The sequence below is a fragment of the Rhinopithecus roxellana genome, chromosome 3 (assembly GCF_007565055.1).
Source record: "Rhinopithecus roxellana isolate Shanxi Qingling chromosome 3, ASM756505v1, whole genome shotgun sequence".
NCBI lineage: Eukaryota > Metazoa > Chordata > Mammalia > Primates > Cercopithecidae > Rhinopithecus > Rhinopithecus roxellana.
In genome coordinates this window covers 16,646,434-16,707,381 of record NC_044551.1, presented here as the reverse complement: position 1 = coordinate 16,707,381, position 60,948 = coordinate 16,646,434, and the positions used below count along the sequence as shown (strand labels likewise).

Below are 60,948 nucleotides of genomic sequence, written 5' to 3'. Positions count from 1 at the left end.
TTCAGGGTCTCTTGTAAGGCAGGCCTGGTGGTGACAAAATCTCTAAGCATTTGCTTATCTGTAAAGGATTTTATTTCTCCTTCACTTATGAAACTTAGTTTGGCTGGATATGAAATTCTGGGTTTAAAATTCTTTTCTTTAAGAATGTTGAATATTGGCCCCCACTCTCTTCTGGCTTGTAGAGTTTCTGCTGAGAGATCTGCTATTAGTCTGATGGGCTTCCCTTTGTGGGTAACCTGACCTTTCTCTCTGGCTGCCCTTACGATTTTTTCCTTCATTTCAACTTTGGTGAATCTGGCAATTATGTGTCTTGGAGTTGCTCTTCTCGAGGAGTATCTTTGTGGCGTTCTCTGTATTTCCTGAATTTGAATGTTGGCCTGCCCTACTAGGTTGGGGAAGTTCTCCTGGATAATATCCTGAAGAGTGTTTTCCAACTTGGTTCCATTTTCCCCCTCACTTTCAGGCACCCCAATCAGACGTAGATTTGGTCTTTTTACATAATCCCATACTTCTTGCAGGCTTTGTTCATTTCTTTTTCTTCTTTTTTCTTTTGGTTTCTCTTCTCACTTCATTTCATTCATTTGATCCTCAGTCGCTGATACTCTTTCTTCCACTTGATCGAGTCAGTTACTGAAGCTTGTGCATTTGTCACGTATTTCTCGTGTCATGGTTTTCATCTCTGTCATTTCGTTTATGACCTTCTCTGCATTAATTAGTCTAGCTGTCAATTCTTCCACTCTTTTTTCAAGATTTTTAGTTTCTTTGCACTGGGTACGTAATTCCTCCTTTAGCTCTGAGAAGTTTGATGGACTGAAGCCTTCTTCTCTCATCTCGTCAAAGTCATTCTCTGACCAGCTTCGATCCGTTGCTGGTGATGGGCTGCGTTCCTTTGCAGGGGGAGATGTGCTCTTATTTTTTGAATTTCCAGCTTTTCTGCCCTACTTTTTACCCATCTTTGTGGTTTTATCTGTCTCTGGTCTTTGATGATGGTGGCGTACTGATGGGGTTTTGGTATAGGTGTCCTTCCTGTTTGATAGTTTTCCTTCTGACAGTCCGGACCCTCAGCTATAGGTCTGTTGGAGATTGCTTGAGGTCCACTCCAGACCCTGTTTGCCTGGGTATCAGCAGCAGAGGTTGCAGAAGATAGAATATTGCTGAACAGTGAGTGTACCTGTCTGATTCTTACTTTGGAAGCTTCCTCTCAGGGGTGTACTCCACCCTGTGAGGTGTGGGGTGTCAGACTGCCCCTAGTGGGGGATGTCTCCCAGTGAGGCTACTCAGGGGTCAGTGACCCACTTGAGCAGGCAGTCTGTCCGTTCTCAGATCTCAACCTCCGTGTTGGGAGATCCACTGCTCTCTTCAAAGCTGTCAGACAGAGTCGTTCGCATCTGCTCAGGCCTCTGCTGCTTCCCCTGTTGTTTTTTTAGCTGAGCCCTGCCCCCAGAGTTGGAGTCTATAGAGACAGGCAGGTTTCCTTGAGCTGCTGTGAGCTCCACCCAGTTCGAGCTTCCCAGCGGCTTTGTTTACCTACTTAAGCCTCAGCAATGGTGGGCGCCCCTCCCCCAGCCTCGCTGCTGCCTCGCGGTTAGATCGCCGCAGACTGCTGTGTTAACAATGAGGGAGGCTCCGTGGGCGTGGGACCCTCCCGGCCAGGTAAGGGATATATTCTTCTGGTGTGCCCGTTTGCTTAGAGCGCGGTATTGGGGTGGGAGTTACCTGATTTTCCAGGTGTTGTGTGTCTCAGTTCCCCTGGCTAGGAAAAGGGATACCCTTCCCCCTTGCGCTTCCCAGGTGAGGCGATGCCTTGCCCTGCTTCAGCTCTCGCTGGTCAGGCTGCAGCAACTGACCAGCAGCGATTGTCCGGCACTCCCTAGTGAGATGACCCCAGTACCTCAGTTGAAGATGCAGAAATCACCGGTCTTCTGTGTCGCTCGCGCTGGGAGTTGGAGACTGGAGCTGTTCCTATTCGGCCATCTTGCTTCGTGAAGCTTTGTTACTAAGATAAACACGTGTCATGAGGGTTTGTTGTACATATTATTACATCATCCAGGAATTAATCTTAGTATCTTTTATAGTTATCTTTTCTGCTCTTCTCCCCCCTGCCACCCTCCCCACTCAAGTAGACCCCGTTGTCTGCTGTTTCCTTCACTGTGTTCATAAGTTATTATTATTTAGCTCCCATTTTTAAGTGAGAACATATAAATGTTCTGTGAGAACATTCTGTTCCTGTGTTAGTTTGCTAAGGATGATAGCCTCCATCTCCATCCGTGTTCCCATGAAAGACATGATCTCATTCTCTTTCATGGATGCATAATATCTCATGCTGTATATGTACCACATTTTCTTTAGCCAGTCTGTCATTGATATGCATTTAGGTTGATTCCAAGTCTTTGTGAACAGTGTTGCAATGAACATTTGCATGCATGTGTCTTTATAGTAGAATGCTTTATGTTCCTCTTGGTAAAGGGACCCAGTAAAGGGATTGCTGGATTGGATGGTAGTTCTGCTTTTAGTTCTTTGAGGAATCACCATACTGCTTTCCACAATGGTTGAACTAATTTACACTCCCACCAACAGTGTATAGGGTTCCCCTTTCTACACACCTCACCAGCTAGCGTCTGTTATTTTTTGACTTTCTTATAATAACCATTCTGACTAGTGTCAGATGGTGTCTCATGGTTTTGATTTGCATTTCTCTAATGATCAGTGATACTGAGCTTTTTTTCATGTGCTTTTTGGTTGCATGTATGTCTTCATTTGAAAAGTACCTGTTCATGTCCTTTGCCCATGTTTAATGGGGTTGTTTTTCTCTTGTAAATTTGTTTGAGTTCCTTATAGATGCTGGATATTAGGCCTTCCTCAGATGCATAGTTTGCAAATAGTTTCTCCCATTCTGTAGGTTGTCTAGCATGAGATGTTTTTCTATTTGTTTATGTCTTCTCTGATTTCTTTGAGCAGTGTTTTGTAATTCTCATTGTAGAGACCATTCACATCCCTGGTTAGCTGTATTCTTAGGTATTTTATTTTATTTTTTCAGCAGTTGTGAATGGGATTGCCTTTCTGATTTGGCTCTCAGTTTGGTTGTTGTTGGTGTATAGGAATACTAATGATTTTTGTATAATGATTTTGTATCCTGCAACTTTGCTGAAGTTGTTTATCAGTTGAAGGAGCTTTTGGTCTGAGACAATGGGGTTTTCTAGATATAGAATCATGTCATCTGCAAATAGATAGTTTGATTTCCTCTCTTTCTATTTGGATTCCCTTTATTTCTTTCTATTGCCTGATTGCTCTGGCCTGGACTTCCAATACTATGTTGAATAAAAGTGGGCAACATATTTTGCTCTCAAAAGTGAGAGAGGGCATCCTTGTCTTGTGCCAGTTTTCTAGGGGAATGCTTCCAGCTTTTGCCCATTCAGTATAATGTTGTCTGTGGGTTTATCATAGATGGCTCTTACTATTTTGAGCTTTGTTCCTTCAATACCTAGTTTATTTAGAGTTTTTAGCATGAAGGGATGTTGACTTTTATCAAAAGCCTTTCTACATTTATTGAGATAATCATGTGGTTTTTGTCTTTAGTTCTGTTTATGTGATGAATCACATTTATTGATTTTGATATGTTGAACCAACCTTGCATCCTGAGGATGAAGCCTACTTGATCATAGTGGATTAGCTTTTTGATGTGCTGCTGGATTTGGTTTACAAGTATTTTGTTGAGAATATTTGCATTGATGTTCATCAAGGATATTCATTGGCCTGAAGTTTTCTTTTTTTTTGTTGTGTCTCTGCCAGGTTTTGGTATTAAGCTGATGATGGCCTCATAGAATGAGTTGGGGAGAAGTCTTTCTTCCTAAATTTTTAAGAATTTTTTCTGTAGGGATAGTACCAGCTCTTCTTTGTACATCTGGTAGAATTCAGCTGTGACTCCATCAGGTCCTGGGCTTTTTTTGATAGGCAGGCTATTTATTACTGATTCAATTTCAGAGCTTGTTATTGGTCTGTTCAAGGAATTGATTTCTTCTTGGCTCAGTCTTGGGAAGGTGTATGTGTCCAGGAATTTATCCATCTCTTCCAGATTTTCTAGTTTGTGTGCATAGTGGTGTTCATAGTAGTTTCTGGTGGTTGTTTTTATTTCTGTCAGGTCAGTAGTAGCATTCCCTTCATCATTTCTAATTGTGTTTATTTGGATCTTCTCTCTTAATTAGTGTAGATTGTGGCCTGTTTTATTAATTTTTTCCAAAAATCCAACCCCTGGATTCTTTGATCTTTTGAATGTTTTAGAATTCTTGATTTTCAGCTCTGATTTTTGTTATTTCTTATCTTCTGCTAGCTTTGCGGTTGATTTGTTCTTGCTTCTCTATTTATTTTAGTTGTGAAGTTAGGTTGTTAATTTGAGATCTTTGTAACTTTTTGAGTCGGACATTTAGTGCTATGAATTTCCCTTAACACTGCCTTAGCTGTGTTCCAGAGATTCTAGTATGTTGTATCTTTGTTCTCATTATTTTCAAAGAGCTTCTTGCTTTCTGCCTTAATTTTATTATTTACTCAAAAGTCATTCAGGACCATGTTGTTTAATTTCCATGTAATTTTATGGTTTTGAGCGATTTTCATAGTGTTAACTTCTATTTTTATTGCACTGCAGTCCAAGACTGTGTTTGGTATGACTTTGGTTCTTTTACATTTGTTGAGGATCGTTTTTATGTCCAGTTATGTGGTTGATGTTAGAATATGTGCCATGTGGCAATGAGAAGAATGTATATTCTGTTGTTTTTGGGTAGACACTTCTGTAAAAGTCTATCAGATCCATTTGGTCCAGTGCTGAATTTAGGTCTGGAATATCTTTGTTAATTTTCTACCTTGATGATCTGCCTAATGCTGTCAGTGGAGTGTTGAGGTCTCTCACTATTATTCTTTGGAAATCTATGTCTCTTTGTAGGTCTCTAAGAACTTGCTTTATGAATCTGGGTGCTCCTGTGTTGGGTGCATATATATTTAGGATAGTTAGATCTTCCTGTTGAATTGAACCCTTTACCATTAAGGTAATGCTCTTCCTTGTCTTTTTTGGTTTGAAATCTGTTTTGTCTGAAATTAGTATTGCAACCCTTCCTTTTTTCTGTTTTCCATTTCCTTGGTAGATTTTTCTCTGTCCCTTATTTTGAGCCTGTGAGTGTCATTATGTGTGAGATGGGTCTCTTGAAGACAGCATGCCATTGGGTCTTGCTTTTTTATCCAGCTTGCCACTGTGCCTTTTTAGTTGGACATTTGGCCTGTTTACATTCAAGGTTAGTATTGATATGTGTGGATTTGATCCTGTTATTGTGCTGTTAGCTGGTTATTATATTGGCTTGTTTGTGTGGTTGCTTTATAGTGACAGTGGTCTCTGTGTTTATGTTTTTGTACCAGCTGCTAGCGGTCTTTCCTTTCTATATTTAGTGTTCCTTTTCAAAATCTCTTGTAGGCAGATCTGGTTGAAATGAAGTCCCTCAAAATTTGCTTATCTGAAAAGGATCTTATTTCTCCTTCACTTAGGAAGCTTGATTTGGCTGAATATGAAATTCTTGGCCAAATATTTTTTTCTTTAAGATGTTGAACATAGGCCCCCAATCTCTTCTGGCTTATAGGCTTTCAGTTGAGAGGTCTGCTGTTAGCCTGATGGGGATCCATTTGTAGGTGACTTGCACTGTCTCTCTGTCTGCCTTTAACATTCTTTCTTTCATTTCAACCTTGGAAAATCTGAGGATTATGTGTCTTGGGTATGATCTTCTTGTGCAGAATCTTACAGAGTTCTCTGTATTTCCTGAATTTGACTGTTGGCCCCCCTACAAAATTGAGAAAATTGATAGATGATATCCTGAAATATATTTTCTAATTTGTTTGCTTTCTCCCCTCTCCCTGTTAGGAATGCCAGTGATTCGTAGATTTGGCCCCTTTACATAATCCCATACTTCTCAGAGGTTTTGTTCATTCCTTTGTATTCTTTTTTCTTTATTTTTGTTTGATTGTCTTATTTCAGAGAACCAGTCTTCAAGTTCTGAGATTCTTTCCTCAGTTTGGTTTATTCTGCTGTTAATACTTGTGATTGTATTGTGAAATTCTTGTATTGTGTTATTCAGCTGTCAGACCTGTTAGGTCCTTTTTGATACCAGCTTCTTTGTCCTTCAGCTCCTGTATCACTTGATTGTGATTCTTATTTTCCTTGGATTTGGTTTTTCCATCCTTTTGAATCTTGATGTTCTTTGTTCCTATCCATATTCTGAATTCTATTTCTATCATTTCAGCCAGTTCAACCTGGTTAAGAACTCTTGTTGGAGAACTGGTGGAGTCGTTTGGAGGACACCCTGGCCATTGGAGTTACTGGAGTTCTTGCATTGGTTCTTTCTCATCTCTGCATGTGGATGTTTCTTTAACTGCAGTGTAGATTGAGTATAGTCAATAGGTTTCTTTTCTGGATGTTTTCACTGGGCTGAGGCTTTATGTAGGGTCTTTATTTGAAATTGACTTCTTTTCTCTGGTTTCAGAGTCAGGGTATGTTAGTGAGGTATTTTTGGTGTTGAAGTTTTGGGGTGTGATCCAGCAGGTGAGACTTAGGCTTGTTGGTCAGTTTGTAAATTCTTGCTTAGTTGTATGGCTCCCCTATGGTTCCTCACAGTTGCAGTCATGTTCCCTTTCAGTGCTCTGAAAGTGTGGGTTCCTCTACCCCTTGAGAGCTGGTTGTAGTTCACAACTTGGCACTCATGGGCTGCCTACTGCAGCTCTGGGGCAATCTCAGTGTTTATGTTCCTTCCCCATCATAGAGGCATCAGAGGAAGATATCTTATTAGGGGTTGTGGCCAAGGGTCATTTGCTTGACTCCTGAGGGCTCCACTCCAGAGAAATGCAGGTCAGGAACCACTGAGTGCAGTCAGTCCAAGCCAGGGGTTCCCTGTCTGGTGACGAGCCATGGGGGGTGTGTGCAACCCATGGGAGATGGACTGGCCTCCTCTCCTTGGGTCGACTGCACCTTGTTGGAGGTATGGATAAGGAACTTAGGGTCTTTGCTCCTTCATTAGTCCAAGGGTGGCAAGGGCAGTTTCACTGCAGAGGCAGTGGCAGAGAGGCTTTCAGCTGCCCCTGGAGGCTCTGTTCAGGGAGTTGCCGAGTTAGTACTGGCTTGATAGCTCTGGGCAGGGGGTGGCTGGAGGCCCGCGCCTGGTGGACCTGCTTTTTAGTTTTCAATGACTCAGCCTTACCCATGTTTTAAGTTTATCCCTAAATGTTTCACATTTTTCATGCAATTATAAGGAGTCTTTTTAAATTTTCATCTTCCAATTTTGATAACTATTACATAGAAATACAGTTGATTTGTGTGTATTGACCTTGTAACCTATAGCCTTGATGAATTCATTTATTAGTTACATTAGCTCTTTTATAGATTCCTTGGGATGTTCTTCATACATAACATATCTTTATGAATAAAGACAGTTTTCCTTCTTCCTTTCCAAACTGTATGTCTTTTATATCTTTCTCTTGCCTTATTGCACTTGCTAGAACTTTCAGTACACACAAACTGTGAGAATAAACTTTTACAACTTTTTAGTATTTCACCATGAAGTGTGAAGATTGATGTAGATTTTTATACTTTTTCTTTTATTAAATTGAGAAAATTCCCTTACTAGTCTGTGAACACTTGTTTATTATGAATGGGTGTTGAATTTTGTTAATTGTAGTTCCTGCATCTATGAGATAATATTTCTCTTTTATTCTCTTTGTATGGTAAGTTACATTTATTTTTCAGATGTTAAATCAACTGTATTTCTGGGATTAAACCCTACTTACTCATGATGATTATCCGTTTTAGATATTGCTTGATTCCATTTGTTAACATTTTATGAAGGATTTTTGTGTCTGTGTTCATGAGGGATATTGGCCCATAGTTTCCTTTTCTTGTAATATCTTTGTCTGGATTTCAAGTCATGATATGTTGACCTCACAAAAAATGTTGAGAAGTATTTTCACTTACTCTTTTCAATATAGTTTCTGTAGATTTGGTGTCATGTCTTTCTGTAATGTTTAAAAGAACTCACAAATAGAATCACTTAGGCTTACGGTTTTTTTTGGGTGGTAAAGTTTTTAATTACAAATTCAGTTTTAAAAATAGCTATTGTGTAAATATTATGAATTATATCACATTTGATAGTGTAGTTTGATTAAATCAGGATCCAAAAAAGTCCATTCATTGCATCTATTGCTATGTCTTTTCATCCTTTATAATCTATGACTTCCCCTTCCCCCCGCTTTTTTTTCCAGCTCATCTTTAAAGGAACTGGCTCATTTGTCCTTTAGAATTTTCCACATTTTCCATTTTGCCTATGGCATGGTACCTGATGTCATTACTGTTTTTTCTGTTCCTATATTTCCTCTTCATTGGACTTAGATCTAGAAGTTTGATCAGATTCATTCAGTTTTTTGGCAAGAATACATCGTGGGTGGCTGTGGGTACATCACGAGAAGTTAAATATTTCTTGCCATCTGTTTCTCTTTGTAATATCAGCAGCCATTGACTATGATTGTCTAGATCCATTATTTCATTAGTGGCTACAAACTGGTGATAATTCTGTTACTTTTTGGTACTAGAAAACTTTAAAGAAAAACTTTCCCTCATCGACTATTTTCTTAGGCTGGAAAAACCGCAGAGTAAAGGCTGTTTATATAATAAAGGCTTTGTTCTTTGTCTTCTTACGAGTTTTCAAAATAATTAGTTGGCTCCCTAGAATCCTCCAAAAGTGACCAATGAGGTGTTTTGTTTTGTTGTATCATTATAAAGTAATACATTGAGACATAATTGATATGTTTCAATCTCTGCAGTTACTGTTTTCATTGATGGCATATATATCCTGAACTTTAGCAGATAATGCTAAGTTCATTTTTCAAAGTGGTTGTATCAATTTTATACTCCCAAGAACAGTATATTTTTTGAAGCATACTTGGTATTTTCATACTTTACTTATTTTGCAAATATGATTGGAGTATAAGGGTGTATTATTGTGGTTTCACTGCTATTTCTTCATTTTAAAACATTTAGGACATGAAGTACTGATATTGTACTATAGATGAGTATAACTTAGCTGTCTTGTATTTTCCCAAGATATTTACTACTTCTTTCTTAATTCTCAGTATAATTATAATTTAGGTTTCAATCTACATCTATGATGATGATGATGATGATGATGATGATGATTACATTTTAGAGACAGAGTCTTGGTCTGTTGCCAAGGCTGGAGTCCAGTGGTACCATCTTAGCTCACTGTAACCTCAAATTCATGGCTCAATAGATCTGCCTGCCTCAGTCTCCTGAGTAGCTAGGACTACAACAAGCACGTGCCACCATGCTTGGATAATTTTTCATGTTTTTTTTTTTTTTTTTTTTTTTTGTACACAGGGTCTCTCACTGTGTTGCCCAGACTGGTCTTGAACTCCGCAAGTGAGACCATGTGGTATTTGGTTTTATGTTTCTGAGTTAGTTCACTTAGGACAATGGTCTCTAGTTCCATTTGTGCTACTGCAGAGGACATGATTTCATTCTTTTTTATGGCTGTCCAAAAAGAGTTTGTGCAAGCAATCCTGTCTCAGCCTCCCAAAGCTTTAGGATTACAGATGTGAGCCGCTGTACCTGAGTGTATATTCATTATTTGATATGAGTACAATCATTACACATAATTTAGTTCACCTTGTATGTTTATTTTACCTTTCTTCTACCTCTTTTTGTTTTTCATGGAGTCAATAATTGCCTTTTTTAATTCATTAGTTTCCTATGTATATATATTACTAATTTTTCTAATAGAACTATAATACTATCCTCAATTTTGCCAAACATCAAATAATCTATTAATTTTCCTTCTTTTTTCTTTTTTGTTTGTTTGTTTTGTTTTGTTTTGAGACAGAATTTCACTCTTTGCCCAGGCTAGAGTGCAATGGTGCGATCTCAGCTCACCCTGCAACCTCTGCCTCCGGGGTTCAAGCAATTCTCCTGCCTCAGCCTCCCAGGTAGCTGAGATTACAGGCATGCGCCACCACGTTTGGCTAATTTTGTATTTTTAGTAGAGACAGGGTTTCTCCATGTTAGTCAGGCTGGTCTTGAACTCCCGACCTCAGGTGATCCGCCCGCCTCGGCCTCCCAAAGTGCTGGGGTTACAGGCGTGAGCCACTGTGCCTGGCCTTCCTTTCTTTCTTTCCTTCCTTTCCTTTCTTTTCTTTCTTTCCTTTCTTTCCACCCTGGGGACATCGGAGAGCCTTCCCTCCTGCCTCAGTCTGGTTTCACTGTGCTCTTGACTTATTGCAGAGCTGTTGCGTTGGGTTCTCATTCATTGTTCTTGGAATTCTTTTTGCTCTTCCTTTGTATTAAATCCTGTTTCACCCTTCTCAAGAAAGAGAAATACTTACCTAATTATTCAGATTTTAGTGTGTAGAGTTGCTGTGGTTAAAAGTTCTTAGGAAAAAGTTATGACTGGTGTTCTCTTCTGTCCTTCTCTTCCATGGTGGGAAATGGGGTGGATGGCCTGGCAAGGTAAAGGGAATGGATAAATGATTGAATGGTAGAGATGTTGATAGAAGGACCAAAGGCCCAGCTATCTTTCTCTCTTCCTTTCTGCCAAGGTACTTCGAGTTTGGGGTTAAAGCACCAGCTGTAGCCCAGAGGAACCCCACAATAAGCAATGGGACCAAATGCTCTCTCTTGTTGTAAGTGTCTTTTTTTTTTCTGGTTCCATTTTTCATGTGTCTGGATGACAATCTTGAGATCATAATTGCAGCATCTTAGATTCAGTCTTGGATGTAATGGGGGAAGGGCATGAGGTGGGCCAGTATTGGAAGAAAGCAAACATGGTTTGTTCTGAGACTAGTACAAGTAGTTTAGGAAAAATGAATATTTGTGTAATGGAAATTTTTCTGCATTAACATTTGAGGCCATGTGGATAGCTAACAGTAAATATTACTGTGCCTTGATTTTTCCATGTCCCTTTTGTATTTATTGCCCCTAAGAGAAAACTTGTGGAGAGGACTAGCTATGATTTGGGAAAGAACTCTTGAATTCTGTGGTCCCTTGGTCAAAGTACCATTTTATTTTTTATTTTATCATTTTATTTTAGATTCGGGGGGTATGTGTGTTTGTTTGTTAAATGGGTATATTGCATACTGGTGGGATTGGGCTTCTAGTGTACCCAATACCCAAATAGTGAACATAATACCCAGTAGGTTATTCTTCAACCCTTGCTCTCCCCCACCTTCCCACTTTTGGAGTCCCCAGCATCTATTAGTTCCATCTTTATGACCATGTGTACCCATTGTATGGCTCTCATTTATAAGTGAGAGCATGCAGTATTTGCTTTTCTGTTTCTGAGTTAGTTCACTTAGGACGATGGTCTTCACCTTCATTCGTGTTGGTTCAAAGGACACGGACATGATTTCTTTCATTTTTATGACTGCACAAAGTACCATTTTTTCTTTTTTTCAGACGGAGTCTCATTCCTTCACCCAGGCTGGAGTGCAGAGGCCGATACTGGCTCAAGTGATTCTAGGTTCAAGTGATTCTCCTGCCTCAGCCTCCTGAGTAGTTGGGTGCATGCCAACATGCCTGGTTAATTTTTGTATTTTTTTTTTTTTTTTTGAGACAGAGTCTCACTGTATTGCCCAGGATAGAGTGTGGTTGTGCAATCTTGGCTCACTGCAACCCCCGCCTCCAGGGTTTAAACGATTCTCTTGCCTCAGCCTCCCAGGTTGCTGGACTACAGGTGCCCACCATCATGCCTGGCTAATTTTTATATTTTTAGTGGAGATGGGGGTTTCATTATGTTGGCCAGGCTGGTCTTGAACTCCTGACCTCGTGATCTGCCTGCCTCAGCCTCCCAAAGTGCTGGGATTACAGGCGTGAGCCACCACACTCAGACGATTTTTGTATTTTTAATAGAGACAGAGTTTCACCATGTTGGCCATCCTGGTCTTGAACTCTTGACCTCAAGTGATCCACTTGCCTTGGCCTCCCAAAGTGTTGGGATTACAGGTGTGAGCCCCTGCACCTGGCCTAAAGTACCATTTTAATAGTCCTGCAAATCTATCTTTTCTAACACACTTGATTTAATCGGTTAGATTGTCTCAAAGATTACAATATGGTGTTAAAATTGCCTTCTTGTCTGTTATATCCTTTTGAGATGTTAGGACTTAATAGTAGCCAATTAAACAATCAGAACTTTCCTGTGTAGAAAATTTGAAGTTCTCTAAATGGTCTAGAACAAGTGTCCCATAGCAAGAAACAAAAAATAATCTTTGCATTGCATAGCTGTTAAATTTTATAAATAAATATGGAATAGATGACGGAGCAGTGCCGAAATTCATTTTTCTTGGTTGCTAGTTTAAGAATAAATCAGGCTCAACAATGAAAAAGACACTTGCCCCCCAAAATCATTTGTTGAAGCCCTAACCCCCATTGTGACTGTATTTGGAGAGAGGGCCTTTAAGGGACGAATTAAGGTTAAATGAGGTCATAAGGGTGGGGCCCTAATCCAGTATGACTGGTGTCCTTATAAGGAGAGAGGCATCAGGGATGTGCTCACCTGGAGAAAAGGCTATCTGAGGACACAGGAAAAAGGGAGCCATCTGCAAGCCAAGGAGAGGGGGCTCAAGAGAAACCAACTCTGCTGACACCTTGTTCTTGGACTTCCACCCTCCACAACTGTGAGAAAATAAGTTTCTGTTGTGTAAGCCACCCATCTATAGTATTTTATGGCAGCCTTAGCTGACTAATGCAGATACATAACTCACTCAAAAAAATGAACAAAATTTGCATTTAAAAACGTAAAAATGTCCGGACATGGTAGCTCATGCTTGCAATCCTAGCATTTTGGGAGGCTGAGGCGGGCAGGCTGCTGGAAGCCAGGAGTTTGAGACCAACCATGGCCAACATGGCATGACATGTCTTTCCTAAAAATACAAAATTTAGCTGGGCATGGTGGTGCACGCCTGTAATCCCAGCTAGTCAAGAGGCTGAGGCATGAGAATTGCTTGAACCCGGAAGGTGGAGGTTGCAGTGAGCTGAGATTGTGCCAATGCACTCCAGTCTGGGTGACAGAGCAAGACTCTGTCTCAAAAATAAATAAATAAATAAATACATACATAAATAAATAATGAAAATGGCAGTTAAAAAAGTTGCAAAATGTAAAATATGCTAATTTTAGTAATAATTATTTGAGTCCTTTATATGTCGCAAGCTAGGCATAAATACTGTCTCAATCCATCACCCATACAAACTGGAGGCTTTGAATAAAGTGTCATTCTCTACTAAGTGTATCCAAGGCTTTGTACTTTTCTTGCAACATTTCTTTAAAATTATTTCCCAATAAATTTAAAAAAATATATAAAAGGATATAGATGATGACCTGAAACAATAAACCCCCACCCCACAAGTTTTCCCAAACTGAGGATATGCAACTCAGATTGAATGTGTATATTTATTATAATCTCCAAAATAATTTCACCTGGTACAACTGCTTCTTAAAATCATATCAATATCAGGCTCAGAATTTAATTACAACCAAGCAATTCACAAAAACACTTTGAGCAACAAAACATGCTTAATATTTCTTTGAGAAAGATCCTTCAAATATGTGTACAGCATCACTGGGAGTTACACAAAACTGTTACAAGGTGACCATTAAGTGCCCCAAATCTGCACTTCTGATATATATGAATGGCTAATGTAACCACATTTGGGAATCTTTACATCTCAAAATAAAGCTCTTTCTGATGCAACTTGCCATCCTTTAAAATTTTAAAGGATATTCTTGGTAATTCCTTAGGAAAGTAAAACTACACACACTTTCAGAGAAACAATAAGCTGCTTAGATTTTTAAATTTTTTTATATTATACACTTTAATTATGGGTTATTTATTAAAGACTTTAAAAAATTTGTTATGTTTTAAAAAGTACCAATTAGTGAGGGAAAAAGTTGAAAACATTTACCAGCATGTTAGGTTCTCCTGAAATCACAGTTTTCTGGATAAATACATGTAATATCACTAAACAATTTTCACTATGTATTTTATACATAGCCTGGAAAGAATAACATTTTGGACTATAATTTTCACATCTTAAATAGTATTTTTTTCTTTATCCCTTTGACAATACTAAACTCTTTCTCCTAAAAATTTATATCTATTTTATAGATATCAATCTTACCATGAATTTTCAACTTTGACTAGAACTTGTTTATGAAAAATATCTAACATCTGCAACTTCAGCTGGTTATACTGGAAGGAGAGGGCTTGCGATAATTTTATTATACCTTGTATTAACAATAAACCTTCTCACAGAGAAGAAAATACTTTAAATACCTTAAATCATATGTACAACAATAAAAATTCACATTTCATGCTTTAGTGAGACACTTGAATCATCCATAAGGCAGTCCTCATAGTTTACTGGAATAGAGCCTTTCTAATATCTGGGCCTCTGCTGTGTGCCAAACACCACGAAGCTCTGGATGTTAGGAAAGCAGCCAAACTTCTGCCATCCTCCTATCCAGTAGAAAAACTGAGGGTAGATCTTCCCAGCCATCAAGTTGTGACCACAATCCTCTGTCATAGTAGGGTATTAACTGACGTGCTGCAGGCCTCAGGACCCATGTGAGTCAACTCGATTGTTTGCAAAGTGCTCAAAAGCCAGGATGTTCTCTAATGTGAGTTGTAGGATGATGATAGCCCTTCTGAGCACAGCTAAATGTGACATGTATGTGTCTATTGCACAGGATTTTATAAGGGTCCAGAAACAGTACTGTATTTCTTTCCTTACCTATTATATACATTTTTCTGATAAGTTCAGTGTTTCACTGGGAAATGTGACTTGCAGGGAGCTCCCCTTAGGGGCAGGCCCAGCCCTGCCGCTCTCACCAACCTCATCCACCAGTAAGACACTCTCTGAGTCCTGACCCTGTGAAGAGTCTGAGGTCTCTGATATTCGCAAAGTCCTCAGCGAGGTGGTGTCTTTCTGGGTCAGGCCCATGCCAGGAACACCTGGAAGCAAATTCCTGCCTCCAAGGCCATTTTCACTGAGGTCTGGCAGTGAGAGGTCTGGCAGGAGGGTCTGAGATGTACTGCTGATCTCCTTCAGCTCCCGGGAGAGGAAGGAGCGAGAGTGGCCTGACATGGCAGAAGATGTCCTGCGACTGTCTGAGCAGTGCTGTCCGGAGCGCTCTCTGCGGGATCCGCCAATGCGACAGAAGAGGCATTTGATCTTCTCTATTGCTTTACTGAGCACTGTCTTTCTCAGGAGGATATATATCCAGGGGTCTAGGATCGGGTTCACAGAAGCAATTCGGATGGCCTGCAAATCTGGATTTTTACTGACTTCTCGCTCCAAACTTGGCTGATATAACTGGTTGACGAATACTCGCACCTGCATAAGTGAGATCCGCACCATTTAGATTTCATCATTCATCAGTTGGGAAAACATATAAATGCTATGTCTACCTTAGCAATATTAAGAACCTGCCTTCATTTCTCAAGTTCCAGGAAAAGAGGAAGCTACATAACAAGCCTCAGAAAAACCAGTCATGGCTGGGTATGGTGGCTCACGCCTGTAATCCCAGCACTTTGGGAGGCCGAGGCGGGTGAATCACTTGAGGTCAGCAGTTCCAGACCAACTTTTACAACATGGCGAAACCCCATCTCTACTAAAAATACAAACATTAGGCTGGGTGTGGTGGCTTACGCCTGTAATTCCAGCATTTTGGTAGGCTGAGGTGGGCGGATCACAAGGTCAAGAGATTGAGAACATCCTGGCCAACATGGTGAAACTCCATCTCTACTAAAACCACAAAATTTAGCTGGACATGGTGGCATGTGCCTGTAGTCCCAGCTACTCGGGAGGCTGAGGCAGGAGAATCGTTTGAACCCGGGAGGTGGAGGTTGTAGTGAGCTGAGATCACGCCACTGCACTCCAGCCTGGCGACAGAGCGAGACTCCATCTTAAAACAACAAAAACAAAACAAAAATTAGCCAGGTGTGGTGGCACATGCCTATAATCCCAGCTACTCAGGAGGCTGAGGCAGGAGAATTGCTTGAACCCGGGGGGGCAGTGGTTGCAGTGAGCTGAGATCGTGCCACTGCACTCCAGCCAAGGCCACAGATCTAGAATCTGTTTCACAAAAAAAAAAAAAAAAAAAAAAGAAAAGAAAAAGAAAAAGAAAAAGAAAAAGAAAAACCAGTCACTGCAAAAATGCAATTACACGTTCTGAGTTAGTATGGCTTTAACATTTTTGTAACTATCTTATGATTATCTTCCCTAGAGCAAAGACAGTATACAAAAATGCAATGTGAGTACAGGTCACATATGTATAAAGTGTTCTTGAGAAACATTTTATTAACTTCATTTCTGCGAGTGCTTTTAAGTTTTTGTAACTCTAATGAAGTAACTTTTTTCTCCCCAAAGCTACTGATTTCTCTTATTCCATCTGTCATTTTACATAATTTAAAGGGAACTCATTTTATAAGTCAGTTAACCATCTAATCATCAGAATAAGGCCAGATTCTTTTATTTTAGTCTAGAAAGAATATGCTGAACAGTTTTACACCAACAGCAGGATCTCCTGTCACCCAGAATGACCACAGAATAGTTTTTATTTTCTCTATGACTCTGTTCCCCAGTTATAGTAAACACGATGGATGAGTAGGAATTTGCTAAATTTAGAAGGAAGGACATCACATTTCAAATAGAGGTAGCTCCATGTGCAAAGTCATGGAAGAATGAAATGATATGTCAACATATGGGAAGTTCAAATGATTCAGCGAATGGAGCATGAGTTTGTGTAAACTTACATGATGATTTTATTCCTTAGAGGAAAATGCATTTGTTAAATGTACATGTATATATTTTTTTGAGACCAGGTCTCACTTTGTCGCCCAGGCTGGAGTGCAGTGGTGTAATCATTGCTCACTGCAGCCTTGAGCTCCTAGGCTCCAGCAATCCTCCTGCCGTAGCCTCCTGCGTAGCCAGGACTACAGGTGTGTGCCACCGTGCCTGGCTAACTTATTATTTTTGTAGAGATGAGGTCTTTCTATGTTGCCCAGGCTAGTCTCGAACTCTTGAGCTCAAGTGATCTGCCTGCCACAGTCTCCCAAAGTGCTAAGATTACAGGAGTGAGCCACCATGCTCAGCCTCAAATTCACTCTTAAAGTATTATTATTTTTTGCCTAGATATTACTTCTAATTCCACTGTGATCATTTATATAAAAATCTCATCTGCAATTCATATAGAAATAGTAGGAGTAATTCACATAGAAATAGTAGTATAGAAATAAAAATAATTGCCATCTATCTTTAGTAATTATTTACTAATTATTTCTTGCCTTTAGTAATTATTTTAGGTTAGGGAGAAGAGGTTGAATCTCACAGTCAAGGAAGATACACAAAAACCATAAAAAGGAGCAAGAAGAACTCACAAAAGCATAGCTGGAGCCATTTAACTAGGGGCAAATATCTCTAACAAGACTTGAGGACATTGCTGCCTTACTATATACAGCATAACAATGAATGACTCATGGTGTATGAATCACCTGGAACAGGGATAGTTTAGTTGAGGCTGGTGTCAGTTCACAATGGAAAAGGCGATTCATTGACCATTTGCATGCGTTCTTTTGGCACTTACTAGATGTAACAATATTTGGGTCGGGATATTTCAGAAAGATTTTCAACAATTTGGATAAAAGAAGGAAGTTTAAAATATTTGAAGAAATACATTTCATGAACCTGCAAAATTAAACTTATATTACATTTATTCCAGAACGATACTGGATCAGTAAGGTAGAACTGCATTTCTATTTCTTCCTTAACGGGAATTTAGATCTTAATTAGCTATAGGTCTCTGATACGCTATCAAAAGATTTTTGTTCATTTCATTTGTTGTTGTTTTGTTTTGAGAACTTACACTCATTGCAAAATCTGACCTAAACTTATTTTGGCAGCAAAAACTGAACTGAACAGACTGTGAAGCCATTTAGTTCAATTTATTCCACTTAGAGTGAATATTCTATGTTCTGGTCCAGGAGTACTGTTCCAATTCTGATGAGGATATTACATATTTTGCAATATATTATTGATTACTTCTCTAAAAGCCAAGAAATTCTAAATTCTGAAACTCATCTGCCCCTAAATATTTTGGATATGGGATTATGGGCCTGTAAATCTCAGAGAATAAAACAGTCAAAGCCTCTAACCAAGATGAAATTAATATCTTGATATTTGGAAGACAGCTAAATCAAGAATGAACTGGAATGAACATCAGTATGTAATATAGCCTCTTAAAATACTTTTAGAAACTATGCTGGGATAAATGATAGTTACAAGGCAAAGCATACTTGATTAAAAAAAATCTTTACTAATAGTAAAATAAAAATAATAAAATAAAAAAAATAAATATTTTACTAGTTAAATAAAGCATCTTGGTTTCTTCCTTCCATAAGCTTTGTGGTCTTCAGCTATGTCTGGAAACTCAGCAGTTCCCTCAACTGTACAGGTCTTTTCTCAGATGAGGTATTTGTTACTGAGACCCAGAGCTTTTGAGGAACTTAGGATGTCCCCTGCCCTGTTGGTGGCAATCTGGTCTGGACCTCCATGTTGCCTTTTCTGTTCTACCAGTCTGGCTTTCTGTTTAATCATTATTTCCTGACAATGGAGTTATTGGTAAAAAGCATGAGGTCTACATTTTATTCCCATCACGTACTATGTTCCTAAGGGTAGAAGAAATGATGGATTTAAATCTGTTGGTATCAAGTCCTGTGTGTGGTCTCTGGAAAAGACCTACGGCCGGGTTTATGTGAACTTGAGCCTTCAAGCCTCCAGGTGGCAGTGTTGCTCCACTCGAGAGTTTCTGACCCTCCCTCCCTAATAAGCACTGTGTAAAGCCATCTCCGAGACTCGCAGAACAGAATTTTGGTTAAGTCTGAACCTGACGTTTCTGAGATTTTTGACACTGAAAATGTTTCATTGCTGGTTGCTTCTCCTGCGACAACCTCAAAGGAAACATAGCTACTACTGAAAGGAAGAAAATTTTTGAACACTTAAAATGGAATTTGTAGCCAAAGAAGTACATTAGGAGTTAGCATTTTAAAATTTCTGTGGCCTTTTAGAAAGGTCGGAATGTTGTAAAACAATAATAGGTTGTCATAATCAAAGGTGATGAGAAACAAGGAAAGAATCATTTCTGTGCCTCATCTCATCCACAGCAGCAATGGATTTTGACTAGTATAGGAGGGAATGAAAGGAGGCTATATTAAAAGTATATTAAAATTATAGAAATGGGGGAGGAAAAGTTTACAATTAGTCCAGGCCACTGAACCTGGTCATTCATGTCTTTTCAATAAAGGGGAATTCACAGGGTAGCAAAAGTATGAGTTTAAAGAGCAAAAGTTCAAATTCGGGTAAAAACATCCTCAAAAGTTGGTCAAATTGAAAAGAATCAATATGAGTTTTACTTTGCAACATATCTCAATTGAGACTTACTTCAAGTAGGGAAAGAAAAAAGACAAAACAAACAAAAACTCCACGCATCTTGCAATGTTTGAAAACATATAGCAACCTCTGCTTCACTTTAAATGGGCTACTTGACTTGCTGTTTCCAAGAGGGCAGGGACAACCACAGTTGAGATGGGAACATCTGGAGTAGTGCTTCAATATCTTGTGAGCAGGTGAAAGCACTTTTCGGAATTCTTGTCTAACAGGCCCTATATGTTACACGACTAAACAAGTTCAGGCAGTTTTCAGTGTTGGAAGAGTGTGTTGCTGATAAAACTGAACCTCTGAGTCAGGAGGGAAAAAATCATTTAAAAAACTCACTGAATACAGCTGGGCGCGATGGCTCAAACCTGTAATCCCAGCACTTTGGGAGGCCGAGGCAGGTGGATCACCTGACATCGGGAGTTTGAGACCAGCCTGACCAACATGGAGAAACCCCGTCTCTACTAAAAATACAAAATTAGCTGAGCGTGGTGGTGCATGCCTATAATCCCAGCTACTTGGAAGGCTGAGGCAGGAGAATCGCTTGAACCCGGGAGGCGGAGGTTGTGGTGAGCTGAGATTGTGCCATTGCATGCCAGCCTGGGCAACAAGAGGGAAACTCCATCTCAAAACAAAAACAAAAACAAAAAAAACTCACTGAATACTAATGACATATCTCCTTCCTTGCAATTTTAAGTCTTTTTCTTAGTAGCTGCTGCTGTGTACATGTGGTTTGTTGTTAATATTGGCATATTACAATATTCTAAATTATTTTATTTTAGAAAGAGTCTCACTCTGTCACCCAGGCTGGAGTGCTGTGATACAAACATGGTCATTGCAGCCTCAACCTCCTGGACTCAAGCAATCCTCTAGCCTCAACCTTCCAAGTAGCTGGGAAAGCAGGCACATGCCAACACACCAAGCTACATTTTAAAAATTATGTTATTCACACCTTTTTAGGATGATTAGAGATTAGGGTTCAGGAGCAGTGGAACATAACTTGGAGAAAATGCAATCAGTTCAGAAGAAGATGTGGTGACAAGAAAGCTGTAAGGAGGCTATATGCTATAGAGATAGATGCCCTAGGTTTGGAAGCAAACAAGCCTCTGTTCAAATCCTGGCTCCACTCCTTATAACATATGTACAAATGATCAAAGTGCTTAGCACAGCGCCTATCGTAGAACAGATATGTTGGCTCTCATTACGTTTTTTGAACCCATATGTGGAAGCTTGCCCAGTGTGGAATATATCAATAATTTGAAAACTGTAGCTTAGAGGTAGCTTTGGGATATAGTTAATAATATGGTATCAAAAACATGTACTTCCTACTTAATAATCTGTTTGCAGGGAATGTTGAAGAAAGAATGTTGAACTCTTGATTAGACAGATTTAGTAATCGACTGTCAAAACAGTAGTAATGCTTTCCAATAAGTGACAAGATCTGTAGCTGGATTTGAATGTGTGTGCTACTTGTTCTGTTCCAAGCACATAAAAGGAATTATCTGTATGTGCTCAGTTATCCCACTGCCTTGTGAAGAGTCCAAGATTGACACAGCTGTTACTAGAAGTTCTTATCACTTTCTTTTTTTCAAGTAAAGAATAGTGGAAAGAATTCTTGACTGGGTGGTGTGTAGGAGAGCTTGGTTCTTGTTCCTTCTAGGCCACTAACTGGCCATTTGTAGAAGGCAAGTTAAATCTCTACAGGCTTTATAGGTCAACATCTACACTGAATGTTTCTTTTTTATTTTATTTTGTTTTGTTTTTTAAAGCTCTCACATTGAATATTCTAATAGGAGACTACAAGAATCACTTCAGCGCTGAGGAAAAAAAAACTTGTTAGGAGATATTCAATACAAACAAATTGACAGGTCAGCAAAGCATGGTGAAATGAGCATTAGATGAGGACTCACCTATAGCTACCCTGTAAGTTGCAGAATGATATAAATTCTTCATTTGCAGCTGGGAAAACTGAGGTGTAGAGAGAGTGAAAATACTGGTCAGCCCTACTTTCTCCTTAGAGCTTTTCAAGATTCAAATGAAATGCCACATGTGGAAATAACTTACTTTTATGTAACTCAATAATCTTCAAGTTACTACTACTGGGTCTACAATTTCATGTTATGACTTAAAACTTGCTTCTGGGCATCACAATTTTTTAAACTTAGCCAAATTTATTTGAACAAATCTAGTCTTTTAGATTCTGTTGTAGTCATACCCAAATTTATGGCATTTCTCTTGTATGTATAGATGTGCTTCACACTCATCTGACATCCCATCAGTTGTTTTATGACTCCACTTCCAGTTTGCCTACAGTAAACAAAAGTATATCTATTTACAAAGTTTTCATCTGTCCTTATAAACTTTTGCTGATCAAATGCTGGTGAAAGCTTTATAGAGACGACTAGTTTACAGTAAGGAACCAAATAAACACTCACAGGAAATATTTTCCTAAGGATCTAAGTTTTACTTCACCAAGGCAGAAGATTAATCAAATTAGCCATTCTGCCCCTGGCTGAGATAAATATTTGTTACTTCAGAGTTAAAAAACAGAAGAAACAAGTAAGCAATAAATACAGTTTTGGGTTGCTTGTGTATGGGGGAAAATGCCCTTCCAAACCCTATAGTAACTGTTTAGCCCTGAGGCAAAATGTTTGATTATAATAATCATCTTAATATTCATTAGTTACTGAAAAATTAGGCACTAGAAATTCATCTAGCTACAGCATTTAGCACCAGGACCTTAAGGGGCTGTCTTGCTTGCATATTTCTAAAGAATGCAATCCTTTTTCTTTATCTGAAATGTAGACACTCACTTCTTGTTCTCACAAAATTTTGGAAGTTCTCACTTCCAAAATACTCCTATATTTAAAAAACCCCTGAGACTGGTTATAAATAGAAGAAAGGACAAAATGACAAGAACCACCTACCCATTACATCTTATCATGTGATGTTCCTTGTAGATCATACCGACACCTTCTCTGATCATTAATTATGACCCAGTTCAAAGAATTCTGAAGTTTCAGCACAGTTCCTTATATCCACAACTAATTTCCCAATCTTTCTCAAATTTCCACCCAATCTTAGCTGTATTTATGAAACATGTATATTTTGGATAGCAAATTAAATTTTATTTTTTATACTAAACTCAATAGCAACCCCCCTCTAAGAGCTGTAGTTCTTTCTTCCCTGGTGTCCAAGAGGCAAAACCTTGGCTGCTTTTCAGTGGCTGCTTGTTTTCCTTATGTATTATATCAAGCTTTCTGAAATTCCAAGTAAGCTATATTTGCTTTGTTAGCCTTTCCAAAGCATTTAAAATGATTCCAATGCTTTGATTTTCCTTAAATGGGATTAGCAACCACTTGATTCGATAAAATTAGATGCTTCATTAGTTTCTTTGGAACTGAAGATAGGCTCATCTGCTTTCAATATCAGAGAGTTCTGACCTTTAATCTTAATTTACAATATGAATATGAAAACATGAAAAAAGAAAGTTGTAAAAGGAAGCCAAGGAAAACTGTATTTGCAGAAGGGTTTTTGATTATTTCAGTAATTCCTGAATTGCTGGGGGGTAGTATAATGAACCCATCATTTATCACTGATTTATAAACTGATTCTGAAATTAGATTTTATACCCAAAACTAAGGGCGACAAACTGATGCCACTGCTATTTGTAGGATTCCTTATTTCTCACAAAGCTACATAAATACTTGACTAATGGGATTACTTCTTAATTGAGCTAGTTTCAATTTTCAGGTTAAGATTACTTAAAATTTACAGCATGTTACTAACATTATACAGGTGGACAGTATTTCTTGTTAGTTAAAATGTGGTTAATCTGCAAACCACAAATACAGCTCCTATAATTTCTTGCCTCTAGGTCCTCAAATAATTTCAAGGCTTTGTGTAAGGGCCCTGAATCTTAGGTCCAGGTCTACCACTTCAGTTCACGAGGTGAATTAAGCCTTTGTATGTCTCTCTAGATGTTAGAAGAAAATAATTCATCCGTGGCTGTGCAGAAATCCATGGCTTTACAGGCTTACTTCCAACCAAAACACATATAAAGTATGTGCATGTTGCTAACCTTCTAGCTCTAATTCCTCTGTCCCTTTAAGTGGATGTTCTGAAAATAACAACCATTGACTTTGTCATTTACTGTTCTGTACAACACAAGGCAGAGGCCCAGGAACAGGGGCCCCATCAGGAGCAGAGTTGTTTTTGTCCAAAATCTCACTTTATTCTAGGTTGCCATTACAGACAGTAAAATGTATTTATGTGGCTCAAGTGTGACTTAACTCTGTAAATTATATTGGGTCCTGGAATGGCTTAAAGGCTCTTATGGCCAATTATATTTATTACTGTTTATACAAATTGGTAAGAAGCTACTGTATTCTGGCTCTCAGCCCCCTCTAAGTTCCTTCCATTTACAGTCACTTTTATCAGAGATATAATATTTCTACACCAAAGATCCCTGGACAGTATTAATAAGGAAAAGGAAAGAATAATAGCCCATTACATTTTATTTTCTCTTGTTCCCAATAAGCATAAGAAAAAGCAGTTATCTCTTTTTGAGTTGGTAGTTTAGAATTTCCAGGAATGCGGGGTTTTGGAAGATGGAAGAACTCATAACTAGTTGCTTTCAAGAGAAACTCTAGATAAAGTATTGCATTCTTCTGCCCGTCTGCTTCTGGTGCATTCCATTTTAGTCAGAGGCAAAGTAGAGAACTAGGTAGGGTTTGAACCTTTCTGTTTATCATATTTTAAAAGTTAATCCAAAGGCAATTCTTAAAAGATGAACTAAAAATGAACTGTACCAAAACTCCAACCCACGCTTTACAAAGGCCAAAATGAGAAATGTTCTAGGAGGGAGAGGTGATGTAGTAACACATGAGCTGGGTCTGGCCTCAGACAGCCTAAGGTCCATTACAAGGTGTAGAGCTTTGGCTTGAAGAAATGAAGACAGCCATCTCTAAACCTCGGTTTCTCTAAAATGGTACTGTTTCTTGCACAGTTGTAGAGAATTCAAATCCCATATCCCATGTATACCAGCTTTTCCATAATTAGTCACCCTGAGAAACTTTGCTTTCCTGGCCTACACAGAATGAAAGAAACTGAGTCTGGACCCTGCCCTGTGTATGAATTAGAATTTGTGTGCTTTAAGCTGCCCTCCCAGGGCACACCATGGTAGAGCAGGGAGCCTAGCTTGACTGTGTAGATTTGGCTGGATTATTTTAAGCATATCATTCACTCCCTCAGTGAAGTGAGGGAGTTAGACTAAAACACCTCTTGATATCTCTTCTAGCTTTAAAATTCTACGCAATCCACGGGGGAAAAAAGTAAAAAAAAAAAAAAAAACACTTGCATAAATCAAAACACCAAAAACCCCACTTTCCTTAGAAATGGTTTACAACGAACAGATCACCATCCCTGACGTTTCAGGTTCTGCAGTTCACAGTTCACAGTTCACAGTACGGAGGAGTGGGCTAAGTTACACTACAGCAGGTTCCCCTCCACATCTAACAGAGGAAGTAGGGGGTTTTCTTGGAAGACTCGGCCAATGTCAGGCAGCAAGGGGTAAGGGCTGTCCCGGTAGAGGAAAAAACCCAGGCTTTCGGGAACATAAACTGGGGGATGTAGGGGCAAAGCACCTGCTAAATCTCATTAGGACTGGGACTTCAAAGACGGTTGGGTCCGCTCTGAGAAACAGTGTGGGAATCCCAGCCCCGATCTAAAGGAGACACGTTCACTGCCGAAGACTGAGAGGGAAAGCTGGGAGCGGGGAACGGAGGAGGGAGGTGGATGCGAGAAAAGGGCCGGGTGGGGCCCCAGCCCTGGTCACTCACCACGAGCGGGATGGAGCAGATGAGCACCACCAGGGAGGTGGCAATGAGTAAGATGACCATCTGGATCTCGGCGCCCGCGATGCGGCGGAAACTCCGGCGGCGGCGAAAGTCGCTGAGGCGCGGCAAGCCTGGGGAGGCGGCGGGGTGGCCCCGGGAGGCAACCGGGGTCACAGCGGTCGCGGCCGCATGGTGCTGCTCGGTGCCCAGCGAGGTGCGGCGCATGAACTGGCGGTGCATGCGGAGCAGCGCGCCGCACACAAGCACGTTGCAGAGGACGGTGGCGAGAATGAGGAAGGAGCTGAAGCCCGCGTACATGTAGGAGTAGGCAGCGTGCGCCGTCACGTTGGTGGTCCAGTCGATGAAGCACCAGGTGTCTGGGTACTGCAGCCGCGAGCTACCGAGGCCCATGTTGGGCAGCGCGCAGAAGAGCACGTTGGAAGCATAGACTGCAAAGAGTGTGAGGCCCGCCAACCGCTTGTCCACGTAGTGGCTGTAGAAATAGGCGTGGTTGATGGCCAGGTAGCGCTCTACACTCATGGCGCAGATGATGCTGAGGCCGGACAGGCTGAAGAAGAGCAGAATGAAGGTGCTGTACTCGCACAGCGGCTGGCCCCCGGGCCACTGGCCCTTCATATACGTGGCGATGGTTACCGGGCTCACCAGCAAAGTGCCCAACAGGTCGGTGACAGCCAGCCCACATACCAGCGTGTAGAAGGTCGTCTCCTTTTGCTCCTTGCGCGACTTGCACAGCACCACGATGGCCACCAGGTTGCCCACCACCCCGAAGATGAACATCACCGCCGGGATGGTCACCGGGCTGTTCAGCCGGTCGGGGCTCAAGGAGGTGGACGCATTGACCCCGGGAGTGGACATGATAGTGGCTGCGGTGCGCAGCCTTGGAGTGCAAGGCTGGGTCTGGGGATGGCAGAAGAGAGACAAAGCTGCCGTGAGCGGAAATTACCACTTGTAAGGTGTTAGACCCGCGCCCAAGAAACGAGCCAAGGGGAGCAACTCGATCCTACTTTCTGGATTGTAGCCACTTACCAACTGCGGCCACCAAAATCTCTAGGCTCCTGATACGTCCTGCCAGCAGCACACTCTTCCTGACATTAATATTTATAAACTGATTCTCCCATTCCTCTTCTTCCCCCCAACCCAACTCACTCCATTGCCAAGATGAATAAGAGCCATCTCAAGGGAAAAGTAGCTCCCTAGTGCTATTCCCGATAGATGCTGAGTCAATGAAATGCTCACTGAAAACAAGTTACAAAAGCAATTTGGAGAGCGCGCTCTTCCCTTCTTGGCTCTCTTCGGCGAGCGCCGCATCTCCGCGTTCGCTACCCGTTGACCCCAACGCCAACCCAACGCCATCTCACCTGTAGCGGCAGCAGCGGCGGCAGCCTCGCGAGCTCCCAGGGTCAGCTCTCAGATGTCCTGGCCCGCCTCCAACCTGCTTTCACCTTGTCCCGCTCAGTCTGGAAATTGCCAAACCTTCGGCTTCTCAGAGCCGATCTCAGTGGCTGCCGATTTTTGGACACTGAGGTCAGAATTGCCAGCTTTCAAAAACGGGAAACAAGAGGGGCAGCTGGATGGGTCAGGGAAAAATGGTGCTGGATTTCTTGTTCGCTATTTGTTTTTTCCTTCAAAGACGAGTCCCAGCTTTGCAGTGCCCGCCGGTCTTGTCCGCTGGAGGACAGCGTTCAGGTGTGAGGCCACGCGCGCAGGTGGCGCGGAGCCTCGGTCCCCAGTTCTGGCCGCCCTCTGCCCCAGCCACCGGCAGCACGGGCGGCTACCGGAGTTTGCGGCTGCCGCTGAGGCCGCTCCTGGCTACCTGGGGGCGGCTCGGGGTCCACTCTGCCCGAGGCTCTGGCCTGGGGCTGTTCATCTTCCTCTCGGGCTGCCGGGCGTGGAGCTCCGCTCTCGCCTTTCCACCCTCTGTACAAACTTTTCTCCTCCTCCAAGTTTCCCTGGCGGAGGCGGAGGCAAACCGTGCGCTACCCGGACGCCCATTGGCCGGATTGGAAGGGGGCGGAGCGCGTCCTCCCTGGGCGCCGCTGGGGAGCCCGGCGGGGGGCGGTGTCCGGGCTGGGGAGGGGCGGGGCTGGGCTGCGTGGGGCGGGGTGGCTCCCGTGGTTTTCCCGCCCTCTGAGCTGCGGAGTGGGAGCCGGGAGGAGACCCTGGGAAGCCCCGGTGCTTTCCCCGGCTACCGCTTAGCGGCTTCTGAACTTGGCTTCCAGAGGGGCCGCCACTGAAACCAGCGACCCTTTCCGCCTTGCTGCCTGCCACTTGGAGTGGACTATTTCTTGAACCTCCTGCCCGCGGGCCGCAACATCTAGGTCGTGGAAGAGAGGGCAGTTACTTTAGCATTCTACCTAGGGTTGGCCGAGAAAGGAGGAGAAATAGGGTGTCTGTGTGCGCTAGCGCGTGCGCCCCGGAGTTAGACTTGGGTGCGCCCAGCGGACGTGGTAGGTGGGTGGGTGGGTACCAGGTTGGGCGGGGAAATAACGAAGAATCCATCCTCTCACCATAAAAGGAGTTGGAGTCATTTGGCAGTGACCGGGCTGCGGGCTGCGCTTGGTAGGGCACCCCAGGCGAAAAAGAAAAAAAAAAAAAGAAAGAGGAGGAGACAGTGACTGCAGCCTCTCCCGGCGCAGGTGGCAGAACCTTGCCGCTTTCGAGAGGTGGAGCCTTGGTGGGGTTGGGAGGACTGCCTAACTGCGGTCTTTTTCTCCATTCTCTTTCCGGGGAACTTCTCCGCCCTGAAAGGATAGAGTGAGCTTCCTGCCTTCGGCCTTGTTAAACTTGTTAGACCCCATTCACCATAAATCGTTTGAAAGACTAGTGGAGGGTGAGAAGGGGGTTTGAAAGTCACCGGAGTAAAGGAATTCTCCAAGCACCACCTCATGATTAATTCTTGGAAAAGCCTGTTTGCGCGGCCCTTACAATTAGTTTGACTTGTCTAATGAAGTTTTTCTCTGTACTCCTTCTACTCTGTTTTCTAAAACTAGAACTAAAAACTTAAAAAATTGTAAAATTTCATGGTGTAATTAAAACCCCTTTACCATTTTTTTTTTAAAGTAAAATTGTGTGGCCCTATTTCACAATTTAAATTCCTGGAAAAACCTCTTCCCATCTGCAGTGTACAAGCATTTTAACATATGTCTCCTCACAGGGTAAGTACATAACTGGATTCTTTTATATGATAAGCAGGTACCCATTTCTTAAATGTTATTTCTTGAACAAACCTCCTAACTGGTTCTTCAGTTGGTCTCAGTAACACATGGGTAATAGGAGAAACTAAGAGGGCTTTCCGATTTCAAGTAATTACAGGTCATAAAATATCCAGAATCATATTTACTTGCATAAGGCACTATATGGATATATTAAAATAGAATTGTTCTGTTTATACTATTAATATCAGAAGGAAAAATACATATTTGTTAGCCAGTATTAAAAAGATTGATGGTGATTGGTCATTTTCTTAGAACCTTCTTTTAATCAGCACTCTAACTACTTCTGTTGTCGATGCTTCCTTTGAACAGTAACCTCTAGGACTGTGTCAGCACAGAAAACAAATCAACATTAGAAAAAAGGAAACTGCACACTGCGCCATTCCTCACTAACCACATTGCTTTGCTATCACTCATGTCAGTTGCTTGTCAGTAAATATGTGGAGGGGAGGTTGGGAAGTTCCTTATACTCACTGCTAATACAAATATATATATTTTTTCAATTTTCTTTCCATATGAAGCTTATAAAAGAGAAAACAATTGGTTGCTATTTATTAAGTATGATGAAGAGTATATTACATATAAAAACAGACGCTGCTGAGATAATTAATAACTGTTACAGGTATTAGCATGTCATTGACAAACCAGACTTGTTATCGATTGAGCTGTTCTTCTTACTAGTCCTTTGAATTTTCTTTCTACAGTAGCTTTAGGAAGAAGAAAAGTAAATAACCTAATGCTCAATACTAACAAATTGTAATGAGGTTTATCTGTAGTCTCTTTTGTTATGTGATTCTTAAAACTTAAATGTAGCTTTCAAAAGTAGAAGTTGAAAGTTTCGGTAACAAATTATTTTATTTTCTTAGTTTGAAAAACTGGGACAGTAGAGTTCAGTTTCTCTCACACTCTGCCAGGAATTTGCATTGCAAAAGGAAAGGAAGAATTGCCATAATTATGTGGGCAATTCTTGTCATTGTTTTTCAATGAAAAGATTTTTATTCTAAGCACTTTTAAAATTCTCCCTCGCAGTTTCTGCCACAATCCCTGCTTCTCTACGCTGGAAGACCCCAGTTCAGTTCTTAAAAACTGTCATTAAATAGCTCTGAAGGTTTGCCTACTCCAGGAACTGTCTGATCAGTTTGATTGCTCTGTTCTAGCTAATTATTTGACTACTTTTTGAGTAAACATATTCAGGTGGGAACCCATTTGTAAACAAAGGCTGCTTGGGAGCTAGTAATCACTTTTAGTTTTCCTTGGATCAAAGGAAATATGGGACAGACAGGACCTGGGCTCAGCCAGCAGGAGTGGGGTGAGAAGGGGGATCATTTCCAGGAGGAAGAAGCAGGATGAGTCAGATCTGGCCTGGACCCCTTCCTGAGCCACAGCTGGCAGGATCTTAGAGCATTCCTGAAGCACTAATATTCATGTAGCAAAGCCTGTGCAAATTGTGTTTGCTTTTGTCTTTCATGACAGGCCATGCAGAGACTCAAAACAGAGTGTGAAAGGCGCCTATCAGGTACAAATAACAAAGTACCCTTGGACACATTTGCCCTCCACAGGCTCATCCAGTTGGTTCAGTGGATTACAAATATGGCATTCACCTAACCCTAAAATGACTGCCCTCCCTTTTTAGTGGTACATTTCAAATGTCTGGCCTCTTAATTATTTTCATTTTCTAAGCATTTTCTAAGCATGATTTTCATTTTATGCTGAGTCCAATGCCTGGAGCTGACACCTATCAGTGCTGTGATTAACTCCCCAGCATCTTCATGTGGCGATAAACTATTGCTGTGGAGGCTGGCCACTACCTACTGATTGCTTCAGGCTGCCCTGACAGCCTGCTCTGACAATTACACTCCTCAAAGTAATAGCTTTCTGTTCTTTTATTCTGCTGTCTCCCCTTTTTTCCCTCCAGTTTCACCACACCCCCATGTGGATTGGACCAATGGGCAAAGAAAGGAGATTATTTACCTGCAGTGGCCCTCCCCCCCTTTTTTTTTGAGATGGAGTCTCGCTCTGTCACCCAGGCTGGAGTGCAGTGGTGCGACTTGGCTCACTGCAACCTCTGCCTCCTGGATTCAAGCAGTTCTCCTGCCTCAGCCTCCTAAGTAGCTGAGATTACAGGCATGCACCACCAGGCCTGGCTAATTTTGTAATTTTAGTGGAGATAGAGTTTCACCATATTGGCCAAGCTTGTCTCGAACTCCTGACTTCGCGATCCACCCCCGCTTCGGCTTCCCAAAGTGCTGGGATTACAGGCATGAGCCACCATGCCCGGAGTGGCCTACTTTTGAAGATACAAGTGGAGAAATAAAGTCTTACTAGTTCAGAAGTCTCCCTACAGGAGGAAGGACCTTCTGATTATATTTCAGTTTCTTCTCATACCCAAATTGCTGTATGTTTTAGCAATGTGGAGGATGCACAGAAACTTCCTGGCTTAATCAACAACAGCAGCATCACCTGTAGCTCATGTTAGTTTATCACTTTCCATAGCACTTTGACACTTGTGTTCTCATGCGCTTTTATTAGCAACCCCCTGAGGAGGTTAGGTAGGTGTGACAGAGACTGCTGTTTCACCAAATCTTGTTTCCATTTCCTCTGGAACACATAGCTGGGTATTATTTCCCAAACTGACTTCCTGTGGTGAGGTGCAGCTCATGTGACTGAATTCTCACCAGGGGAATAGAGGTAGAATTGATGTATACCACTTCCAGGCTTGGTCCCTAAAAGACCCTGGTCCTCTGTGCTATCTTTCGTCCTCTGCCAACATAGTACAGGTCCCGGGTATATGGCAGAACCACTAGATAGAAGGTGACTTGGCCTCTGAATGCCTGTATGGATCTCATTCCAATCCCAGCAGCCCTCACTGGATGATGAAGTGAATGAGAAATAATCCACTGAGATTTGGGGGGCCTCTTATTTCAGCAATTAGCCTATGCTGACTAATTTAGTACGGTTGACATCATCTTCCTTCAGTGAGTGAGAATGTGGGCACAGAGATTTTACGTGGCTTGTTCAGAGTAACAAGAATTAGTAAGAATAGCTGAAATTTATCCAATGCTCAGCCTATGTGAGACATCATGCTAACTGCAACATGCATATGCTGTTGAATTCTCACAGCAAACCTATGAGGAAGGTACTAGGCAGTCAGATGCCCCTTTCACAGATGAGCAAACCAAAGTTTGGGTAATGAATACTGGGAGTGTTTTTTTTTTTTTTTTTTTTTTGGCAGGGTCCCAATCTGTCACCCTGTCACCCAGGCTGGAGTGCAGTGGGGTGATCTTGGCTCACTGCAGCCTTCACCTCCTCGGCTCCAGTGATCCTCAGCCTTCCAAGTAAGCCAGGACTACAGGCAGGTGCCACTATGCCTGACTAATTTTTGTATTTTTTGTGGAGATGGGGTTACCCCATGTTGTTCAGGCTGGTCTCGAACTCCTGAGCTCAGGAGATCCACATGCCTCCACCTCAGAAAGTGATGGGATTACAGGCGTTAGCCACCACACCCAGACCAGGTGTTGTCAGTTTTGAAAGGCTGCCCAGCAGCTGAACTCCTTTTCTGTTAGTAAGAATCCTCCATTGCATAATATTATTTGGAGGCAAGACCTAGCCTGCCATGAGAGAAGCTAAATGGGCTGGATTTTCTCCTTCCATCCCCTGCCAGGGCTTGAGCATATGACCTTTGCTTGGCTTATCAGATACCACTGGTTTAGATATTTAATCTTGAAGGAGTGGCACAAAGACATAAGAGCAATTTCAGAAGTCATTCACAGCAGCAGTTTGTCTGGGGCTCGTGGTGTCAAGGGTCCTGTAGTAATGGCTGTTGGTTGAGGCATGCTAACTACTTGGTTAGGATGGTGCGACCTTGGCTGAATTTCCTGCTGGCAGCCTTCCTGTTGACTCTTTGTGTAATTGGTTGTCTTTCCAATAAATTACTTTCCTACTTATATTGACCATGCTCAGTTTCTGTTGCTTACAAATAATAAGCCTACCCAAGACAGAAAAATTGAGTAAACTCTCTAAGATCACAGTTCTGATAAATGGTAGAGCAAGGATTTTAATCTAGGTCTCCTTGATCCCCAAACCTGTACCCCTAACCTCTATGTATCTTAACCTAAACTCGACCTTGAACCACATAACTCTTAGTCCTCTTTTTTCTCCCTCATTGCCTTTGGGATAGAGATAATCTGGGTTCAAGGCCATAGTAGGTAAGTTGCCTAAGGCTTAATAAAAAGGAGTTTTCATTAAATGGATCATTTCAAAGATTAAGTAATATAATACAAATAAGATGTCTGGTACATAATAAAACATTAAAAATTTTAGCCTATTATTAATTATGTTTTCAAAATTCACTTCTAATGATTGTATAATTAGTTTTTGGCCATAACGTATTTAGAGGGCATTGTGATAAATTGAATATATATAACTTTGATGGAACTGATTTTTGCCTGGGCCTAACCCCAAATATCCAAAGACTGGTTGTGTACGTAACCACAAAGAAGGAATTAAGATAATTATTTTGATAACTTAGACAACCCCTCCCTTCCTTTTGATGAGAAGGAAAGAATTACTTTCAGTGAGATTATTTCTATTACCTACTTACACTGCATAAATTCAGTAAGATGATTGCTTAGGGGCACATTTAGTATTGACTATGTAATTACAGTGTAGCTGTTACAGAGGAAAATTAGTGAATTTTACCCCAGACACAGAATTCACCTGGTTTTCTCCCAGAATATGTTTCTAATTTTTAATTTTGAGATGTGTGTAAGAAAAACGGAGGCGCATTTATTTGGAGAGATGAATGCGAATCTGCCTGGAAACAAGGAATGAGTATGATGGCATTAAGGGGGTGGGGTGGGGTGGGGTTGGGGGTGGGAGGGAGAGTTGAGAGAAGGACTTTTTCAGTTAAAGTGGAAAGAAAAAGAACAAATGTCTTTGTAAGCAAAGATGTATTCAGGAAGGAAGCTGCTCTTTGACAAAAGACTCAGGTTGCCTTGTCAGAGACTATAGCTACGGAGTCCATTTCCCTGGCATCAGCTCGTCTTGAGCACAACTGGGACCCTGTCTTGCAAAGACTGCCAGTGCTCTAGCACAATCCTTGGCACAGCAAGATTGGCATGAGCATTCAAGAAATTAACCCCTTGATCTTTGTGATCCATACAAGTTCCATTTTGCAGCTAGTCTCAAACAATCTCTTTGCTTATAATACCTATATACATGTAGAAACACACCTAACCTGAAGATGCATGGGCACATATCACTGCCCTCACCCCACCAATAAACATGTTCCTCATGCATTTTCAGACATAGTTCTCTCCACTTGACCTAGAACACAGAGAAGTGTGATGTTTTCATTCTCCAGTGAGCAGGGGGCATTTGCCTGGTATACTCATTGTGCTTGAACTGGCCAACCACAGAAATTTATTCCTTTCTTCTTTCCATTAATTCATCCATTCAACAAGTGTTTATGGAGAGCTGACTGCATATAACTGTGCTGGCCTCTGAGTTCGCTCACTGAATAAAATAAATAGTCCCTGCCCTCATATAGCTTACTGTGCAGTAGGGGAAAGCTTTCAGTCCAGAAATGGAAACAGACATTGAATGTACAAATAAACACACACAAACATACATTTACACACTCTGATCAATGCCGTGAAAGAAAAGAACAGGACAGATTTCCTTTAGATTTGAGATGAGGAATGGACATTCTGAGGAAGTGGCACATTCTGAGGAAGGGTAGTGTTTGTTTCTCTTCAAAATGCCTCTCTTGTTGACAACAAGAACAGGTTCTCTTACATCCCAAGAACAGGAAGCAGTAAGCACTTTCTGGCTCCAGGCCTCATATCTACTCTGATGCTTCAGAGAAGACGGTTGAGATCCTTCAGGCTAAGAACTGGAGCACAGAATGTTTTTGGGAATTCAGAGAGTGCATCTTGAGGAAACTAGGAACTGGATATGTGTGAGTGAGAAGCTTTGAAATATGGGAAACTATTCAAGTTTGAAAAGAGGAACTTATGACTCAAGAGAATCTGTCACTTAACCGTGTTGCCTAGTGAACTCCTGCAACAGAAGTCCAAATCTCTTAACTGGTGGGGAGGAGAGATGAAGTAGGGTTGTTTTCTGACGATAATACCAACATCACAATCTGTTGAAACTCAAGCCAAGAATTAGTTTTAGGCCTGGTGTGCTCCTTGCCTTCCAGGTTAATGTGTTTGAATCACAGAGGAAACTCAAGAGTTAAAACTCTGCTGCAGTTTAAGAAGATCTGAAGGTGTGAAAGTCTGAGGAAAGTCAGCTCCTTCAAAATAAATGAATTAGATGGGCTGGTTCTTGTTTGTTTGTTTGGTTGGTTTTTGTGTTTTGAGACAGAGTCTCACTCTGTCACCCAGGCTGGAGTGCAGTGGTGGGATCTCGGCTCACTGCAACCTTCACCTCCAGGGTTCAAGCAATTCTCCTGCCTCAGGCTCCCAGGTAGCTAGGATTACAAGTGTGCACCACCACGCCTGGCTAATTTTTGTATTTTTAGTAGAGACGAGGTTTCACCACGTTGGCCAGGATAGTCTCGATCTCCTGACCTAGTGATCCACCTGCCTCAACCTCCCAAAGTGCTGGGATTACAGGCGTGAGCCACTGCGCCCAGCCAACTTACGCTTTTTTTTTTTCTTTTTAAAAGCTACAGTGTTTGATGTAACGAGAAAGGAGATTTGATTTTTCATACGAATACCATTTTTGTTACTATAAGTTTTTCTGATGCCAAATTATATTTTGAGTATGTTTTTTAAGAAAATTATTGATTGTATGTTAAAAGAGTCATAAAATTTGCCTAAAGCAGATTTGTAGAAAGATTAACTTGTTTAATCTAACCAAAGAAAAGTAAGTGCCTATTGGAGATATCTAATTTGAGGGCTGAGAAATCAAATGTAGACTTTTTTCTCTGACTCCTGAATTAATGTAAAAGTGTCAGTTGTTAAGAACTAATAAATTTTTGAAATTTTGGTGGCTGAACAGCATACACTTCTCAAAATTATCTTGCTATCTTAATGATATGTCTTAGTTTCTGGTCATATCCCATCACTGCTGCAGGGATTTGAAAAGATATGAAGGCAGTACATTGCCTAAAATGTGATTTACTCTGAAACGAATTGAACTGTGTTCAACTTAAATTTTGATAGCAGTCAGTTCTTCCATGAGTATTTTACTTATATATCTTAAACATTTTCCCTTGGCATTTTTTTCAGGGTGAGATTACTCTCTTTGGAAGTGGACAAAACATGTTTTTGCATTTGACTTTTTCCCTGTTTTTATGAGATAAGATTTGTACAAAAGGATTAGAAGATCAAGTCTACTGTTTACAAATTTGAACAAGCACATTCACTTTTGGAGAGAAATACCTGAGATTTCTGTAGCTTTATGAAAGCCATATTTATCAGAAAGTGTTCAGTTCTGTCCAGGTAATTCCTAGATTTCTGTGTAATGGTTGCAGGGTTGGGGGGTGCTTGTTTGCTTTTAGAAGCTTGGGGGAATAATTTCCTTCGCAGAGCCAGTGTCAACTGAGCTATTGTGTTAATTGTGGTGACATTTTAAGCTTGGGGTGGATGCTAACATCTCATTTTCCTTTCCATCCATGATAATGATAAAAGCTTTCCTAGAATTCATTTTAAGGGTCACTATTGGGAGCTTCCTTTTTTTTTAATTAAATTTTTTTTTTTATTATTTGTAGAGACGACGTCTCACTATGTCGCCCAGGCTGGTCTTAAACTCCTAGGCTCAAACTATCCTCCCACTTTGCCCTCCCAAAGTGTTGGGACTACAGGCATGAGCTACTGCACCTGACATGGGGAGCTTCCTTTTAATACAGCCCTTTCCTTAAGAAACTGCTCTGTGACAGTGGTGGCCCCACCACTCCGCCTTAGAATAGCACTCATGTATTAAGCCCTGAATCAGCAAATCCGGGAATGTAGACAACCAGGACTCGAGGCACCTGTCCAAAATGATTTGCAGAGCTAAGCCAAGCAGAGCTTTACTGCTTTTTTCCTTTCTTCTATTTCTGTTTTCTCTCTTTCCATTCTTTCCTTCATTTCTCACTCTTTATCAACTTCGGTAGCTAACATGATTAAGCACTCACCATGTACCAGGCAACGTGAAAAGGCTTTTAGTGAGTTTTTCCCCCTGTTTTACAAATGAGGATACTGAGATGGAGAGAAGTTCAGTAATTTTTCTAAGGTCACAAACTCATAAGTGCTATGGCAGAGTATGTGTGTTACTGACCACTGAATTATACTGTCCCATTCCTAAACTCCTCACCCCATTCCTAAAAACACAAAAGAACAAAAGCTACCCCATTTCAATAAAGGAATAAAGGTGAAACTTCTCTGAATAATAATGGTATATTCAGTCTAGCCACCTACCACCCATCCCTGTGCCCTCAGGAAGCTGATACCAGAAACAGAAAGCAGAAAATGTTTCACAGCATTTCTGATTTAATCTTATAGCCACGTATTTTAATTTTCTATTTCATGTGGGGTTAACTTACCATTGCAGCAACTGCCAAGGGAATTGGTAATAATTTCTATGACGTTTAAATGATTAAATATTTCCTTGTGAAGTCTTGGCTTATTCTGTTCACAAACACATGCTGAAATCAACTTTCCTGCTTAGGTTGAGCCTGTACATAGTGATGAAGTGAACAATTGTGTCAATATCATGAAAAAACACGGAACAAATGCAAACTATCTGCCAAGGATTGTACTAAGCCCTTAATATTTATCTTAGTTAAGCCTATGGTAAACCTCCACGCATGATTGTTCCATTTTGCAGAAGAATGAACTGGACTTTTGAAAGAAGGAAGGAGGACAAGAGAGAGGTTGCTTAACCACCCAGCTACAGGGAGGTGGTCTAGCATGATGAGTGGAAGATCAGGGAAAGTAACTTCCTGAAGGTCTCCTTTCCTTATGCTGTCAGTTTTTACTGGTGTTATCTAACTTCCCAGCTCCGTCAACAGATGTCACTGCCAGGATCGCCCCTAATAGCCCAAATCTCTGCTCTCTTTTTGTCACTAAACAGCTCGCACATGCTTATTCATGGCTTCAACACTAACAGGCAGTAATATACATACTATGAGACTTTTTTCGGCTCCATAAGAACATGAGCTTTATCATCTATTGCTCTATGAGGATGTAAAGTCAGTAATGAAATCTGCATTCATTCGGTGCATTTTTTTTTTTTTTTTTTTTTTTGTGGGAGATGGGGTGGAAATGGCTATGGGACAGAAAGTTTTAACTCAGGGATGACAAATGGGGAGAGGGAGCAATACATCATCTGCCCCTCTCCTTCTTCCTATACACGTTGTAGACATTGCTGATCAACAACCCCACTGCTTCGTCTAAGGGCCCACTACCCATCCAGTGATGCATAAAAAATGAAACATCTTTTCCATCTTTAGCATACATATGTACAGAATTCATTCTAAGAAACCCTAATAAATGGTGGTTTTGCAAACGTGTGATGGTTGTATGTATGAGAACTTCTTTGCCTACGCAGCTATGGATGAGCCCTGAAGATCTTTAGTCAAAGTTTGCTTTGGAAGGCAAACTTGGTGCCAAGAGAATATGAAAACGACATAGATACAAGTGATTATTATCATTAAATATGTAACTATGAAAATAATCTCACCTAGGATACAGGATCCTGCAAGGCATATTCACCTATAAAAAGATGCCTTTTTAATAAGCATGTCTAGAATCTATCTAACATTATAATCAATGCCTTTACACAAAGTGCCCACATTTGTCATTTGGAAGCAGTAGGACACAAACTGAAGAGGCCAGGAACCAAGTGCATTTGCGTCAAACTGTGACATTTAAGTCTGAAGGGTTTCAGCTATTAGAAACTAACTAAATCTTCTAAATACTGCAATAAAATATTGGAAGCCAAATGGAGAGTAAATTATTTTTTAAAAAGATGAATTGTGATTGTTAAAACCTAACTTTATTGAGTAGACACTCTATGATGTTTAAATATAACAAAAATGAATATTTGAAAAATGGAATCATTTCAAACTTATGGCATAGAAGTTTGCTACATAATTGAGCTCTTTGAGAAATATTCTACTGAAGGATCAGGCACTTATTAATTATTTCTATTTTTTAGTTAATTTTTGATGCACATGTATTTTAATAATTCTCACGTGTTAAGTAGAATACACATTTTAAATTATATTTATACAAGTTAACACTTGTTTACCTCCCATACTAAAAGGGTATGCTGTTTATTTCCTCATTATAAATGCAGTGCAGCGCACAATTGACTCTGTAACCTGAGAGGAGAGAAAACTCTATTTTTTAAAACTTTTAGATTGAAGGGTACATGTGCAGGTTTGTTATACAGGTAAACTCATGTCACGGGGGTTTGTTGTATAGATTATTTCGGCACCTAGGTACTAAGCCTAGTACCTAATAGTTATTTTTTCGGTTCCTCTGACTATTTCAGAGAATCGAACTTACTCAGGTTATTCTGTTGTGGTGTGTTAGTGTCAAATGTGGATATTTGTAAGAGCTGAACAACTTCCCAAATATCTAACTGACCCCATGGATTGGTGAGGAATCTCAGAAGAACACAACTTTTTAATTAATAAATATTTGTGAATTAGAGAATAAAAAGCATTTCTAAGAATAAAAATCGGCTCTAAAATTTGATAATTTTTGTAAGGTGTAGAAGAAGATATATTGAAACTTTGATTGCTGGAACAAAAAGTATTTAAGAGTAACATACTTGAGATGGTCTGTGAATTGGTGTATGGCCAGATGATGAAACACTTTGTCCTTAACACATCACTATTTTTCCTCCCTTATTAGTGTACTACTGTACTTAATTTCGCTAATATGAATACTGAATCAAGAGTATTACAGCATTTCTTTGCCTTGAATCTTAGTTCTTAATTTTAACTAAAAGTGCACTAGAAAGAAATATTCATATGTTTTGGCTTTAAAGCATTAGTTTATTAACTATGAGATGTTTTTCCTATGATAACACAAATATACGGAAAGATAAAAATGCAGTAAATATCTTTTTCAGTTTTTTATATCAAAACATTGAAGAAAGAGAAGAGAGAAAGAGAGAAAGAAAAGGGAAAGGAGGAAGGAAAGGGATAAAGGAAAGGAAGAGAAAGGGAGACAGAAAGAGAGAAAAAGAGAGAAAGAAAGAGGAAATGAATGAGTTGTACATTTTCTCCCAGTCACACCTACAGATTAAATGTGATATTATGGGCTTATCACTCTTGAAGTTCCACCTAGAAGTTTAGAAGTCCCCAAGACAACAAAAACAAACATGAATGGAAAGCCTTACTAATATAGGCTATCTGGATGACTTATTAAAGTTTATTTGTATTATTTTAGAATGCCCAAGTTTATGCAGGTGTTTCATTCTGAACAAGGTGTGTCACTTTTCTCCAAGAGACTGACACTTTGAAAATGACAAGAGGAAATACTATTCTTTTCTACCCACTTTTTTCTACCATAAAATATTCTGAATATGCCAATAGGGATACAGTGTAAATTATTATACACCGTATCTACTTATATCAATTATGGGGTCAAAAAGAAAAACAAAACCTCTGAAAATTAATACAGCTTAGAACATGTTATCAACACTAACAGTGTCTAGAAAAAAAGGTTTCATGGTCAAATAAACCTTGTTAAGTGCTGTATCTGTTAGAAGAATCTCATTGCACAATGGTGTGAGACACCCTGTGTTTCACACGAGGGAAATTTTTTTCACGCCTTACCTCTGATTTTTTAAATAATCAGAGAAATATTCTGGGGTGTGGTGGCTCACGCCTGTACACCTGTAATCCCAACACTTTGGGAGGCCAAGGTGGGAGGACCTCTTGAAGTCAGGCGTTTGAGATTAGCTTGGGGCCACAAAGCAAGACCCCATCTCTACAAAAAGTAAAAGAAAAATTAGCCGAGTATGGTGGCATGCGCTTGTAGTCTCAGCTACTTGGGAGGCTGAGGCAGGAGGATCACTTGAATCCAGGAGTTTGAGGCTGCAGTGAGCTATGATCACACCACTGCACTCCAGCCTAGGCGACAGAGCAAGACCTTGTTTCTAAACAAACAGACTAACAAACAAAAAACCTAGCATTCCCCAGATTTATTTGATCAAGTACTCTTTCATCAATAACATCCATTAACATTAAACAGATTAGAATTCCTTGGAACACCTAGAGAGAGTCTTTTCAAATACAGCAAAGGATGGTTGACTTTTCTGACAAGTGGTTCAAATGCAAACACTGAAACTTCAGTAGATACATATTTGTCTTAATGTGTTAGAAAAATACACACTTCATGTATTATTTTATTAATATTGTTGCTTAGGATGAAGCTAAATTTATGTAAAAAAGTATATAGATTTAAAAAAATATAAAGTTAATTATAGTAGAGATATATGAATATGACAAAATCATAAGGTGGAAGGTGAATGTCTGAAGGTTGGAAAATGCTGACTTAGTCTGTAAATAGAAATTCAATACAGTGTGCTTAAATGGGTGCAGTCATTTGGATACATATATTCAGACTGGTCTTCAGGAAACTTGGGGAAGGGGAGTGCTTAGTTAACTCTCTGGTTCCGCCTTAAAATAATTTTGTGAGCTGGGAGGGGAAACCTGTTCTAGACCTCAGTTTCGTTGTCTATAAATAGGGAGAGCTGGATTGGAGCATATGTTGAATTCAGCTCAACAACTTTGATGTAAGTGGAAGGCTCCAGTGGTGTTATGATCTGCTTATCCACCGCAGGCTGTCACATTGATGACAGCTCGGCAGAACCCTTCATTCCATGGCCTGCCATTCATTATTTGGGGTTCCTGATTAACCCTTTCTCTTTTGCAAGACCTTTTCTCAAAGTAACTAAACCAGATTCCTGAATTTTAGTTATCTTTGTATGACCGGAGCACCGTGCACCGTTCCATCTCCAGAGAATTCCCTAAGCGACAACTGGCCAAAAGATGAGACTATCTGGAGGGCACAGCTTCCTTTGCACACCCCATCCCCAAAGTTTTTTTGTTGTTTTGGAGAATTCACATCCATGTAATATAATTTCAAGTATTGCAATTTGGTCTTGCTTTAAATTTTTAAAAACATAACTCTTAAAAACATGTTCCCTAGTGTGTGTGTGTGTGTGTGTGTGTGTGTGTTTTGTTTGAGTGTTTTTTGTTTGTTGTTTGTTTGCTTTTTGATTGTATTATGAAGGGGATCCTGTGATCTATTACATTGTCTTTTCTTTTTTGAAACACAGTCTCATTCTGTTGCCCAGGCTGGAGTGCAGTGGCGTGGTCTCGGCTCACTGCCACCTCTGCCTCCCGGGTTCAAGTGATTCTCAGCCTCACAAGTAGCTGGGATAACAGGCATGTGCCACCGTGCCTGGCTAACTTTTTATTTTTTATTTTTAGTAGAGACGAGGTTTTGCCATGTTGCCCAGGCTGGTCTCAAACTCCCAGCCTCAAGTGATCTGCCTACCTCGGCCTCCCAAAGTGCTGGGATTATAGGCATGAGCCACCTCGCCTGGCTACCTATTACATTTTCTAACTGCTTAGTGTTGGGGTAATACAATGTAATGGTTATGTGCAAAGACTGCCAAACTCTGTCCCTTGCTAGCTGTGTGGCCTTACACAAGTTATTTAACCTCTCTGTTTCTTAGGAGTTTTTAAATTTGAAAGTCAGGATAATAATACCAGCTTCACTCAGGATTTAATACATGAAAAGCACCTTATTCAATAGTGCCTGGTACGTAGCCCTCAAAAACTGTTAGCCGTCATTTCTTTTGGCATCTAGAACAGTTCTTGGTCAGATTACTAAACTCTTATTAGTATTGTACATTGTCAGTTGATTGTGTTGAATGTTCTAGGTACACAATTATAAAAAAAGAGTATCAATTTAAGTGGTTCCTTTCTTTTGTTTTTATGAGAGGAATTCTTGACTGGGATCCTCAGCACAACGTTAAGTCATAGTTGAAATGAGTGTCTTTGTATGACTATTCCAACCTCCTTTTACAAGACCTGTGTGCCATAATTTATGACTAATTTAGTGCCCTAGTTTTTATTTTTATTTTTATTTTACTTCCCTTTAAGTTCTGGGATACATGTGCAGAACATGCAGGTTTGTTACATAGGTATACATGTGCCATTGTGGTTTGCTGCACCTATCAAACCGTCATCTAGGTTTTGAGCCCCGCATGCATTAGGTGTTTGTCCTAATGCTCTCCCTCCCCTTGCCCCACCCCGATCCCCAACAGGCCCCAGTGTGTGATGTTCACCTCCCTGTGTCCATGTGTCTTCATTGTTCAACTCCCACTTATGAGTAAGAACATGTGGTGTCTGGTTTTTTGTTCCTGTGTTAGTTTGCTGAAAATAATGGCCCCGAGCTCCATCCATGTTCCTGCAAAGGACATGAACTCATCCTTTTTTATGACTGCATAGTATTCCATGGTGTATATGTGTCATATTTTCTTTATCTAGTCTATCCATTGATGGTGCCCTAGCTTTTTACTCACAATTATGATATGACCATTTTTCATTCCAATTTTACTATATGTGCTGCCGCAGTGAGCATGACATAAGCGTTTTTCATGTTGACAAACTTTTAGTAAACATTAATTGTTCTGAATATACTAAAACTTCTATATAATAAAATATATATTCACACATGTTAGTATATAAAATATATGTATAGTTTAAATAATCATAATAATAGGAGTACCTGTGTATGCACCACTTAGCTTAAATAGAATATTATTACATACGTGGGAGTGCATTTGTGTTCTTCCCCAGCTGCATAGAGAAGTTTTGTATCAATCATTTCCTTGCTTTGCTTTTTAGCTTTACCATCAATGTATACAAATTATGATATAGATATACTACAACCTACTTAATAGTTACCATATTGTGATTATTTAGGTGGGTTTATGTTTTTTGATGTTGGAAATAGGACTTTCCCATAGTGAAGATTATTTCTTTGAGATAGATTCTGAGAACAAAATTACTAGGTCAACAGTTATGACTGTTTTCAGAGCTTTGGACAGCTATTGATTGTCAAATTGCTTTCCAAAAGGCTTGCATCAGTTTATATTTTCCAAAAGCAGTGCATCTGAGAATGTTCATTTCAGTTCAGCAGTCATCAACACTAAGGGTTATTAACTTGAAAGGTAAGAAGTGTAATGCTAAAATATTTTAGTATAACTGCTAATAAGTTTGAATTTTTTTAAAAGACCAATTATAGTTTTTGAAGGATACTATGCATTCAGAAATGTTCACCTATCACAAGTGTTTAGCTTGAGAAATTTTCACAGATGGAACGCGGCTTCATAGGTAACATTTAGATCAAGAAACAGAACATTACCCGTACACCAAAGCTGTCCTTGTGCTTCATTCCAAAGACCATTAAAAAAAAACTGTATGGTGAAAACCTCTGGAGGAAGAAAATTGACTTTGCTTGACCAATGTAGTTTTAACAATCAGCAGTAAGTTTTCTGATTGTGAAGGTTTGAAGATTTGGAAAGGTTCATATATATTTAAGATGGTTACTCTCCTCACAAAGTAGGATAGTGAATTTATAATTTTGGCCCCAAATCTCCCTTTCTTTTAAAATAGTTTGATGTCTGAGGCCAGGCACAGTGGTTCACACCTGTAATCCAAGCACTTTGGGTGGCCCAGAGCTTGAGGCCAGGGGTTCAAGATCAGCCTAAGCAACAAAGAGAAACCTCATTTATACAAAGTATAAAAAATCTAGCTGGGTGCAGTGATGCACGCCTGTAATCCCAGCTACTCAGGAGCCTGGGGCCAGAATTGCTTGAGCCCAGGAGGTCACAATTGTAGTGAGTCATGATTGCACTCCAGCCTGGGTGACAGAGTGCACAGTGATTGAGATCCTTTCTCAAAAAAAAAAAAAAAAAAAGAAAAAGTTTGATATCATTTGTCCTATCAAGCCACAACTTTGCATTTACTCAGAGTTCTCATGCAGGCCATAATAGTGCATCTCTGATGCAGGTTCTAGTGAATAAAAATAGGGATTACTTTGCTTATTTAAAACACGGTTCAGGGGTCCCATGTAAGACTCACTGAGTCAGCATTTGCAGTGTCTCACCTCACGTGATGCAGATACCTGCTAATGGTCTCTAGAGCACTTCTTGAGGAATGTTGCTGTAGAGGATAAATGCTTCTTCTTGAAGAAAAACATTCTGAGAACCTTGGTAATTGAAGCAGTTACCTAAGAAAATTCTTCTTCATGGCATGACCTCAATTTTAAAAATAATGCTGTTGGCTGGGCTCACGCCTATAATCCCAGCACTTTGGGAGGCTGAGGCGAGCAGATCATGAGGTCGAGAGATCGACACCATCCTGGCCAACATGGTGAAACCCTGTCTCTACTAAAAATACAAAAATTAGCTGGGCGTAGTGGCACACACCTGTTGTCCCAGCTACTCGGGAGGCTGAGGCAAGAGAATTGCTTGAACCCGGGAGGCGGAGGTTGCAGGGAGCCGAGATTGTGCCACTGCCCTCCAACCTGGTGACAGAGCGAGACTCCATGTCAAAAAAAACAAAACAAACAAAACAAAACAAAACAAAACAAAAAAAAAACAAAAAAACAAACCGCTATCAAAGAAGTGTATGTTTAGTTCTTTATTCCTTTCTAGGCTTTCCTACTGTAAACATAGACACGTGGTATTTAACATAGGGCTCGTATAGTTTGTGTAACCAGAACAGGAAGTATCTAGCTTAAAACATACCCCTTGATTGCAGCACATTTGAAACTGACCTGGTACAATGGGTCTAGCTTTTCAAAGGATAGCTCTTAGGTCAGCTATATAAGTGGGTCACTTTATAAAAGGCTTATAATTCAAATTTTTGTCAAAAGTTCAAAACTTACCTTTCTATTTTCTTTCTCTATGCATTAACAATAGAGTTCATATGTTGGAGAGTCATTTTAAAAAAAGCAGAATGATTATTAAGTAGTCAAATATTAGATAATAAACCACAGAAAAATTTTTAGGGAGTCTGGCTTTTGCTTTAAATGATCTTAATTAGAGGTTTTGCTTATTCTGTTTGGGCTTGATAGATTAAAAGGTGGGTAATTCTGCCCCATCAATATTGCTTGCATCCATCCACCTCTCTCCATCTCTACCTCTCACAGCCATTCCACCTTCCTCTAGCTCCTGGTCTACAGCCAGAGGCTCCTCACTGGTTTCCCTTCTCTACTCTTGTCCCCTTCCAGTCAGTTCACCAGATGACATCCAGAATGGTCATTTTAATAAAATAAGTTGAATCTCATTATTCTTCGTTTAAAAGTTTCAGAGGCTTCCCTCAGCTAAAATATGCCCATTATCACCCACCAAGTTCCTGCGTTGATCTACTTCTGGCCTCCTTTCCAACCTCAGCTCAACCAGCTCCCTCTTGTCCATCACACTCAAGTCACTGCCCCTGCCCTCCCTTAGTTCTTTGACTCGTCCACGTCCTTCTCTAACTCGTGGGCTTTGTGCAAGCTGCTCCTTTTGCTTGGAAGTCTCTTCCCACAATTTGCACCTGGCTAAATCCTTAGCTATGTCTCTCATTTGGAGCTATGTTTAAATGCCACATCCTTAGAGAGATCCTTCAAATCTAACTTATGTCTCTCCTGTTTTTCTCCTCATGGGCATATGCTTCTATCTCAGCACTTATCTCAATCTGTAAATGTGGATCTATGTGCTTATTGGTTTAATTTCTGCCTTTCCCACCAGTCTGGTTGAGTGAAGAGATTATGGCTGTGTGGTTCATCACTATATCCCCAGTGTATAGCATAGCACATGGTGCTGACTGAATAAAAGAAATATTTGTAATTACCCAGTGTATACATTATCTATTGCTGTATAATAAATTAATACAATGTATTAGTCCATTCTCACAGTTCTATAAAGAACTACCTGAGACTGGATAATTTATAAAGAAAAGAGGTTTAATTGGCTCACAGTTCCACAGGCTGCACAGGAAGCATGACTGGGAAGGCCTCAGGAAACTTTCAGTCCTGGCGGAAAAGGAAGCAGGCATATCTTACATGGCCAGAGCAGGAGGAAGAGAGATAAAGAGGGAGGTGCTACACACTTTTAAACAACCAGATCTTATGAGAACTCACTCCCTATCAGGAGAACAGCAAGGGGGAAATCTGCCCTCTTGATTCAGTCACCTCCTACTAGGCTCCTCCTGGGGGATTACATTGGGGATTACAATTCCACGAGATTTGGGTGGGGACACAAATCCAAACCATATCTTGCACAAACTTAGAGATTTACTTGAAACAACAAATAGTTTTTATCTTGTAGTTCCAGTGAGACAACAGTTTAAAGTGGCTTGTCTGGGTGGTTCTGGTTCAGGGTTTCTTATTAAGTCACCATAAAGATGTCAGCCAGGGCTGCCATCATTTTACCATTGAGTGGGGTTGATGTATCTGTTTCCAAGAGGGCTCACTCACAACCTTGTTTGCTGGAGGCCTCAGTTCCATGCCACTTGGACTCCTCCATAGGGCTACTTGAGCATTCTTACATCATGGCAGCTGGTATCTCCCAGAACACCTGACCAAATGAGAGACAGAGTAAGGAGGAGTCCACAATGCCCTTTATGTCCCACTTTCAGGTATCAAAACTTGTCACTTTAACAACACCCTATTTGTTAAAAACAAGTCATTAAGTAATGCCACACTTAAAGGGAGAGGGAATTGGCTCCATCTTTTGAAAGGAGGACTATAAAAGAACTTGTGGACATATTTAAAAACCACCACACTTCTTACTCTGGCCACAAATTATTTATATTACCTCGACATGAAAAATACCATAAACTCTTCCTACTGCTCCCCCTCCCCCAAACTCACATCCATTTATGTTTTCAGCTCAAAATCCAGGATGTTGGCTTCAAAATCAGGTCCAAGTGTGGATGAGGTTCTTTGGTTGTAGTGCCTTAAGTACAGCTTTACTACACCATTCCTCTCAATCTAAAGACATATGAACTGAAGAAACAAGTTATCTATTCCTCTATAGGCAACCTACAATGGTGGGTAAGCCTAGCATAACCACAGTAGACAATCTTATTTAAAAAGGCTTTTAAAAGGAAAAATGGAAGATAGAGAGAAGTAATCGGTCCATAGTAATTCTTTCCTTATTTTTATTTCACTAGCTTGAGTGGTACAAGTGGTTTTTGGTTATATGGATAAATGTAACAAAGTCTAGGATTTTAGTGCGTCCATCATCCGGGTAGAGTACATTGTACCTAATAGGTAGTGTTTCATCCTGCATCCCCCTCCCATCGTCTTCCTTTCTGAGTCTCCGATGTCCATTACACCAGCCTGCATGTCTTTGTGTACCCATAGCTTAGTTTCTACTTATAAGCGAGAACACGCAGTATTTGGTTTTTGATTCTTGAGTTAATTTGCTTAGAAAAATGACCTCCAGTTCCACCCAAGTTGCTGCAAGACATTATTTTTTTCCTTATTATGACTGAGTAGTATTCCATGGTGTATCTATGCCACATTTTCGTTATCCATTCATCAGTTTATGGGCACTTAGCTTGATTCCATATCTTTGCTTTGTGAATTGTGCTGCAATAAACATCCACATACAGGTGCCTTTTTGATATAGTGACTTCTTTTCTCTTGAGTAGATATCCAGTCGTGGGATTGCTGGATTGAATGGAAGATCTATTTTTAGTTCCTTGAGAAATCTCCATACTGTTTTCCATAGAGGTTGTATTAATTTATATTCCCAGGAGCAGACTGTAAGCATTAATTTTTTTTTTTTTTTTTTTTTTTTTGTGAGATGGAGTCTTGCTCTGTCATCCAGGCTGGAGTGCAGTGGCGTGATCTCGGCTCACTGCAAACTCCATTTCCTGAATTCACGCCATTCTCCTTCCTCAGCCTCCTAAGTAGCTGGGACTACAGTCGCCCACCACCACACCTGGCTAATATTTTGTATTTTTACTAGAAACGGGGTTTCACCGTGTTAGCCAAGATAATCTTGATCTCCTGACCTCGTGATCCGTCTGCCTCAGCCTCCCAAAGTGCTGGGATTACAGACTTGAGCCACCGCGCCCGGCTTTTTTGACTTTTTAATAATGGCCATTCTGGCTAGGGTAAGATGTTATCTCATTGTGATTTTAATTTGCATTTCCTTCATGATTTGTGATGAGCATTTTCTTGTATGTTTGTTGACTTTTCTGTATCTTTAAAGATAATATCTTTTGAGAAATGACTATCTATATTCTTTGTCCACTTGTTAATGGGATTTGTTTTTCTTGCTGATTTGTTTGAGTTCCTTGTAGATTCTGGGTATTAATCCTTTGTCAGATGCATAATTTGCAAATATTTTCTCCCATACTAAAGGTGGTCCATTTGCTCTGCAGATTATTTATTTTGCTGTGCAGAAGCTTTTTAATTTAATTAGGTCTCAGTATTTATTTTTGTTTTTGTTGCATTTGCTTTTGGGATCTTAGTCATAAATTCTTTAGCTAGGCCAATGTCCAGAAGAGTTTTTCCCAGGTTTTCTTCTAGAATTTTTATGGTTTCAGGTTTTAGATTTAAGTCTTTAATACATCTTGAGTTAGTTTTCATATATGGTGAGACATAGAGATCCAGTTTCATTCTTCTACATGTGGCTTGCCAGTTTTCCCAGCACCATTTACTGAATAGGGTGTCCTTTCCCCCATTTGTGTTTCTGTATGCTTTGTCAAAAATCAGTTCATTGTAAACATTTGTATTTTGATGGGAATTACATTGAATCTGTAAATTGCTTTGGGCAGTATAGCCATTTTCACGACATTGATTCATCCAATATATGAACATGGGATGTATTTCTGTTTGTTTGTAACAGCTATGATTTCTTTCGGTACTGTTTTGTAGTTCCCTTTGTAGAGATCTTTCACCGCTTTGGTTAAGTATATTCTTAGCTATTTTATTTATTTATTTATTTATTCATTCATTCATTCATTTATTTATCAGCCATGGTAAAATAAATTGAGTTCTTGATTTGATTCTCAGCGTGGTCATTTTTGTTGTATAGTAGTGCTACTGACTTGTGTACATTGATTTTGTAACCTGAGACTTTACTGAATTAATTCATCAGATCTAGGAGTCTTTTGAAGCAGTCTTTAGGTTTTTCTAGGTATGAGATCATATCATCAGCAAACAGTGATAGTTTGACTTCCTGTTTTCCAATTTGGTTGCCATTTATTTTTTTCTTTGACTCCTCTGGCTAAGACTTACACTAAGTACTATGTTGAATAGGCATACTTGTCTTGTTCCAGTTCTCAAGGGGAATGCTTTCAACTTTTCCCGTTCAACATGATGTTGGCTGTAGTGTTGGCATATATGGCTTATTTTTTTATTTTTTTATTTTTTTTTGAGACATGTCCTTATCCTTCTATACTTAGCTTGTTGAGGGCTTTTTTTTTTTTTTTTTTTTTTTTTTTTTTAAGACAGACTCTTGCTCTGTTGCCCATGCTGGAGTGCAGTGGCGCAGTCTCGGCTCACTGCAAGCTCCGTCTCCCAGGTTCACTCCATTCTCCTGCCTCAGCCTCCCCAGCAGCTGGGACTACAGGCATGCGCCATCACGCCTGGCTAATTTTTTGTATTTTTAGTAGAGATGGGGTTTCACTGTGTTAGCCAGGATGGTCTCGATCTCCTGATCTTGTGATCTGCCCGCCTCGGCCTCCTAAGGTGCTGGGATTACAGGCATGAGCCACCGCGCCTGGCCGAAGGCTTTTATCATAAAGGGATGCTGGTGTTTTTTAAAATTTATTCCTTTCAACATGTATGAAACCAAGTATCCCTGGCTGCTACAGCAGATAGCAGACAGGTATAGTTAAGAAAAAAACTTTATTTTAAGCAGGGGGAATGGCAACATAGCACTTAACAGCTATATTCTAGTCTGAATCCTGCTTGAGATGCTGGATTTTATCAGATGCTTTTTCTATGTCTATTGAGATGATCATATGATTTTTATTTTAATTCTCCTGATGTGACGAAACACATTTATTGATTTGCATATGTTGAAACATCCCTGCATCCCTGGGATGAAACTCACTTGATCACGGTGGATTTTTTTTTTTTTTTAATGTGCCGTTAGATTCGGTTTGCTAGCATTTTGTTAAGAATTTTTTGCATCTGTATTTATCATGGATATCGGCCAGTAGTTTTCTTTTTTGTGTGCTTTCCTGGCTCTGGTATCAGGGTAATACTGGCTTCATAGAATGAGTTAGGGAGGATTCCCTCCTTCTCAAGCTTTTGGAATAGTGTCAGTAGAACTGGTACTAATTATTTGAATGTTTGGTAGAATTTGGCTGTGAATCTGTCTGGCCCTAGGCTTTTCTTTGTTGGCAGTTATTAAAATTACTCATTCAATTTCACCGCTTGGCATTGCTCTGTTCGGGATTTATATTTCTTTCTGATTCAAGCTAGGGGAGTTGTATATTTTCAGGAATTTATCCATTTCCTCTAGATTTTCTAGTTTGTGTTCATAGAGGTGTTCATACTAGTCTCGAATGATCTTTTGTCTTTTTGTAGTGTCAGCTGTATAGTTTCCATTTTCATTTGTAATTAAGCTTATCTGAATCTTCTTTCGTCTTTTCTTGGTGAATCTAGGTAGTGATCTATCAATTTTGTTTATTTTTTCAAATAACCAGAATTTTGCTTCATTAATCTTTCCCATTTTTTGGTTTCAGTTTCATTTAGTTCTGCTCTGATCTTTGTTATTTCTTTTCTTTTGCTTAACTTTCCTCTGGAAAGTTTTAATGTGATCTTTTTGGGGTGTTATAGAATCCTGTTTTTTCATATCGCCTGGATTATTTTTCTGGTTCTTTTTCATTCAGGTAGGGACTATTTCTTCTAATTATTTTTGTCTTTACTTTTTATTTGACAGGCTTATTAAAATATTTTTCCCCTTGAGGATGTGACTTTAATGTTTATAGTTTATTGTCACCTAGCTTCAGCTCTAGGTGCATTCAGTGGTGAAGACTATATAAATTCCTTGGTTACAGAGAATCTTTTTGTAACAGCTTTCTCAGATGCTGGTTGTAGCAGCGATGTGGTGGGTATGTGAGCAGGTTCACTGTTTGCCATGGGGCTGGAATGGCAGAGGTCTCATGAAACTTGTCTTGTTCCCTAGTGGTGTCAACTTTTTTTTTTTTTTTTTTTTTTTTTTGAGACAGGGTCTTGCTGTCACCCAGGCTGGAATGCAGTGACACAATCATGGCTCATTGGAGCCTTGACTTCCCAGGCTCAAGTGATCCTCCCACCTCAGCCTTTTGAGTAGTTACTATAGGCATGCACCACTATGCCTGGCTGATTTTTGTATTTTTTATAGAGATGGGGTTTCACCATGTTTCCCAGGTAGGTTTCTTATGTCCCACGGGGTGTTCTCTTACTGTGGTGCACTCTGCCTAGGAGTAGCAGCCCCTGACGGCCAGACTACTGTGAATCCTGCTGCTCCTCTGGGACTAGCCATCGAGTGGGGCTGCCACACTCCAGGCTGGTGCTAAGAATATGCTGCGACCTGTCCTCTAGTCTCCCAGTAGCAGGTACCAGTACCAGCTCTGATGGGGGGTGGGAGGAGAGTGACAAAGACTCTGAAGTTTCCTTGGTTATAAATAGCCTTACTATGTTAGTTTTCTTAAATGTCAGCTGTAGTAGTGATATACTGGGCACATGGACAGACTCAACACCTCCTGGTTAGCCAGGGTGATGTAAGTAATGGTGATAGCTGAGGTTGTGCAAAAGTTTTCTCTTTCCTAGAGTTGTGGTGGTGTTTCTGCAGACGTTGAAATGTCTGTGCTGGTTGGCCTTCAGCCAAGAGGTGGCACTTGCAAAAGCACCAGCTGTGGTGGTAGTGGTGGAAATCTGTGCTTGCCTTATGTTACTCAGAGGGGATACTCTGATGCCTCAAGTGCCTCTGGTGCCTTTGGGACCATGGAACTCCAAAAACTTTCTGTCCTTTGTGTTAAGCTATGACAGTGGGTCGAGGTGCAAAAATGGGTGTGGGCTGGGTCAGGCAAGTTCGAGCTCCGGCTTTCCAAGTGAGGGCACAGACTGCAGCCACAGTGGGGATTGGAGGGCAGTTCTCTGGCTGCTGGGGTAATGTTCTAGGGAGGAGTATAGCTGCCTCTGCTGTACAGAACAGTCTGTGTGGGGAGTGAGGAGTAGCACTAAGCACCAAGCAGTAAGCCCCACCCAACTAATTGGCAAGGTGAGTCTCATACCTGCAGTGTTCCACTAGCAGCAGCTAACTAGATTTATGGCAGTCTGTGCTCAGAACTCAAAACTGCCACAGAAACCTCAGCTTTCAGACCATACCCTTCTGGGTCCACCCATGAAGTAGGGGCACCCAGCTCTGGCACCTATGGTTACAGTGCACTTCCCACTCACCCCTCAGTTCTGGCCAGTGGGGTTTGTTTTCACTCAAGATTATATCACAAATTTCAGTTAGGAGTTTCTTTCAACCTGTGACCACAGCTTGAGTTAGCTAGCAGGCTTCTGTTAGGTCCCCTGTTAGGCAGGATTAGGAATTGGTCTCTGGTAATTCTGAAATCAAACTGGGCACAGGTTGGCAGTTCTTTTTATTTTTGTCTTTTTCTTTCTTTCTTTCTTTCTTTCTTTCTTTCTTTCTTTCTTTCTTTCTTTCTTTCTTTCTTTCTTTCTTTCTTTCTTTCTTTCTTTCTCATTTACTGGTTTATTATAAAGGATGTTACAAAGGACACAGATGAAGAGATGTGTAGGGGCAAGGTATAGGGGAAGGGGTTTGGAGCTTTCATGCTGTGATGGTTAATACTGAGTGTTAACTTGATTGTATTGAAGGATGCCAAGTATTGATCCTGGGTGTGTCTGTGAGGGTGTTGCCAAAGGAGATTAACATTTGAGTCAGTGGGCTGGGAAAGGCAGACCCAGCCTTAATCTAGTGGGCACCATCTAATCAGCTGCCAGGGAATATAAAGCAGGCAGAAAAATGTGAAAAGGTGAGACTGGCCTAGGCTCCAGCCTACATCTTTCTCCTGTGCTGGATGCTTCCTGCCCTAGAACATCAGAGTCCAAGTTCTTCAGTTTTGAGAATTGAATTGGCTCTCCTTGCTCCTCAAGCTTGTAGACAGCCTATTGTGGGACCTTGTGATCATGTAAGTTAGTACTTAATAAACTCCCCTTTATATGTATTTTGTATATATACTATTAGTTCTGTCCCTCTAGAGAGCCCTGACTAATGCACATGCCCTCTTTGGGATGCCACCCTCTAGGAATCTCCGTGTGTTCAGCTAATTGGAAGCTCCCTGAACCCAGTCTTTCCTCTTGGTTTTTTGGGAAGTTTCATGACCTCAGCATTCCTTCCTCCGGGGTATAGAGCAGGACCCTCTCTGGAGAGGGCCTTAAGACCCACAGTGAGAAAGGGGAGGGTGTGGGAGGGTAGAGTCCTGCCTTGGGTGAGGTGAAAGGAGGGCGGGAGGATGTCAGAGAGATTCTGTTTCATGAAGCCTGCCTCTGAGGCCTGACACGCCCAACATTATAACAAAAGACAGTAGCAAGGGCTGTGAGAGTTATTAGCCAGGAACCATGTATATACATGTATGAAACATATATACATATGGATGAAAACATAGATACATAGGTTTTCATATGTATATATGTTTCATATGTATGTTTTCATCCATATATATGAAACATATATACATATGAAAACCTATGTATCTATGTTTTTATCCATATGTATATATGTTTTCATCCACGGTTCCTGGCTAATAACTCTCACAGCCCCTTTTATTGTCTTTTGTTATAATGTTGGGAGTGTCAGTCCTCAGAGGCAGGCCTCATGAAACAGAATCTCTCTGACCTCCTCCTGAAAACATATATTTTCATATGTATATATGTTTCTCATCCATAAACGTGTGTATGTGTGTGTGTATATAAAATAACATCACAGGCCACTCCCTGGTTTTTGACCGTAGATTCTTTACATCAGAAAAATACACATAGCCATTAATAATTAGTCCAGCCCATCATATTGTACGAATGTCTCCCAGTATGAGGTCATTCAGGTTTGTAGGCTTCCTTTCAATCTTGTCAGGCTCCAAAAGGAGGAAGGATCCTTGCAAACATACAGCTTCACCCTTTCAGGCATGTGGAGTAATTGAGCTAGGAGACAATGTCATCTTTTGTTCTGGGACCCTTTAGAGTTATTAATGTAATATTGTATTTCCCTCAATTTATAACCCATGTATTCATTTCTTTACCCTTAACTATTATTCCTCCTTGTCTTCATTTGTCATTTATTTTTGTCCAAATCTTTTCACTTTTGGAAGGGATGTTAGGTTCGGCCGCTGTGGTGGTCCAGGTTGTTGGTAGCAATATTAGTCTAGTAAGCGCCTCCCCTTCAGTCCATTCCATTCACACAGAATGGTGTTACTTAGGTTTCAAACAAGTGAGCCATTTTTACCACCAGACAATAGAGCTATATCTATTCTTAACCCCAGTTTTGCCAGATGAGGTGAAGGTGCAATCTGCCTCCATTGGAGCTTCAGGAATTCTAAGTTTAAAAACACAGTGACACTTTGTTTCTTAGAAATCCTCTCTGCTTCCAGTACTTAGAGTTGCAGCCTTGGCCTGAGATCACTGCATCAAATAAGAGAGAAAAAATTTTTTTTGAGGTATCTTGGGTAAGAAAAAAAAAATCATAGTTACTATATACTAGTTTACTCTTCCTTTGGCAAGAATTACATAGCCATACCAACATCCTCCCTACCCACTCTTTCCCAGATCAACCAGAAAAACAGAGAAAGATCTAGTAGGGACACTTCTTTAGTCCCACTCATGTTGAGTGTGAGTACACACTTGTGAAGGCATGTAAGCCAGTCCTTCACGCTTTCGTCTCCCTCTGTTTTAGACAACCAATGTTTCAGTGGCCGATTCTGTTTGTCTGTCAAACTATTACCCTAAGGAGGATTCTCTCTGCTTGTTGTTGGACATTATGGGTGGCACAGTGTGTTCCCTGGCCTGGGGAAAGGAAGTGGGTATCCAAATCCTTGCAGTATCTTCTGTTCCATGTGTGTGTGGTTTTTTTAATGGCACAGTGAGCATTTTCGTCTTTCACTGGGCAAGCAAAGCCTACTGCAGAGTCAGCATCTATTCATGTCAAAACCAATTTGTAGCTCCTGCAGGGCTACCAGCATCAGTCTCACTTGCCAGCTATGTTCAAGGCTTTCCCACTAGGGAATCTGAATTTGGAAATTCTTGATTAGGAATCAAGCCTTGATAATAATTCTCCAGGCTCCGCCTTCTACCCTTATTTTCAGCCTCTGAGCCATTGCTGCATTTTCATGAAAGGTGGCGTGTATTTGCAGCTGAGTAGTGTGTTGCAGCTTACTTCCTGCTTTTTGAAGTTTTAGGGTAGAAAGGCCTCTTTTTACCTTGTTACTCTCTTTCACTTCAAGCTGATGGAGTCTCTGACAACATGATATATTTAAAAATATAACTACAAGGCACAGAAATTATATGAAGGAAGAGATTCATTTTGCTCTGGGAATGTTCCCAGATAGATGATGCCTAAGCAGCATTTTCAAGAATGAATAGAAATGCACTAGGAAAACTACTCAGAGAAGAGCAATCAAGATATAGGAAGAGCATATGCAGAAGTAAAATGGATTCAAACTATGGCATTCATACAGAGAAATACACATAGTTTGGTATTAACAGAACTAATGGTATGCCAGGACTTTGGGATTTTATCCTGTAATCCAATATTTCTCAAGATGTGGCCTACCCATCTCCTACATTCAAATCATTTGGGTACTTATTAAAACTGCAATTTCTTGGACTCTACTATAGACTTACTGAATTAAACTCTCTGGAGGAGGGACTCAGGGGTCCCTGAGTTTTAAGATTAGTTGTCCTCCTTATACGAAAACTAATTCAAGATGGATTAGAGACTTAAATGTTAGACCTAAAACCATAAAATCCCTAGAAGAAAACCTAGGGAATACCATTCAGGACATAGGCATGGGCAAGGACTTCATGTCTAAAACACCAAAAGCAATGGCAACAAAAGCCAAAATTGACAAATGGGATCTAATTAAACTAAAGAGCTTCTGCACAGCAAAAGAAACTACCATCAGAGTGAACAGGCAACCTACAGAATGGGAGAACATTTTTGCAATCTACTCATCTGACAAAGGGCTAATATCCAGAACCTACAAAGAGCTCAAACAAATTTACAAGAAAAAAACAACCCCATCAAAAAGTGGGCAAAGGATATGAACAGACATTTCTCAAAAGAAGACATTCACACAGTCAACAGACACGTGAAAAAATGCTCATCATCACTCACCATCAGAGAAATGCAAATCAAAACCACAATGAGATACCATCTCACACCAGTTAGAATGGCAATCATTAAAAAGTCAGGAAACAACAGGTACTGGAGAGAGTGTGGAGAAATAGGAACCCTTTTACACTGTTGGTGGGACTGTAAACTAGTTCAATCATTGTGGAAAACAGTGTGGCGATTCCTCAAGGATCTAGAACTAGAAATACCATTTGATCCAGCCATCCCATTACTGAGTATATACCCAAAGGATTTTAAGTCATGCTGCTATAAAGACACATACACATGTATGTTTATTGTGGCACTATTCACAATAGCAAAGACTTGAAATCAACCCAAATGTCCTTCAGTGACAAACTGGATTAAGAAAATGTGGCACATATACACCATGGAATACTATACAGTCATAAAAAAGGATGAGTTTTTGTCCTTTGCAGGGACATGGATGCAGCTGGAAACCATCATTCTCAGCAAACTGTCACAAGAACAGAAAACCAAATACCCCATGTTCTCACTCATAGGTGGGAATTGAACAATGAGATCACATGGACACAGGGTGGGTAACATCACACACCAGGTCCTATTGTGGGGAGGGGGTAGGGGGGAGGGATAGAGTTAAGAGATATACCTAATGTAAATGATGAGTTAATGGGTGCAGCACACCAACATGGCACATGTATACACATGTAACAAACCTGCACATTGTACACATGTACCCTAGAACTTAAAGTATTAAAAAAAAAAAAAAAAAGATGAGTTGCCCTATACCATGCATGTTAGAAGGTTTTCAGTAGTAGCTAGGTACCACAGCAAGATTTACATTTCAGATCAATTACTTTGGGATCTGTGTGGAGGATTGCAAAATGATCAGAAGAAAGATCAGTATGCAGGCTTTGCAGTAGTCCAAGTACAGAAATTAAAGGCCTATGGAGATGAAAAATAAATTAAATAGTTTTAAAGATAATGAAGGTAAACAAAATAGTATGATACAATAGGGGTTTTATATATTAGTATATCATATAAATATATAAAATTTAAAATGCATGAATGTGTACAGTTTTGTGGGTACACACTGGAGGCAGAAAATAATACCACTAGTCAGGGAAATGAGAGGTGGGGCAGAGTAGGAGTGATACTTGAACTGAGACTTGAAGCATGAATACAATTTCATAGAACAAAGAAAGGAATTTACATGTAGCGAACAACATGCACAAGGCAAAGTGAGAAGCTGATGTGCTTTAGAATAATAGGAAGTTGGGTTGGACTTGAGTATAGTTTAAGTGTAAATGATGAAACTTAGAGCAGAAAAGACATGTTAAGGCCTCACTAGAAAGTGGTTAGCTGCTCCTCAAGCTATTACCTCCTCTTCCTCAGCACACACATTTCCCAGCCTCCCTTGCAGTTAAGTGAGGCCATGTGATTGAGTTCTCACAATTGCAATGTGTGCAGAAGTAATCTACACCATTCTCAATCTGGCCCATACAAATCTCCTATAAACTAAACTCCATCTCACTGAAACTATGTATATCAACTTTAGAGTCACTTGTTGAGGACAGCAAAGCCACAAGTTGAACAGACCTGAGTTCTGAATCAACTGTTGGACCATAGGTGCCTGCTGATGAGGCCCACCTATTTGGGATTTAATATAAGCGAGAAATATACCCCTATTGGGTTTGAGCCATGGCATATACATGCCATGCAAAGGAATTTAGGCATTATCTTACATGCAAACAGGAGTCAAAGTCAACAGAGATTTCAAATAAAGGGTGACATGATCTGGTTTAGGAGAAAATTATTTTCAGTATATATTAAAGAGAAGTCTCAACGATAATGTGAGAGTCTTCCGCAAACATCCAAAAGCTGTCTTGTGAATGGGGGGATTAGCTCCACTAGGGTCAGAGTACAGACCGAACACCGCAAGCATAAGTGAAATTTACAGGTGAAATGAGTTCAGCTCAATCAAGAAGGAAGAAGTTTCTAGAAGTCAGAGCTGGTTCTATAGAGATTTCTTCTGTGAGCTTCTTCTCCCTGAAGAGATATCCCAAGGGAAGCTGGAGGACTTCATGTTCAAGTTTTTGGTGGAAGACTAAAGTAGGATACCTTTAAAATGTCTTACAACTTTGAGATTCTATGGCCCACAGTGATTATTTTAGTTGGAATTAACGTGGAGGTATATATGTATATGTGGCAAGTCAGCCTTTCTGTACCTTGGGTTCCCCATAAGTAAAATGGAGACAGGATTATTAATAGAACCTAACTCACAGGGTTGTGGTGGGGATTAAGTGAATTAATATGTGTAAAGTACTCAGTAATGCCTGTATGTAGTTAGTAAGCACTCAATAAATAGTAGCTGTTATTACTACATGCTTCTTTTTTGTTTTTTTTTTTTTTTTTTTTGAGATGGAGTCTTACTCTGTTGCCCAGGCTGGAGTGTAGTGGCACAATCTTGGCTCACTGCAACCTCCGCCTCCCAGGTTCAAGCGATTCTCCTCCCTCAGCCTCCTGGGTAGCTGGGATTATAGGCGCGTGCCACCATGCCCGGCTAATTTTTGTATTTTTAGTAGAGGCAGGGTTTCACCATGTTGGTCAGGCTGGTCTTGAACTCCTGACCTTGTGACCCGCCCGCTTTGGCCTCTCAAAGTGCGGGGATTACAGGCGTGAGCCACTGCGCCTGGCCTGTTATTACTATATTCTTTAAGGATGTGTCTCTCCTAATCCATATACATCTCTTCTTTATGTATAAAATAACACGTTTTCATATTATCTAAGCACTGACTTAGAATTCCCTTGTTTCACTTCATGTGAATAGCCATAGCCACCCTTTCCATGTGTGTAAGTTTGAACCTGGAAACAAAATTTATTAGCTACAAAATTTGCTTTAATGCCTCATCTATTTACTAATACTTTTTATTTCCTTAGTGCCTTTTCCAGAAAGTCTTTAAATAGGCTTCAATAGCACATGATTCTAAGAATGCACATAGAGGTTTCACACACACATACACATATATACACATGCACATGCAATTGTCATGAAAAATAATCTATAATTTTTTTTTAAAGACACAGAACTTAAGTTCCTTAATGTCTTGCATTTTTGTTCTGAGGGCTGTTCTGATTTCTTTTAGTTCCTGCTAGTATGGCCTATATTATTAATTAGTATGTCTGTATAAAATATCACAGATTCTTAAAGAAGCCAAATAGGTTATAACACAGTAGTCTTTTGACTCCTAGGAATATAGCTTTTGACCATAAAAAAGGTGATTAACATGATATCTTTTACTTCCTACATATTTTCTGTGATCTGGCTGGCTACCTTGGCTTGCAGAAGACTGAATTTGACCTCCCATTGTTGGGAATCAGGGATAAGGTTTATTAGCTTTACCTTAATTAAACCAGTGCCATACAGCAGGAACAGGGATATCACTGCCCCTTTGTTACTCTTGGCAATACTCCCATTCCTCTTTTGTGATAAATTACCACCCTTTGGCCTCTGCTTATCCGCCAGGAAAACAGTTATAGCTTTGTGGAGCAGAGGGGGAAGTATATTATCGTTTAATTTTCAACTGCAAGGGTTGGCATACTGCGTCAGGAACAAATAAATAAGAACAGTTACTCATCTGATGTTTAAGCAATTCTGGGCTTCTTTTATTAGAACTTTATGGAAGACTGTCTACATAGACTGAAATTCTCCTCTGGCTGGCAGGTACCAAAGTTATTAAGCTACAGTTGGGTCTCCTGCTGCAGAAGTGAAGGAGGTATCTTTTCTGCAGGGTGTGAGAAATTGGCTAAAGCAGTGCTCACAAAGTAAGTAGGCAGCCTATAGAGTATTGCAACTGTGTTCTAACAAAGATTCCTCTATTTATTTTAAAAACCATTTTATTGGGATATGACTGACATACAAAAAGCTGTACATATTTAAGGTAGACAACTTGATGAATTTGGAGGTAAGTATATACTCGTGCAACCATTACCAAAATCTGCGCTATATACATAGCCATCA

General features: G+C 40.3%; 1 protein-coding gene and 1 non-coding gene across 3 annotated transcripts; both read right to left on the bottom strand.

Moving 5' to 3' along the window:
• Positions 1–10,246: 10,246 nt before the first annotated feature.
• Positions 10,247–27,295, bottom strand: PTGER4 (prostaglandin E receptor 4). 2 transcript variants are annotated; one of them, XM_030926784.1, is made up of 3 exons: positions 26,733–26,868; positions 25,357–26,271; positions 10,247–10,532 (listed from the first exon to the last, which is right to left on the bottom strand). In XM_030926784.1, the coding sequence occupies exons 2-3, from the start codon at positions 26,227–26,229 to the stop codon at positions 10,464–10,466; spliced, it is 942 nt and encodes a 313-aa protein (XP_030782644.1). In that variant the 5' UTR covers positions 26,230–26,271; positions 26,733–26,868; the 3' UTR covers positions 10,247–10,463. The 2 variants fall into 2 exon arrangements, with proteins under 2 accessions (XP_030782644.1, XP_010380105.1); XM_010381803.2 differs by lacking the exon at positions 10,247–10,532 and adding an exon at positions 13,457–15,418 and having other exon boundaries at positions 26,733–27,295.
• A 23,105-nt stretch (positions 27,296–50,400) lies between these two features.
• Positions 50,401–50,532, bottom strand: LOC115896675. Its single transcript, XR_004056580.1, has one exon. It is a non-coding gene; the product is annotated as a small nucleolar RNA SNORA63 (small nucleolar RNA).
• Between the last annotated feature and the right edge of the window lie 10,416 nt (positions 50,533–60,948).

Excerpts from the sequence above, each read along its gene's own strand:
- PTGER4 (XM_010381803.2), bottom strand. The coding sequence starts at position 26,229 with ATGTCCACTCCCGGGGTCAATGCGTCCACCTCCTTGAGCCCCGACCGG. Across the intron at positions 15,419-25,356 it reads TCTGCTCCATCCCGCTCGTG|GTGCGAGTATTCGTCAACCA; the intron begins GTGAGTGACCAG and ends TCACTTATGCAG.